At 58.0% G+C, this 60,948-nt stretch overlaps 3 protein-coding genes across 6 annotated transcripts in view; 1 reads left to right on the top strand and 2 right to left on the bottom strand.

Moving 5' to 3' along the window:
- Window positions 1-1,155: 1,155 nt before the first annotated feature.
- LSM4 (LSM4 homolog, U6 small nuclear RNA and mRNA degradation associated) lies at window positions 1,156-8,844 on the bottom strand. The gene is made up of 5 exons (XM_053291761.1): window positions 8,710-8,844; window positions 7,884-7,925; window positions 7,442-7,540; window positions 4,010-4,193; window positions 1,156-1,898 (listed from the first exon to the last, which is right to left on the bottom strand). The coding sequence occupies exons 1-5, from the start codon at window positions 8,710-8,712 to the stop codon at window positions 1,807-1,809; spliced, it is 420 nt and encodes a 139-aa protein (XP_053147736.1). The 5' UTR covers window positions 8,713-8,844; the 3' UTR covers window positions 1,156-1,806.
- A 149-nt stretch (window positions 8,845-8,993) lies between these two features.
- Window positions 8,994-29,895, top strand: PGPEP1 (pyroglutamyl-peptidase I). 4 transcript variants are annotated; one of them, XM_053291757.1, is made up of 6 exons: window positions 8,994-9,255; window positions 19,215-19,267; window positions 21,173-21,224; window positions 28,772-28,888; window positions 29,073-29,305; window positions 29,594-29,895. In XM_053291757.1, the coding sequence occupies exons 5-6, from the start codon at window positions 29,100-29,102 to the stop codon at window positions 29,784-29,786; spliced, it is 399 nt and encodes a 132-aa protein (XP_053147732.1). In that variant the 5' UTR covers window positions 8,994-9,255; window positions 19,215-19,267; window positions 21,173-21,224; window positions 28,772-28,888; window positions 29,073-29,099; the 3' UTR covers window positions 29,787-29,895. The 4 variants fall into 4 exon arrangements, with proteins under 4 accessions (XP_053147732.1, XP_053147733.1, XP_053147730.1 ...); XM_053291756.1 differs by lacking the exon at window positions 8,994-9,255 and adding an exon at window positions 14,160-14,232; XM_053291758.1 differs by lacking the exon at window positions 21,173-21,224.
- Window positions 29,896-57,558: 27,663 nt separating this feature from the next.
- Window positions 57,559-60,948, bottom strand: part of LOC128343164 (uncharacterized) — a 5,474-nt gene continuing 2,084 nt past the window's right edge. The window contains exon 2 of the mRNA XM_053291746.1: window positions 57,559-58,930. Coding sequence (XP_053147721.1) covers window positions 58,768-58,930 — 163 coding nt within the window. The 3' untranslated portion in view covers window positions 57,559-58,767. The remainder of the gene's footprint in view (window positions 58,931-60,948) is intronic.

The following is a 60,948-nucleotide window of genomic DNA, read 5'->3' as shown; positions in this document are numbered from 1 at the left end:
CCCGAAGGCTTAAGACACCACCACCCCTCCAAAAAACATTTTCCCCGAGACACAAAGTGTTGTGCCTGGGGATTCAATGCACCAAGCATACACCTTGCTTGAGACAGCAGGCAGGAATTGCCCCCGCTTGCATGCAAGGCCTCCCTTGGTTTGCATCCGGACGGGAGAAATGAAGGTCCAGCTGCATTTATCCTGGCTTATTTGCTGGCAGCTCAAAAACCAGGCCTCCTCTAGGGTTGCCCCGGGGCTCTGGAACACACTCCCTCATGAAATCAGACTTTTAGTTTATGATGCTTTAAAGGGCCAGTGATGGTGATTTTGTTTTCGATGATCCAAGGTTTCACCTGGTGTTAGGTCTTAATTGCAAACTGCCCAGAGGTCTTATATGGGGGGGCGGTATAGAAATATGATGAATAAAATACATCATATTTTATGGGATACCGACTTTGACTGCCAACTGCTCATGCTGGCAGAGTTCGTGTGTGAAAATGCAGGAGTAGCTTTCCCCATCTTGTGAACTGCCCAGGGACCTTTTTGCATGGGGCGGCCTATCAATGGACTAGACTAAAACGAAGGTGGGGGCCCCGGGCAGGGAGGAGCTTGGCTCAAGCCTCTCTCACAGACCAGGCTGCTGCCACACGGCTGGCCAGACTTCACCCCACTTCTAGCCCACAGGGGGTCCAGCTGCACCCCCACGGAAGCCAGTTCCAAGAATAGCAGGAATGGCGCGGCTTGGCCCAGGAAGGGCCCAGGCACGGCTAGTGGAAACCGCCCCCCCCCCCCCCGTGGCTGCTTGGAAAGGGGAGGCTGCCCGACCTCCAAGCGAAGCAGTGAGTGGGCCAGGGAGAGGGCAGTGGGGGCTCGGGCCAGGCAGCGCTCGCCAGCTCTCTGGCTTCTCTTCGACAGCTGTGGGGGGGGGGAAGCAGCAGGGAGCGCCCCAGTGCCACCCCAGAAATCCAACCCCCCCCACCGCCAACAGAGATCCCAGCAGATCTCCAGAGATCCCTAGAGCAAGCCCACCCTGCGGAATGGGGCGGAAGCGAAGCACTTGGAGGGGGAAGAGAACTCGGGAGCAAGTTCCAGGAGTGGGGCAATCCTGACTCCGAGGAGGGCACTGCCAACGAGAAGCCCGCTGGGCCAGAAGACGCAGACATCTGTAGGGAGGCCAGACGAGAGTCCCTTTTTATTTGTTTTTTAAATCAGGATGTCACGGCAGACCGAGTCTCTTACGGCTGCCTTCTTGACAGTGAGAAAAAACAAGCAGCACACCCCTCTAGCACACAGTCCCAGCGGCCAAATTCTGGGGGTCTGGTTCCCTTGCTCCGGTCACACAGACTCTGCCCTCCCTGCCCCACAAGAGGAGAATTGTTTGTTCGTTCAAACGCTTTGGGTGGTCCCAAACGGAGCTGCTCAAACCAACACAACAGCAGACCATGCTCAGCGCCGTGGTTTCCAACAGAGCCAGTGAGTTGCTGTTCTTGTCAAAGGGACCCTCCACACACACACACACACACAGACCCCTACCCCTGGAGGAGGGTTTCCACTCCTCTCTCCCCATTAATTTCTAAAGGGCAGACATCTTGGTATTTAGAAAAAAAATACTTGGGGAAGGGAGAACAAAGCCTACCAGCCCATTCCTCCTGAGTCTCGAGGAAGAGGAAGTGAAACCGAGTCATCTAAAGAGTTCGGGGCCCCCGGTCCCTGGGGGGAGGGGCGGGCTCCGAGGTAACAGCAGCCAGCCGCTCTGCCTCTCCTGAGCTCACGGGGTCTGGATGTCCAGCAGCCCCACAGCCACGACCCGGCTCCTCACGGCTTCGCCGCCTGCCTCCCGGGCTTCTTCTCTTGTTGTCCTCGGCCACTGCCTGGAATCCCGCCTCGGCCGCGGCCTCCAAACACACCTGTGGGGAGAAGAGTGGAAGGGTTCTTAGAGGGGCCCTGGCACCCCATGTGGCCCCTGTGCATCAGCAGCAGCACTGCTGGCCTGGATCCAGGGGCTCCATCTTCAAGATGCCTGTGGGAAGCCCACACGCAGGGCAGAAAGGCAGCAGCCCACTCCAGTAACTGGCATTCAGGTAGACTGCCTCTGGATGTGGAGTTGCCATTTAGTCCCCAGATGGCCTAACAGCAGTTGATAGACCCGTCTTCTTCCACAAAGTTGTCCCATCCTGGTTTCCAAGAGGCCCTCAGAGGCTGGGCACAAGACAGACCTTTGGTCTGACCTTGCAAGGCTTTCGACAGGCACACCAGCAGCTGCTAGTCATGATAACTCCATGGAGACTCTCTGCACAGAAGCAGTCCACGTGTGAGTTAATCGGAGCTTCACGGGAGCTCTCAAGGCAACCCAACCCCTCGGGTTCGTGGAGCATCCCCTGCCCCTCCCCGCCCTCCAGTCAGCTGACTTGGGGCTCCCAAGAGGCTCCAAGCTCTTGCTGTGCAGTGAAGAGGAGGCTGCCGCCCCCAGCTCAAGACGGCAGGAGTGGATGCAGTCGGCTTCTCTGCAGTGCCCTGGGGCTGCTGTGTTTTGCAGCGCCCCAGGAGGCCGAGCCAGAGCCCTGCAAGCTCATCCGCACTCACGCCAATGCTTGGCCTTTGAAAAGCAGACCCCCAGCAGATGGAACTGAGGCAGCCAGCTGGCTGGCAGGACCCAGGACAGACAGAGCCTGTGGCTGGCCTAGAGGGAATCCAAGGACTGGATCCCCACTTTGTGGGCAAGGCCCAAACATGGAGAGGAGCACTGGAGAAGGAAGACTGCCCCCCTGAAGACGAGTGAGGCTGCCTTCCACCAAGTCCTTAGTCCCTCCAAGCCAAGTATCGTCTACACTGGGGAAGGCACTCCTGGCTCTCCAGCTGCTGCTAAATTCCGCCTCCCATCACCCCCAGCTAAAAGGTAGTGAGGCTGGGGATGATGCGAGTTCGATACCTGGCGATCCCAGGTCTCCATGGGTCATGAAACTGCTGGGAGAGATCACCAGGAGGTTTGGTGCAGAGTGTTCTCAATATGCTGACGACACCCAGGTCTATTTCTCCATGACAACCTCATGAGGAGAAGGCATAACTTCCCTAAAAGCCTGCCTGGAAGCGGTAATGGGCTGGATGAGGGATAACAAACAGAAGTTGAATCCAAATAAGACAGAGGTACTAACAGAGTGCACACAGCACTCAAGAGATGGTTTAGATCTGCCTGTTCTAGACGGGGCTAAACTCCCCGCAAAAGAACAAGTACGATCTAGGACCTTGGGAGTGCTCCTTGATCCAAAACTCTCTCTGGTCTCTCAGGATGAGGCAGTGGCCAGGTGCACCTTGTTATCAGCTTTGGCTGATATGTCAGCTACACCCGTTTCTGGAGGAAAGTGACCTTACAACAGTGTTACATATATGCTGCTAATCTCCAGGCTTGACTACTGTAATGCACTCTACATGGGGCAGCCTTTGTACATAGTCCAGAAACTACTGCTGGTGCAGAATGCGGCAGCCAGACCGGTCTCTGTAATAACCTGAAGAGAGTTTATAACACCAATCTTAAAAGAACTGCACTGGCTGCTGCTATGTTTCAAAGAGAAATACGAAGTACTGGTTATTACTTATAAAGCCCTGAAGGGCTTGGATCCAGGACACTTGAGAGAGCGCCTTCTTCATCATGAACCCTGCTGCCTATCAAGATCGTCTGGGGAGGTCTGGTTACAGCTACCCCCAGCTTGTTTGGTGGCTACTAGGGACTGGGCCTTCTCTGTTGCTGCCATGGGACCCTGGAATACACTCCCTGTTAAGAGTCAGAGTATCTAAATCTCTGGCTGTTTTTTGAAAACGACCCTTAAGATGCACCTGTTCTCTCAGGCTCTTCAGTAGTTTTAATTGTTTTTCTATCATAATTGTTTTGATCATTTTAACCTGTTTCATACTCGTATTTCAACTGATGTACACCACCTAGGGAGGCACATGTCAAAGCGGGATAGAAATAAGATAAAGAAGTGAATGCCAGCAGACCTGGGCTTCTGGAAGCAGGGCTTACCTCGGCCGGTCCCGCCCACACCACGCCCCTTCTGCTGCTTCTGCTGCTGCATGCCCCCACGGCCTCTGCCCTTCGAGACCACCTCCTCCTTCACCATGTCGATGATCTCGTCTGGGATGCGCAGGTATTTGATGGTGCTGCCCCGGATATAGCACTCGGGCATCCTCCAGAACTTGTCTCCATCCTACCAGAGAGTGGGGGGTAGAAGTAAATAAAAATCAGGCTGTGACACAGGGTTAGTCCACAGGGAACTTGCTATTTTCATATTTTAAAGACCTTTTCTTACAAAGCAAAATGGCATACATGAAGATCAAAATAATTAGGACACGACACATGAACAAGCTATTTGTAGGCACCCCACCCCAATGTTTGGGGCACAGGACAGCCCTCACAGAAGTAGTTTGACACCACAGTAGCTGAACATCTTGCGTTCACATCAGGTTAACATAGAACAGTCCTGCTGGATCATGCCCAAGGCCCATCCAGTCCAGCATACAGGGGCCCACCAAATGCCTCCAGGAAGCCCACAGGCAGGAGCTGAGGGGGGCACACCCTCTCTCCTGCTCTTGCTCCCCTGCAACTGGTATTTTGCAGCATCTTGCCTCAGAGGCTGGAGGTGGCCTCAAGTCACCAGACTAATAGCCATTGATAGACCTGTCCTCCGTGAATCTGTATAAGCCCCACTTGAAGCCTTCCAAGCTGGTGGCCATCACCACATCCCGTGACAGAGAATTCCACAGATTAACTATGTGCTGTGGGGAAAAGTACTTCCTTTTGTTGGTCCTAAAATTCCCAGGCTTCAGTTTCATGGGATGGCCCCTGGTTTTAGTGTTGTGAAAAGGGAAAAAATTATCTGTCCACACTCTCTACTCCATGCCGGGGCCCCCTAAGTTGGGCCGGCCTGTTTAGAGACTCCGCTCAGGGCAGAGAAGGAATGAGGAGGTCATTTGGTCCTTGCCAGAGGCCTTCTGGGGCTAGTTGAGCTTGTCATGGACTTCCCTGGAAAGGCGACCAAGCCTTTCAAAAAGCCAGGCAGCACCACCTAGTGGGAATGCAGCAAAACAGCAAGGCTAGAAGAGGCCGAAAGCGGAACTGCTAACAAGACTTAAATCCATGTGCGCACGTACATGTGTAGTTCGTTAATAAACTCACTCACTAACCGGATGTGTACCCAATCTGACAAGACACAGAATAAGGAGGATCAGTGGTATTTTGTACAAACAATATCATCCAAGCATTTATATCTATCTTGACAGAAAGTTACTCGATATTCATCAAAACAGATTTTTTAAAAGTGCCAGTGGGGTGTAGTGGCTAGAGTGCTGGACTAGGACTAGGGAGACCCGAGTTCAAATCCCCATTCAGCCGTGAAACTAGCTGGGAGACTCTGGGCCAGTCACTTCTCTCCCAGCCTAACCTACTTCACAGGGTTGTTGTGAAGAAAAACCTAAGTATGTAGTAAACCGCTCTGGGCTCCTTGTAGGAAGAGCGGGATATAAAATGTAGAAATTTGGCTTCTGCTACAATAGAACTAAGGATCCACAAACCAATAAGGCTACGTTTTGGGACTTTCCAAGAAACCTTATTTTTGCCATTACGTATTTGCACATCGGATTATCAGACTTTAACACAAATAAAGTGCTTTGATGAATATATAATAGCTTTCTATGAAGATAATACATAAACTTTTAGATACTAGTTAGTTTGTACATGATGCCCCGATCTTCCTTATTCTATAAGGTTTTTTGTGTTCATGATTTGCTATTCTTGTGGTTCTCAGAGCCCTGCCTGCCAATAAGTGGGGTACAAATGCATTGGAACATAGGAAACTGCCACATAATGAGTCAGACCATTGGTCTATCTAGCTCAGTATTGTCTTCATAGACTGGCAGCGGCTTCTCCAAGGTTGCAGGCAGGAGTCTCTCTCAGCCCTATCTTGGAGAAGCCAGGGAGGAAACTTGGAACTTCTATGCTCTTCCCAGAGCAGCTCCGTCCCCTGAGGGGAATCTCTTCCAGTAGTCACACTTCTAGTCTCCCATTCATATGCAACCAGGGCAGACCCTGCTTAGCTAAGGGGACAAGTCATGCTTGCTGCCACAAGACCAGCTCTCCTCATTCAAGCAGAAAAGCATCCATTGCAGTGACCATTAACGATTAAGAAGCTGAAATGGAACCTTAAAGAAGACCACCTTTTGAACAGTACGTGCTGGGGATAAACAGAGGAGGCTGTTGCCTAGTGGGCTTACTGGGAGGCATTTGTGGAGAGAGAGCCAGCGTGGTGTAGTGGTTAGAGTGCTGGACTAGGACCGGGGAGACCCGAGTTCAAATCCCCATTCAGCCGTGAAACTAGCTGGGCGACTCTGGGCCAGTCACTTCTCTCTCTCTCAGCCTAGCCTACTTCACAGGGTTGTTGTGAAAGAGAAACTCAAGGATGTAGTACACCGCTCTGGGATCCTTGGAGGAAGAGCGGGATATAAATGTAAAAATAAAAATAATAATAATAATAATTTGGCTGTCCTCTCTTGGAAACAGGATGCTGGGCTAGGTGGACCTAGCTCTCTCTGGGAAGAGAGCTGGTCTTGTGGTAGCAAGCATGACTTGTCCCCTCAAGCTAAGCAGGATCCACCCTGGTTGCATACAAAAGGGAGACTAGAAGTGTGAGCACTGGAAGATATTCCCCTCAGTGGATGGAGCCGCTCTGGGAAGAGGATCTAGGCTCCAAGTTCCCTCCCTGGCAGCACCCCCAATTCCCTTGCAGTTACCAAGTCCTTCCCAATGTCGAGCCTAGACCTGCTTCCTTGTCACGTCAACCCCTTGGCCCCGGCCCTGCCTCGGGAGCCACAGAGACCCAGTCCACCCCTCCTCCAAGGCAGCAGCCTTCCAGACATTCCCTCCCCTGAGCCTTCTCTCCTGCCGACTAAACAGCCCTAGCGCCTTCAGCCACTCCACACAGGTCTTCCCTGACTCATCCAGCATTCTCACCGTGGGCTAAAGCAGGAGAACATAGGATGCTGCCATATACTGAGTCAGACCCTTGGTCCGTCTAGCTCAGTACTGTCTGCACAGACTGGCAGCGACTTCTCCAAGGTTTCAGGCTGGAATCTCTCTCAGCTTTGGCTTGGAGATGCTGCCAGGGAGGAAGCAATGTCTTCCAGCGCTCACACTTCTAGCCTCCCATTCATTTGCAACCAGGGTAGACGCTGCTTAGTAAAAGGGACAAGTCATGCTTGCGACCACCAGCCCAGCTCTCCTCTCAAGAGAGGCCCAATGTCTGGCCAGCACACACCAGCACCCCATATCTGAATGGGATATTGGTCCATAAAAGTGAGCAAAGCTGCGCCATCTCACAGTCCTGACTGCCCTGTTCACCAGCTGGCTGGCATCTTTCCCTTGCTGCACGAATACTGCCAGTTGCCTCCCAGCCTGCCTTACCCTGGACGTGCAGATGACCTCCCGGAGGTTGATGTTCATCCAGTTGTCACAGCTCACCAGGTGGCCGTTGTACGTCTCTCCATTTTTGAGTTCCACCAGCTGAAAGGACGATAAGTGCTGCTCATGAAAGGATCTACTGCCAGAAGGGCAACATCCGGACAGAGAGCCAGTTCTCACTAGCCCAGCAGGTGAGGATTCAATCCGAATTCATTCAGGCAAGCATACAACCACAGAAGCCTCCCCTTAGGAGTGGTATGGTCCAGGCTCAAGAGTACCCAGTCACTGTGTGAACAGGGACTGATGCAGAGACATTCCTGCAAACAGAGACTGGCACTTGAATTAACTCCTCCCCCCCCCATCCAAGTTTAAGATGGAACCACTTATAGAATCAGCTTGCTCACCCAAGCCCACTTGCAGGCATTAGAATTCACTGGCTACTCACCATCGGGTGGTTCTGCGCAGTCTTCAGCAAGGACAGTGGAAGCTGCAAGAAAGGAACATAGGAAGCTGCCATATACCAAGTCAAGCCCTTGGTCCACCTAGTTCAGTATCGTCTACCCAGACTGGCAGCAGCTTCTCCAAGGTTACAGGCAGGAGTCTCTCTCAGCCCTCTCTCGGAGATGCTGCCAGGGAGGGAACTTGGACAATTCATGCCCTCCTCACAAACTGCTTGAGAAAGGGGTTTTTCAATATTCAAGCGTTTCCCTGTCTTCAACCATGTTCACTTTGATTTCTGCAACACAGGTCAGGCATCGCAGCAAACACTGCAGGGTCCCTCCATAGCTATGGGCAGGGGCAGGGACCCACCCGACACAACACATGTCAAGGGGGCAGGAGAGGAGGAGGAGGGAGAGCCAGCCAGCCAGCCACCTTGGGAGGAAGCCCCACTGAAGACAGGGCGCCTTGCTCCCAGGTAGGCACATGTCCAGGAGTGCAAGGCCACCCAGCCGCCCTAAGCACCCTCCCCGCAAAGCAGCGTCGGGTGGGGCTTGCTCCCGAGTAGGGCTGGGCAGGATCCGGGCCTCCAGCTCAGGGCCCAAGGAGGCGGCTTCTTCTTCAGGGCAGGGGGGGCAACCCCTCACGGGGGCACGGGGAGGGGGGCACCCTGAGCGCCCTCCCTTGGCGGGGGGGCTTCACCGACACCAGCGCCGCCTGCCGGGCCCCCGCCCTTGGAGGTCAGTCCCCTTGAGCTGCGGGGTCCCTGCTGCTTCCGGGTGGGCGGGCCCGGGAGCGGGGCGCTGCCTGGATCGCCCGCGCCGCTGCCTCACCATCCTCCTGGTCGGGGGGGCCGCCGCGGGAGCACCCACTTCCGCTTCCTGTCTGCCCGACCCCCACTTCCGCCCGCCGTTGGCTTTTTCGACTCAGCTGCCAGCCAATCGGCGCACAGCCCGGCGCGGCCAATGGAAGGTCGCCCTCAGCCCCGGCCGTAAAGCACGTGCGGCAGCGGCGTCGCAAATCGAAGGCGGGGCGGGCGCGGCGCTCCTACCCATCCTGCCCTGCGGTGGCACAGACAATGGTTCTTCCCCCAGAATGCAGCGCGCAGGGAGAAGCCTCTTCTTCGGGGAGGGGGAGGGCTTCCCCCACCCCTGTCAAAAGGGGTTTTTAATTTCCAGTTGGGTTTGTGTTGTAATTTTTTTCCATTCCTCTTGGGGTTTTGTTTGTTTTAAATTTTATATTGTTTCACTGTTGTGAGCTGCCCTGAGCAGTATTGTGCGGGGGGGGGGGGCACAGGAAGCGGCCATCGACGGAGTCAGACCCTTGGTCCATCTAGCTCAGTCTTGTCGACACAGACTGGCAGCAGCAGCTTCTCCCAGGTTATTATTATTATTATTATTACATTTCTATCCCGCTCTTCCTCCAAGGAACCCAGAGTAGTGTACTACATACTTGAGTTTCTCTTTCACAACAACCCTGTGAAGTAGGCTAGGCTGGGAGAGAGAGAAGTGACTGGCCCAGAGTCACCCAGCAAGCATCATGGCTGAATGGGGATTTGAACTCGGGTCTCCCCGGTCCTAGTCCAGCACTCTAACCACAACACCATGGTTTCAGGCAGGCGTCTCTCTCAGCCCTGCCTTGAAGATGCTGACCTTCCTCTGCTCTTCCCAGAGTTGCTCCATCCCCTGAGGGGAATCTCTTGCAGTGCTGGTCAAACATGTAGTATCCCATTAAAGTGCAAACCAGGGTGGACCCTGCTTAGCTAAGGGGACAAGTCATGCTTTCTACCGCAAGACCAGCTCTCCTCTATGGATACATGTATTTCAGATGATCATCAAAACAGGCCCAAAGGGAAAGGGGTGCTCCTTGACTTGAGTCTGCCAGAGAGGGCTGGTGTGTGTGGGAGGCTTCTTCTCCCTGCCTTGCATTGTGGGGAAGGCACCATTTTTCCACCCAAGAGTATTGTGGGGAAGCACCTGCTCCTTCCTTTTCTACAAAAGTTGCTATGAAAAGGGTTTTTTTTTGTTGATTAAAAAATAATAATCCTCCCTGTTGCTCGCAGGCACCCCCATTTGTATGAACCCTGCCTGGTGGCCTTTGAAACCCACAGGTTTTGAAACGAAAGGCTGCCGGCAGCCTGGTAGGAGACGTTTGCCCCAGATAAGATAAAAACCCAACCCGAATCACACCTTGCCCAGCTAGCGGCCTGAGGTGAACTGCACTGTGGACACGTATGGGTGTCCACATGCCAAGCAATTCCACCCCCCACCCCCAGGAAAAGGAGCCAGGCCAGTCACGTGCCCAGCAGCAAGGACTCTTGCAACCTGGGCTTGTGCTAGGGGCAGTTTAGGAGGAGACCGTTTGAAAGAAGTGATGAGCCAGCCAGAGCGGCGGCGGCTGCTGCTGGAGAGAACGCAACCTTTGTTCTGTGCCCCAGCAGCACCTGTTGGTGTCCATTGGCCCGGCTGACTCAGCAGCTGCTTCGGTTCACCCAGTGCACTGCAGGCAGGAGCAAAGGCTGGCGGGGTGACCACTGTTGCTTTCCTGCCGTCTGACTCATGCACGCAAGCCTGGTTCTCAGGAAGCAGGCAAAGCTGCCAGATACTGAGTCAGACTGCCTGGGTCAGGATGGCCTGCACTGCCTGGCAGCCGCTTTCCAGGGTTTCAGAAGAGGAGGTCTTTCCTAGCCTTGCCTAGAGAACATGGCTTTATTCTTCTGTGTAAATCGCTTTGCAGACTTTGGTTGAAAGGTGGTATATAAATAGTGGTAGAAGTGGAACGGAACCTTTCTCACAGTCATCGGCCAGACTGGAAACAAAAACAACACCATAAGTAAGTAGTAACTTCCAGCATTCATGATTCAGCTAGTACTTTCTTACAGAGTACAGTTTAGAATATAACAGTATATAGTACAACCGACACCAATTGTTTCCTTACACAGTTTGCAATGTAGCAAAATTTTGCCACTCTGGTGGAAACATTAATATCACTGTTGGACAAAAGAAAAGACACATAAAAGGCTGATGGTCTACCTGGGAATTTAGACAAAAGAGCTAACAACATTGCTAGCCCAATTTCTCTATAAAACAGACAGTGAAGCAACATATGCTAAATTGTCTCCACCGCTCCTGACCGACACAGGCATAAAATAACCATTGAGAAAAAGGAATAGCATGATAGCAACCCTCTAAAAGAGCTGAGGGAAGAGCATTCAAGCATTCCAAGGCAAATCCCTTAGTAGTCGTAGTAGATGCTCCCGGGCTGGGACTGAACCTGGGCCCTTCTGCGCTTGAAGCAGAGCCTCTGTCACTGAACTCCTATGTAGATTAAGCCCGTGAGATGTGCAAGCTATACAAGCTGTTTCCCATGAGCGTGGCAACTGACACATTCCGACCGAAGACACGTTGAAAGTCTTTGTGTCCACACACATTGTTCTTTTTCTCACACCTAGAAATAAGGCTGCCAACTGTTTTTCTTCTCCAGTGGTTTTCAGCTGCTGCACGATACATAGACATTTCCATCCCTGCATCTGCTTGCCGGGCGGGGGGCGGAATGAATTTTCTACACATAGCAGATGGGAAGGCTAAGATAATTGTGGGTTCTCTATAACTGATTATACTCTGCTTTCCCACGTTGAGTTTTTTATGAATATGAATACAACCAATATTTATATACCACTTTTCAACAGAAGTTCCCAAAGCGGTTTCCATAAATATAAATAAATAAAGATGGCTCCCTGTCCCCAAAGGGCTCACAATCTAAAAAGAAACCTAAGATAGACACCAGCAACAGCCACTGGAGGGATGCTGTGCTGGGGGTGGAGAGGGCCAGTTATTCTCCCCGAACTGGAAACAGACTGATTCCAGATCGGCAAAGTAGTAAGGCGAGGCTGTCTACTTTCTCCTTATTTATTCAACTTATATACTAAACATATACTGAAAGAAGCTGGACTGGAAGATGAGTGTGGCTTTAAAGTTGGAGGAAGAAACATCAATGACTTGTGCTACGCTGATGACACCATTCTGATAGCTGAGAATGTGGATGATCTTCAAGCTCTAGTAATGAAAGTCAAGGAGCACAGTGAAAAAATGGAACTGCGACTAAATGTCAAGAAGACTAAACTAATGACAACAGGCACAGCAAACAGCCTCAGAACTGATAATGAAGACATTGAGTGGTGGATAGCTTCTGCCTTTTAGGATCGACCACCAACAGTAAAGGATCCAGTAGTCAAGATATGCCGCAGACTAGCACTTGGTAGGCTTGCAATGAAGGCCTTGGAAAGGATATTTAGAGGCCATGATGTGTCTACACCTACAAAGATTAGAATCATCTCTGGATGATGGTTTTCCCCGTGATACTCTATGGATGCGAAAGCTGAACTTTGAAGAAGCAAGATAGAAAAAGCATTGACACTTTTGAACTTTGGTGCTGGAGAAGACTTTTGAGGAGACCATGGCCAGCCAGGAAAACAAACCAATGGATCCTAGAACAAATCAATCCAGAATTTTCATTTGAGGCACAGATGATCAGGCTCAAACTATCATACTTCAGACACATGATGCGAAGACTCAGCTCCCTTGAGAAGTCTATAATGCTGGGGAAAGCTGAAGGCAAGAGAAGAGGATGACCAGCAGCAGGGTGGATGGACTCGATGACGGCAGCAATGAATGCATCACTGAGCGACCTGAAAGGTCAAGTTGAAGACAGATCATCTTGGAGAAAATCTATGTGGTCGCTAAGAGTCAACACCGACTGGACGGCACTTAATCAATCAATCAATCAATCAAACTGGCCTACCTCACAGGATTATATTTATTTATCAAATCTGTAGACTGCCCCAAACTTCCATCCCTGGGCAATTTACAACAACATAAAACAGATTAAAATAAAAACCTTAAAGCAGTTTAAAACACAGTCCAGTTAAAAAGCTTGGGTGGGGAAAAAAAGTATTTAGAGACTTTCTAAAAGTGGTCAGAGATGATTGATTGATTGATTGATTGATTGATTGATTAAGTGCCATCAAGTCAGTGTCAACTCTTAATGACCACATAGATAGAGTCTCTCCAGGACTATCAATCTTCCACTTGGCTTTTAAGGTCTCTCCGTGGTGCATTCATTGCTGTCGTGATCAAGTCCATCCACCTTGCTGCTGGTCGTCTTCTTCTCTTGCCTTCAACTTTCCCTAGCATTATGAGGAGAGGAGAGCTGGTCTTGTGGTAGCCAGCATGACTTGTCCCCTTAGCTAAGCAGGGTCCACCCTGGTTGCATTTGAAAGGGAGACTAGAAGTGTGAGCACTGGAAGAAATTCCCCTCAGGGGATGGAGCTGCTCTGGGAAGCGCAGAAGAAAGTTCCAAGTTCCCTTCCTGGCAGCATCTCCAAGAGAGGGCTGAGAGAGACTCCTGGTCTGATGATTCCGTATATGGCAGCTTCCTATGTATGATGCCCTTATTCCATCAGGGGGCGTATCCCAGAGCCTCGGGGCAGCAACGGAGAAGGCCCGTCCCTGAGTAGCCACCAGACCAGCCGGTGGGAACTGCAGACGGACCTCTGCGGATGGTCTCAGTGGGCGAGGAGGAGGGGAAGAGATACTGCTGCAAGGCGGGATACCGACTGAACTTGAACCCTGAGCATAAAGGCTCCTCCTCTTCCACTAACCTAGGCAACTCTGCCTAGCCACCCTGTCTTATTATGCTAATAATAATAATTCAATTTCTATACCGCCCTTCCAAAAATGGCTCAGGGTGGTTTACAAAGAGAAATAACAAATTTGATGGCTCCCTGTCCCCGAAGGGCTCACATTCTAAAAAGAAACATAAGACACACACCAGCAACAGTCACTGGAAGTACTGTGCTGGGGGTGGATGGGGCATGAATAACAGTAGTGATGAATAATAATAATTGGCAAGAAGGGTGGAGGGTGCTGGCTGCCCGCCCCCGCAGGACTTGGCTCTCTATGGTTTCCCTCCCAGCCGTAGCCTCCCCGGGCCATTTAAAGGGGCTGACGTTGGAGGAGCCGCCGCCGCCGCCCCTGCTTCCGATGCCGCTCTAGTCCTCCAGCGGGCACACACCTTCCCGCCATTCAGGGACCCATAGAGGCGCGCCCGTGCCGCTCTAGGCTCTCCTTCTCTATGGTTCCTCCGCCCATGGGCTGGCCTCCCTGCCCGGTCAGGAGGGCGGGGCGTGGGCATTGTCACGTGCCAGCGCCCTGGGGGCGGGGCCTGAGCCCTGACGGGCGGGAGCGCCGCCGCTGGCTGGCTGCTCAGTCAGTCGCCTCAAGTTGGTCGGGCAGGAGGGAGGCGAGGCGGGGAAGGGCAGGCCATGGAGAAGCCCCGGCGGGCCGTGGTGGTGACGGGTAAGGGGGCGAAGCCGCGGAGGGGCCCTGCGGGGTGGGGGAATCCGGGGAGGGGGGAAGGATTTAAGTGTGGAACGCTCGTCCCCCCCTCAAAGCCCTCCCCCCGCAACTGGTGTCCCCCAACATAGTTCCCCCCGCCTGATAAAGCGCCCCATCGGCTCCACCCAGTGACGCCCCCCCTCAAAAGGATCGCACCAGCTAAGTGTTGAGTCCCGCCCCAGCGGGGCTCTCGTGCTCCTCGGTATGACCTGCTGCTGAAGACCCTGCTCCCCCCCCCCGCTCTCCACATGATCTCACAGACCCTCCCAAGGTGCCCAACTCCTGGAATCCACTTCCACGAATAAGCTCCCTGCAGAGGTGCACCCCCTTTCAGGAAGCACTTCCTCCTCTCAGCTTCTTGCCCCCCAAACTCTCTCCCTGGATGAGCTCCCTCTAACTTCTCCCTGGCAATGGGCAGCCCCTCTCCTTCAGGATCCCCCCCCGTGACATGCCCTCTCCAGGAATGCCCCCCCTTCTAACTGATGCATAGTCCTTCCTTCTCCCCCATGCCCCCCATGCCAGCTGTGCTCCCCCCTCTTCTGCACTTCTTATTTCCACTTTAGATTTCCACTTTAAACCTGAGTTAGTGTAGGGAGGGTGTGTGTGTGTGTTTGGGGAGGGGGCACTTTGAAGAGGGTTTGAACAATGCACAGTGATGGCTGATTGTGGGTGTGGAGAGTCTTCTGATGTGACTGGGAGAAACTCTTGTCCTGTGCCAGTTGTACTGTGGGAGGGGGTTCCTGCTGACCTGGAAGGCGTGTTGCTGTTGCCACCATTTTAATGCTGTGGGACTTGGCCGTGGCGTGCCGGCTTTTCGTGTCCGTCCAAAGTTGTCTTGTTCACCCGGTACGAGAAGGAAGTCAGCCTGACTCTGTCAATGGTGCTGCAGCCCTCCTGGGAAAGCCCCGCTGACTTGGGGCATGTTGTGTGTGTGTGTGTGTGTGTGTGTGTGAGAGAGAGAGAGAGATGGGATCTCTTGAGGGTTGGGTGTGGGTGGCTGGTCCTGGACCGGCATCTCCGCCACTGACACCCCTCTTGAGCTTCTGGGGCCTCTTTCTCTTTCTTGCTGAAACAGTTGGAAAATCAGGGGGCCAGAGCTGAGGTTAGCATTGTGTGTGTGTGTGGCCCCAGTTCCTGATTGTGGGTGCCTTCCAAGAAGCGTCCGTTGTTCCTTGGAGTTTTTCCACACCCTGCAATTCCATGGAAAGTTGTGACAGAGAGCAGGGGCAGAACTGCAGCAACAAGAGGCCCTTCTGTGGGGCACAAAAAAGGGAGCAACGGGGGGGGGAAGCGAAGAGAAGGGGGGGAAGGCCTCTGGCTCGGAGGCGAGGCTGTTCCACCTGCCTTGCCCCATCACCGCTTGAGCTGTGGCAGGGTGGAGGTGCCCTCTTGGGAGAGCACCGTTAGCTCTGCCAGAGGGAGAGGTGTGAGGAGCCGGTGGCAAGCAAGCTGCAGCCACAAGCGAGCTGGCGTCCCCCCCCCACTTTGTTCTCTCACACCTGTGGAGCCGGCTGCTCTGTCCTCGGGAGGGGAATGCTCAAAGATGGTAGCCTTTCCTTCTCCAGGCGGCTGCCTGGTGCTGAGCCTGACTGGCCCCTTGTGCTCCTCTGTGCTCTTGAAGACCCGGCAGCTGGTTCTGTGCTCCTTAGCCGGGGGAGAGTGGCCCGGAGGGTGCGGAGGGCGCCACCGCCGGGCTCCTCCGTTGCGTTCTTATCGGATGGCAACAGGCTGGGAATCCTGGCCACGTCAGCCAGCCGAGCACGGCGGGAGCACAAAGGAGCCCTCTGCCTTGGGGGCGCGCTGGGCGCGGAGGGGGAGAGGAGGGCCTGGCAGCTGCCGCCAGCCCCTGCCTGTCTGGCCGGCACCTGTAGGGCTTCCCCCTGCCTGAGTGCCGCCAGCTGAGCGTTTGCAGACTTTGGAACGGAGAGGGAAGGGAAGAGCTCTTCCCTCTGCCGCTGCCGCCTGTGGATGTGGCTGAGGTCGGGTTTGCACTCAGCTGGCTAGGTGCAGCAAGTCGGGCCGGCCTTCTGTGGGGAAAGGCCTGGGAAAGTTGGATAAAAGTTGCCGCCCGGTTCCCCCCCCCCCCCGGCAGGCTGGCAAACGTGGATTCACTTCCTTGCCAGGCTGAGACTGCAGCCAAAGCCCCGAAGGTGGGGGGGGGAGCCCTTCCCTTGGGGCCGTATTTTTAGCTTGCTCCAAAGGATGACAGAGTTGCACAATAGAGGTCTATAAAATAACACACAGTGGAGTTTCTCTGCCCTCCCCCGCCCAATAAGAAGAGAACCTGGGGGTCACCGTATGACGTTGCTGGGTTGCTGGTGGGTTCGAGGCGCCGTTTCACTGGAATGTGTAGTTAACTTGTGGAATGGCTTGTTGCGAGATCGGGCATGGGCTACCAGCCTGGAAGGCTGTGAAAGGGCCGGACAGACTTGTGGAAGTCAACAACAACAACGACAACAAATATTTATATACTGCTTTTCAACAAATGTTTCCAAAGTAGTTTACATAGAGAAATAATAAATAAATAAATAAATAAGATGGCTCCCTGTCCCCAAAGGGCTTACAGTCTAAAAGAAACGTAAGCGAGGCACCAGCAGCAGTCACTGGAGGGATGCTGTGCTGGGGCTGGAGAGGGCCAGTTACTTTCCCGCTGCTAAATACAGAGAATCACCACGTTAAAAGGTGCCTCTTTGCCCAGTTAGCAGGGGTTGGCTAAATGGAACCTCCCCCTCCAGGGGCACTCTCTCTTTGCATATTACTTGCTGGGGGGCCAGTGGGGAAAGGCTCTTGCCTTGGTCCTCTGCTCGTGGGCTTCCTTCCTGGCTGTGTCGGGCTGTCTCCGGTTGGGAGCAGGATGCTTGGGTCTGACTCTCATCCCGCAGCCAGGCTCTTCTGGGAAACCGCTCGGAGGCCGACTTGAACTCTTCCCGGCTTCTCTTCTTCTCCCGCCCCAGGTCCAAGAGGGCACCCACCCGTGCTCGTTAATGAGTGCCGTGGTGGTGGGCTTCTCCTGGGGCTGGAGCTGCCTCGCCTGGAGGCTCTGGACAAAAGTCGCGGAGGCCTCTCTCAGTACCGGCCCTTCTGGCTTACTGGTTAACAGAGTTGCTCATTCGAGCGTGCCAAAGCCCCGGCGCAGGCCGTTCTGGCAGGGCCCACCGTAACCTTTGTGTCTTGGGAGGGGCCTTTCGTAACTCTGTTTTGGTCCAAGGGAATGATTGGCCGAGTGGAACCTGGTGTGGAGAGGGCCGTGCGGTACGGGGCCCCCGGGTCGGGATCCCCACTCGGCCGTGAGGCTCCCTAGGTGACCCTGGACCACTTCCCCCTTCTCTCAGCCTCGCCTGCCTCTCAGGACTGTTGTGAGGCTGGGATGAGACGAGAACATCCGGAGGGCCCTGTGCGAGATCAGACCAAAGCTCCATCAGGACCCTGCATCCTGTTTCCACTGGGGGTGGGGGGACAGCCAGATGCCTTTGGGAGGCCCACCAGCAGAACAGGAAGCCCCCCCACATCTCCAGAACTGGCCCCCTCTGAGGTAGACTACCTCTGATCTTGGAGGTTCTATATAGCCGTTGTGGCTAGCAAGCACTCCTTCTGCTCTTTCTCCATGAAGCTGCATGCAGTGTGGTGAAATGCATGGCTGGCGCTGACGTGCTGATTTTCTTCTTTTGATCAATAGCTGCTGCGGGGCTTCGGATCGGGACTCTGGCAGGGGACGTGCAGCGTTCCCCCTTGCAGCGAGGTCCCGACCCAGATCCCCCCTCTCCTCTGTGGCTGTTGATTAAAGAAAAACCCAGCCTGTCAGGGCCATTGCACAGGTATTTTATTCATTATTTATGGATGTATTTTTTTGGGTGGCGCCGCGTGCAGATTGGTTCTAAAGCCAGCGGCCTTTGCTGTGCCTTGTGGCAGTGAGTTCCATAAGTTGATTGCGCCTTGAGTGAGGAACAAGTTTCTTTCCCTCAGTCCGAAAGCCTACGGTCTGCCAATGCCAGTGGATGATCCCCAAGCTCGGGCATGATGAGAGGAGAAGGAAGGCGTTCTCTCCGTGTGTCCTCCACACTGCAGTTGTTGTGGTTCCCCCGCCCCGTGCATGTAAGCAGCCCTGAGTGGAATATGGAGCCCTTCCTTTGGAGAACACTTGCTTCGTGGAGGGGTGTGTGTGTGTGTTTGAGCTGGATGTTGCCACCTCCAGGGCAGACCAACTTGAGCTGGCTGGAAAAGAGTGTTTACAGTTTCAGGCGCTGATTGCCAGCCCGGTTCAGAACAGTCTGCACGTTGGCCATGCGGGGTGAGGAAATCTTAAACCCTGGAGAATCTGTTGAGTTGGAAGGTCTCTGAATTATTTAATTTATTTTTATTTAGACACACTTGTATGCCGCCCAAAACGCAAGTCTGGGCGGTTTACAACAAAACAATAAAAACAACAGATAAAAAGATTAAAATTAGGAACAGAGGAAGCTGCCTTTTACCGAGTCAGACCCTTGGTCCATCTGGCTCAGTATTGTCTACCCAGACTGGCAGCGGCTTCGCCCAGGTTGCAGGCAGGAGTCTCTCTCTGCCCTCTCTGGGAGATGCTGCTGCCAGGGAGGGAACCTGGAACCACAAAGATGCTCTTCCCAGAGCGGCTCCATCCCCTGCGGAGGGGAATCTCTTCCAGGTCTCCCATTCAGATGCAACCCAGGGTGGGCCCTGCTTAGCAAAGGGCGCCACCCCACGCCCCTCCTTCAGTCATGGTCTTCCCAAGTTGCAGACGGAAGAGACGGCCGTCTCCTCTCCTAAACCGGAGGCGGGAGTGCGAGGCTCGGCCTGTGCCAGAGAAGGACCGCTGGTGGTGTTGGCCCTCTGGCCCAGCTTCGGGCAGGCCTGCCCGGGACCCCTTGGGGGCTCTGCGTCCCTCCGCCACGGGGGTGGCCCTCCTGAAAGCTCTGCTTCTCTCTTTTCAGGGTTTGGCCCCTTCGGAGAGCACTCGGTCAACGCCAGCTGGATTGCCGTTCAGGTAAGGGGCTGGCTGTGGGGTGCCGGTGCCCCGAGCCGCCCGCTCCAGTCTCCTCCGGTGCATTGGTGACACGGCGCCGGGTGGTATCTGAAAGGTGGCTGTGTGGATGGTGGGAGAAGCTTTCGTGGCCCCGGGAGATCTGTTGGGCTTTGAGGGCTGCTCGGATCCTGTCGCTTGCAAAGGCAAAGCCGCCCCCCCCTTCCCGTCCCCCCACAGCTGTGGGCCGTCACCGCGTTCCCAGGGCTCAGCGGACTCTTGGCCAGGCAGCCGCTCTCTCCTCCTCCTCCTCCTCCTCCCTGCTGCCGCCAGGTTCCCCAGCTTGCTTGCAGGACCAGCTGGCCCGTGTGGCCCTGTCCCTTGGGGGTCTCTCTTCTTGGGCCAGGTCTTCCTCCAGGCTGGCAGGACTCTGCCCTCTTGCCCGCCACGCCCCTGGCAAGCCCTTGCCCTCCAGGCAGGCCAGGGGAAGTGGCCTCCTTTCCGGCTCTGCCTCACCACAACACGGCCGGTCTGTGAAGCCAGACAGACCCGGGGCCTGACTCAGTATATGGCAGCTCCCTCTGCTCCTGTCCCTGGGGCGGCTGGCTGCATGCTCCCCCCGGCTCCGCTGGACACACCTTCCGCCTCCCCGGCCACCTGGCAGATCACAACGGGGCCTCCGGGAGCCCTTCCCGGCCTGTCCCTGGAGCTGGGGGCGTTGCTGTGGTGGTCTTCTGGGGTGTGCTGAACGCTCCACTTGTCTGCATAGCCGACCCAGCTTTGCTAGGCGCAGGGGGAAGCGTGAAGCTGGCGGACGACCTCGCCCCTTCCCCAAGCCGCCTCCCGGCACCTCTGTGACCCCCGAGGCTTCCGTTGCTCCTTGCCTGGGCCCTCCCGACCAGGTCTTCAGAGCCTCAGGGGCTAGCAATGCGAATTCTTCCCACATCCGGATAGACATTTTTATCTCCATGAGGACTAGGAGCGTTTCTTGGCGGAAGCGGACATGGTTGGGGAGCTGGTGGATTGTGGGCCGGCACAGCCCCCAGGCGTCGAGGCCCCTCCAGCCCAGAAGTGCAGCTGCTCCTCCCCTCTCCCGGCTGCTTCTAGCCAGGCACTCTGGGGAGACTCTCCTCGAAGGCTCCCCCATTCCCTGCCAAGCCGTAATCGATGGCAGCCTGCTAATGGACGGGCAGCCAGATGTCTGGAGCACGAGGCTCCTTTCCCCGCCTCTCCTCTCCCAGGGCAGCCGGGAGGGGCTCCGGGGCCAGGGGGATCCCTTCACTCCGTGTGGGCCGGCCCTCCGCGAAGTGGGGGGCCCATCCACCAGCAGGCCGGCCCGCTTTCGCTGCCTCTTGGATCCCCCCGCTGGGGGGGCAGGTGTCCGAGTCCTTGGCCTGGCACCCTGGGTTTGCAGACCTGCTGCCTGCCGCCTCAGTCGGACGCTCTGGCTTGCCTGGCTCTTGGCGCCTCGGGTGGCAATCCTGGGCCTCCCGGGCGGCAGCTGCAGCCTGCTGGAGGAGGCCTCGGGGCACCATCTTCTGCTCGCTTTTCTCCCGTGGAGTTCGGAAGAGCTGACCTCCGAGTCAGCGTGCTCAGCAGCACAGCCTTAGCGGATGAGTCGTGGGGCTTATAGTCTCGTGAAGCCCGCCGAGTCTGCGCCAGGCTGGGAGTGAGGAGTGCAGGCCCTCCTGCCCTGGGCGCCCTCCAGGCCTTCCTGCTGAGGCAGGACCCCCACAATCTTGGGGAGGGCAGCCTAGCGTGGGATCCGAAGCAACCCCTGGGCCTCCACGGTCAGTGGCGCACGCCGGGGGTTTACTCCCAGGCAAGGGGATTTTTAGGGGAGGCTTGGAAGAAGCGGGAGGCGGCCACGGTTTGCACACGGGCGTACCGTGCAGGGGAAGAGAACTTGTTCTTCCTGTTGTCCCGCAGCACTAGAACTCGGGGCATCCAAAGAAACGGACTGGCCGTAGATGCAGCACAGGTGAGAGGCTCCCTCTCTGTGCAGCATGTATTTAAGGTGTGGAACTCGCTGCCACCAGATTTGGCGATGGCCACTGGAGAAAGGTGGCTTTAAAAAGAGAGAGAGAGAGACCCCTTGGTGGTGGAGAGAGCTGTGAACTGCTGCTAGTTGCCACAGGTAAATGGAACCTCCATGTGATGGTGCAGTATACCACTAGATTCAGATTGCTGGTGGCTGAAGGGAGCTACCGTCCTGTGTGCTCTGCCGCTGAATGTCAGTTCCTGGGGCGGGGCAGGGGCGCGATTGCCGTCACGCCTCTGCCTGCGGGCTTCCTCTTGGCCTGTCTGGCTGGCCCTGCTGGAAATGGCTTGCTGGTCTGGAGGGACCCACGTTGGTCTGATCTAGCCAGGGCCACAACCCAGGGGCAGAACTCCTGCTTTGGATGGGGAAGGCCCCAGCCTCGAACCCTGGCAGCATCTCCAAGGAGGGCGGGGAAAGGCCGCTGCCTGAAACGTAGAGAGCTGCTGCCAGTCAGAGCAGACGATACTGACCTAGCTGGAGCGAGGGCCAGACTCGGCAGAAGGCCGCTTCCTCTGTCTTCTGGATATGAGCGAGAAGAGGAGGGTGCCTTTCCTGGGGTGCTGCCTCCCTGTTACCCCTAGCTTGGGCACCGCTGATGTCCCCTCCGGTGTGTTCCGGCTCGGCTGCCCGGCTAGCCAGGAGCACCTCTGGAGCCCCCTCCTTGACTCCTTGACGGAGGGGGGATCCGGCTGCAGGCCGCTGCGCCCTGCCCTGGGGCGTGTGCCGCTGGAGGTGGCGGCCCGGGCTTGGCTTGGGATCCCCCACCCGCCCGAGTGGCTAGCCAGCCGGCTCCTGGGCTCCGCGGCGGCCCCATCTCAGCCAGCAGCTCCTGGCCGGGGTCAGGGCGGTGTGCCTCCCTCTGCTCCGCTGCAGCCTGGAGAGGCCCAGACAAAAAGGGAACAGCATGCCTTTGAGCGCCTGCAAGTGGGCCATTGTGCCTGTCTCAGACAGGACTTCATGGAGCTGAGTGGACACAAAAGCCGGTGTCTGAGTTTCTGAGCCCCAGACGGTGTGATCTGCATTTTAATAGACGGAAAATCAATTAAACAATCTTTGGAAATCCTCCGTGGCTTGGGGCGGGGGGGGGGGGGCAGGCGGGCAGACTCCTGGTTTATTACCTCTCTGGCATTATCCGGCATCCCGAAGCTTCCAAGGAAGGAGGGGAGCAGCGGGCGAAAGGACCCCACTCGCTGCCTCCTCCTCCTCCTCCTCGGAGGAGGATTTCCCCTGGTCTGCAGACTGCAAGGGCCGAGGCGGGCTCAGTGGCACCGGGCGGGCGAAGGGGACGGGGTCCACTCGGTCTGGGGCAAAGTCTGGACAGGATTGTTAGAAAGCAAAGTTCCGCTGTGTGGAAAGGACTGGAGAGCAGCAGCAAGGGGGGGGGGCCCTTTCCGAGCAGGGGCGCAGTCTGCCGGCTGCCGGGCCTGGCGTTGGCGTCTCCTGGGGATAAGCACGGAAGCCCCGGGCCTCTTTCCTGGGCAGCCCCGCGTCGCTGCCGCTTCCTTGTCCAGGTTTGGGGAGCGCCCCCCCCCCCGTCGCCCTGCAAAGGGGCTCCTTGCCCCGGCCACTCGGGGGTCCCCTGGGGAGGCCGCGTTTTGGCCTCGGCGAGGAGGAGCGAGCGGGGGTCAGAGTGCGTCCCGACATCCGCGCGGACAATCGCTGTCGGGCGTCTAGACAGAGCAGATAAGGATGTTAGACGCTCACAAAGCCCCCCATTGTGGGGAGGTCAGGGAATGGGTCAGACGCCTCCGAGTTTTGTGTTTGCCAGGTACACAAGATGGCAGGAAAGTCCTCTGGGGGCCAAAGGACTGCGTGCCTCCCCCTCCCCCAGAACTGAGTCGCCGCTCCGGGCTTGGTCCAGCCCCCCAGCAGAAAGCCCCGGGGCTTGCAAGCCAGACCTGCGCCCGGCTGTGTCGGAGAGCGAGGGGGCTGGACTCCCCCCCCCCCGTGCAGCACCCCGTGCTTTGCATGCTTGACACGCGGTGCTCCCTGCACACCCACGTGTTGCACCTGCTGCCTTGGGGCCCCTCTGCGCGTTTGCATCCGGATTCTTCTTTCTTTCACCTCTTGAAGTCCCCCCACATCCGAGGCCTCTTCAGGCTAGAAGGAGGGCCACCCGACGGGAACGGGAGACGGAGAGGGCCGTGCCCAGTGCTGGGCTCTGGGGCCCAGGCAGCTGCCAGCTTGTCCAGAGCGGCGTGGCTGGCTTCCCAAGGCGCAACTGTCTACTCTGGCTGGCAGCGGCTTTCCAGGGTGTGAGACGCAGAAGGGTCTTTCCCAGCCTGCCGGGAGATGCTGCCAGGGATGGAACTGGGCACCTTCTGCCTGCACCGCCTGTTCTCTGCAGAGCAGTGAGCCTTTGGTAAAAGCCGCCTTGCCTGGCATCGGGCTGCTGGTCCCACCCGCCCGTGTTCCTGCCCCGGCTGGCAGCAGCTCCCTGGTGCCCCCAGACTGCCTCTTGGCAGAGGATGCTGCCTCCAGGGGGCGCAGCTGGGGGGCCCCCCTCACTTCTGGGCCTGCCAGCCCATCCCCCTCCTCTCCGTGTGGGTGTTGCCGGGTGGGTGGGGGGCTCGCCTCCCTTCCCCTCCCCTCCCCTACCCTCCCCTCTGCTCCCCGTCTCTCTAATGAATCCAGGCACTTCAGATGGGGATCAATATCGGCGCACCGTTAATATCCAGGACGGGCCACTTGGGCGGCCGCCAGCCAGGCAGGGTTTCCCTGATTTATCACGGCTGCGTTTCCCGGGCCTTCTGCTTTGCTTAGGGACCTTCTTCCTCTGTAGCGCCCCGGCTTTAAAAAACCAAAGCAAGCCACCATTAAAATGTGGTTGGGGGTGTGTGTGTGTGGTGGCCCCAAACAACGCTTAGAGTGCGTGGGACATTTCAGACAACATTTCCCCCACAAACCCTAAGCCCAAATTAAAAAACCAAAAAGGTGGAGGGAGATGGTGGGGAGATAAAGAAAACTGGCGGCGGGTGGTTAGGGAAGAAAAGACCTCCCCGTGCCCCGTGGGGGCGTCTTCCCTGCCTCCGACGCCTGAAGGACGCTGCGCCATCAAGGGAATTGTTTTCGGGAGAGCTGCTTCTGAGAGTGGGCAGCTGGAGGAGAGCGCTTCCTTCCCTTTCTCGTGCGGGGATGCCTCTTCTGCGATGCATCCTCCCCCTTCTCTCTCAAGAGGGGGCACCACACCGTCCCTTGCCTTCCCTGCTGAGAGGCATCCTCCTCCTCCAGCTCGGCTGGGGCCCTGCTTCCTTCCCCCCCCCTCCCCGGTAACCGGATCCCCTTTGAAACACGCAAGTGACTCCCCCACCTGTTTGTGCCGCCTCCTCTGCTCCCAGGTGGATGCTGCCGGGGGGGGGGGGGGGCTGGCAGTGGGGAGGGGGCCTGCCGCTCTGCTCTGCTGCCTGGCCCCGAGTGGCCCTCCCCACCCCACCTGCGCCGTCTTCCTTTTTTAGAAAGAGCCCCCTCCTCTGCTCTCCAGAGGGCGGCTGCTTCTGCCTCAGACGTCTGTGCACAATCGAGCCTGGCCGGAGAAGGAGCGCTTTGACGGGGGGGGGGGGAGAGGGGAAAGGACCCCGTGTGTGTGGACGTGAGTTGCCCCCTGGGACCCGGCCATCTGCTGGGGTGGAGGCCAGGGCTGGCTTCCGCTCTCCTTCCTGCCTGGCCAGATGCACTGGATGCCGCCACTGTAGCGGGGTGAAGGACCTTCCCAGACATCCCGGCTGCGAAGCATCTGTGAAATGGGTGCAAGGTTTCTACTCGCGGAGTTCATTCACGGCGAGGGAGAGCCGGCTGGTGCGGCTGCTCAGCGGAAGAGTCAGACTCCTTCCTTCCGTCGCGGTGCCCCTGCGTGCCGCTCAGTCCATTTCTGGTGCCCTTTTGCACAAGAGAAGGACTCCTTCCAATGGGAGCCTGCGCCCTCTGCAGGGAGCCGATCCCGGCTGCTGCTGCTGCTGCCGCCGCCGCCGCCGCTACCATCGCTTCTGTGCTGCTTTTCAAGCGAGTTTTCCAAAGTCGTCTACTGGGGCGTAGCAAAGTTGGATTGGGCCCAGAGATGAGATTTTGAAATGGGCCCCCAGCCCCTCCCAGTCCAGGGCCTCCACACACCCCAGCAGATTTCAAGACAAGCGTGCTGCCTGGAAACACACTTCACTGAATACACACACACACACACTTCACAATATATAGTGATATACATTGAGTGCTGTATGTCTGTGCTACTTTGAATGCCTAGAACACACTAGCAACGCTGATAATTAAAACGGGCCCATCGCTGCTGCAGATTAGCCAAGGAGACTGTCAGCCATGCAGGGTGAGCCTCTCTCTGAACAAATGCAGTCAAGTTTGCTTCCAGGAGGTTTTCCAGACGGGCCTTTTAAAGCCCTTTAACACACCTCTCCTCCTCTGGAATGGAGGTGCTGCATTCACAGGTGGGCCAGATTGACCCTGACGTCCCTGCGAGTTATTGGGGAGCAGTTTCACACACAATCCAGGTTACTGTATCCAGAGTTTAAGAAAATCCACTATTTTGTGTGGGTTCTTTGGGACAACTCCACTTCGCAGTGAAGCCTCCCAATAAACTTGCAGTAAACCCTGCTGCGTGCAAAAGTCCCAGGTAAATGTGTGCAGAATTGCAGCCTCAGGCAGCAGATCTAACCACATTTAGCTGGAAGTACATTTCATCGAAACCTAAAGGACTTACTAGCAAGGAAAGCCTGTCTACTTGGAAATAAACTCCATTGCATTCAGCTGTCGGAGATCCTTCCCTGGTAAGTGCATAGAGGATTGCACATGCCCAGGAATGTAAACCAAACCCAACGAATGTGTGCTGCCAGCATATTTTGCTCCCTATAGCAGACCAATAAGTCCCACTGAAGCCAGGAAGAGAGGTGGGGAGAACTAGAGAAAAGAGCAAGAATTAGCACCATTCCTCAGGAGAAAAAGATGGGGGGAGAATGAGGAATCTGCCGCCTCTTGGTCGAATTTCAAGCTAGATGAGACATGCCGGGGCTCAAGGAGCTCCTGAAGTTCTGCTCTCGCCTGCCTTCGGAGCCATTCTCCCTGCTCCCCAGGGGGGAAGTCGGGCTGGTTGGGGTCTCTCCCTGTTCTGAGATAACAACCACTCTCTGCAGGTGCTCCGAAGCAGCGCCGTCCCTGGTGGGGGGCGGGGCTGGGGGGCAGAGCAGCAGCACGTGCAGGGGGGCCTCCTTAACATTTCACGGCATGACAGAATCCTCCTGACTGATGACATACTGTGTCAATAGGTTTTGGGACATGCCCAGCCAGCTCGGCATTTCTGAAGACAAATGAACTCAAAGCCCCACACGCAGGTTTCGCAGTCCTCACTCAGACCTTCTGGGTTGCAAAACAACTTGAACAGAAGTGCATTTATGAATGAATGAATAAATACATACCATATTGTTTGTTCCAGAAGTTTGTGTGATTCTCTGCCATGAAGCAAGCCACTTATAGGACCTTTTAGAGCCAGCAAATTTTCCAATTGGTTTCAAATATTCAGAGACTTCTCAGTCTCTCCCCCCCCCATATCAAAGCCCCATGGCAAGCATATATGGGGGGGGGGTTAATTCCCATCATACCTCCATTACGAAGCAGGCAAAGGCTGGTCTGTGCTGGGCAGAGGGTCTGCAGAGAACGGTGGTGGCCAAAAGGCAGCCAATGCGGGCCACTCTCCCTGCCCGCCTGCCTGGCTGGTGGGGCACTGGAGTTCAGGCTTCCGGGAGGCCTGGTGGGGAGCGAAGTCCCCCTCTAGCAGCTTGCAGGCTGGCTGCTTCGATGGCTGGCTGAGGGGCCGTGGGGCAGGCGGGCGGGCAATGGGGAGTCATGTGACATGTCTCTGGGGGCCCTCTGAGGCAGTGGGCCCCCAGACGCCTGTCTCCCCTTGTCTAATCCTAGTTCCGCCCGTGTCGTTTACAGAGAACAATAAAGAGTACACCGATAAAAAGGCTCCCTGTCCCCAGAAGAAACCGAAGAGAGACCCCAGCCACAGCCCCTGGAGGGATGTTGTCCTGGGGACGGAGAGGGCCAGTTGCTCTCCCCCTGTGCGGTAGAGGAGACCTGCCCCTTGGAAAAGTCCCTCTCGGCGGAGTTAGCATGGTTTAGGGTAGGAAGGGAAGCCCTCCAGGGCGAGGCGTTCTTTGGAGACGTGGCCTCTTCTCTCTCCGGCTTCTCCCCTGCAGGCTTGATAAGGGTTCGGGTCTGCCAGGCCATGTGTCCAAGAGCGGCGCTGGGCCTGACCGGAGGCTCCCACATGTGGGGGGCTGACGCCGCAGGGTGGCCTCACGCCCTGCGAAGCGTTTTCTGAGAGCCTGGGCCGCTCAGACGTGCCTGGAGACCCTCCAGGGCTGGCGGGGGCTCTTCTCCCCCCTCCCTCCCTTCCCGGGGTGGGGGGACATTGCTGAGGGGGAGGGAAGGGGGAGAGGAGAGCTGGTCTGGTGGGAGCCAGCCTGCCTGGTCCCCTTAGCTAAGCAGGGTCTGCCCTGGTTGCATTGGAAGGGGAGACTGGATGTCTGAGCAGGCCTGGAAGAGATTCCCCCCTTCAGGGGATCATGGAGATCCAGGGGATCTGGGAAGAGCATCTCGGTCCCAAGTCCGCTCCCTGGCAGTGGCAGCAGCATCTCCAAGAGAGGGCTGAGAGAGACTCCTGCCTGGCCCCTTGGAGAAGCCGCTGCCAGTCTGGGAAGGCGATACTGAGCTAGACAGACCAAGGGTCGGACTCAGCAGATGGCAGCTTCCTATGTCTCTCTCTCTTGGATGTGCCCTGGGGGGGGGGAAGGAGGCAGAGCCCCCCATCCCCGGCGGGCTTTAGCCTCTGCTGCACTTGGCTCCTTGACGGAGTCTCTCTCCCGTTGCCGGCTTCAGCAGGCCTGGCTGCCCGGGGTCTCCTTGGATTTCTGTGCGGCATGCTGACCCCGCTGGAGGAAGTCTGCCGTTTGGGGGCATCTGGCGGCAGCAACGCCCCTTGGAGCGCTGGGACTCCAAGGCATGTGGGGCTTCTGGCCCCAGAGCGGGCAGCCGGAAGCAGCCAAAGGCCCCAGCCGGTTAGGGTTAGGGTTGCAGGAGGCCGCGAAGGGAGCGGCAGCTTGGACCCCCCTTGCGGAGGCGCCAGGGTCCTGGGGGGCTCAGCTGCAGTGGGGGGAGGCTGGGCCTGGGGGGGTCAGCAGACCTGCCCTCCCCCTCCTCCGCCCCCCTCCCCGGGAGCTGGCTGCCCGTTCCTAGAGAGACCAGGCCGGTCCTGGAGGGCTGGCAAGCCGAGAGGCGAGGCGGCTCCCCTGCTGTTCCCCCCCCCTGTGCACTTGGTCTGCAGAGGTAGCCTGCTGCTGCACATGGAGGTTCCATTTGGGTCTGCCTGGTTCCGAATGGCAGCTTTGTGCAGCAGAATGGCGCTCTCTCGTTGGCGTGGTGGCGGCTTGCTCTCTGCTCTGCTGCCCCCTCTCCATCGCCTGCCGTCTTTCCTTGCCTGCTTCTAGGAGCTGGAAAAACTGGGCCTCGGAGACGACGTCGACCTCCACGTGTACGAAATCCCGGTTGAGTACCAGACGGTGCAGAGGCTCATTCCTGCCCTGTGGAAGAAGCACAGCCCGCAGGTGAGTGGCCCGGAGGCGGTGGGAGTGGGGCCAGCAGGCGCCCGGGGCTCCTGGCCGGGAGAGCCGGCTGCTGCCGCTCCTCACAAGGGGGCCCCTTGAGCCTGCTGGCCTGTCGCTGGTGGCCGGAGGCTGGTCACCCTTGTCCGCCTGCCTGTCCTCTCTCTCTCTCTCTCTCTCTCTGCAGCTGGTGGTCCACGTCGGCTTGTCCGGCATGGCGACCACCGTGACGCTGGAGAAATGCGGCCACAACGCGGGCTACCGAGGCCTGGACAACTGCCGCTTCTGCCCGGGCTCCCACTGCTGCGTGGAAGGCGGCCCCGAGTGCATCGACTCGGTCATCGACATGGACGCCGTCTGCAAGAGGGTCTCTGCCCGGGGCCTGGACGTGGCCGTCTCCATCTCCAAGGACGCCGGCAGGTACGGGGGGGGGGAGCAGCCAGGCTCCATCCTGAGACGTCGGGGCGGCCTCAGGACGGGTCTCCAGGCGGAGGCCGGCGGAGGCTCCAGCCCGCTCCTCACCCCACCGGAGCCCGCCTGTGGCTTGGGGCGGCTGGAGGTGCCCTTGGTGGCCTTCCGCGCTGCGGGTGCGGAGCGAGTGCAAGGCCGGGCCAGCCTGGGGCCTGCGGCTGTGCTCTCCGGGGTCTGGGGCAGGGGGAGGGAGGGAGGGGGCCTCCCCTGACCCGCGCCCCGCTTGGCCCCCCGCAGATACCTCTGTGACTTCACCTACTACACCTCGCTGTACCAGAGCCACGGCCGGTCGGCCTTCGTCCACGTCCCTCCCCTGGGCAGCCCCTACAGTGCCGAGCAGCTGGGCCGGGCCCTGCGGGCCATCATCGAGGAGATGCTCCAGGTCTTGGGACACGCGGAGGGCAACATCAACTGCCAGCACGAACACTGAGCCCGGAGCTGCCGCCGCTGCCGCCGCCGCCTCCTCCCCCGGCCCCTCCTCACTCTTGCACTTCCAAAACGCCCGGCCAGCCTCGCGGTGGCCTGGCAGGCGGAAACCACCAACGTGTCTGGCTCTCTGTGTGTGTGTGCGCGCCCCGCGCCCCCCTGGAAGGGACCCCTACCCCCGTGCGCGGCTCCTCCTGAGGCCAGGGCTCCGCGTCTGGCCGCTTTCCCCTCCCTCCCTCCCTCCAGATGGCCTGGCGGGGCTGGCGATGCTGCGGAGGGTGCCCCGTGAATCGAGGGGGTGGGCCCCTCTGGATGAGGGCCCCCCTCCCTCCCTCCCTCCCAGAAGGGCTGAGGACACCGGTGTCTGAGACCCCTGGCTGAGACAGCCTGCAGGCAGCGGCTCCACCTTACAATGGGGAAGGTGTATATTTTGGGTGGGGGGGTGTATGTGTGTGTGTGTGTCTGGGTTTAAAAAACCAAATTTCTCTCGCAGCCCCCCCCTTGGCCTGTAGCTCCAAGCAGCAGGGGGGGCGGTGTGGGTGGGTCCCCCCTCTTCCGAATGTGCCGTGGGGGCAGGAAGCCTGTCGTCCCTCTGGGGAAGGTCTGGAGTGTGCTCTTCCTCGCTCCCCCCCCGCCTCTCCTCCTCCTCCTCCTTTTCTAGCCTGGGGGTTGGTCGTGGTCGCAGGGGTACCCCCGAGCTGCCTCCAGCCAGGTCTCCAGCGGGCAGAGCCTGTTTGCAAAAGACCCCACTTGGGGTTGCTTGGCTCTCAGCGCTCCGGGGGAGGGGGAGCCCCCCCTTTATGCTGCCCCTCATGCTGGCGCTGTGTGTGTGTGTGTGTGTGTGTGTGTGTGGTGGGGCGGCCAGAGCTCCCCGAAGCCCTGCCTCTGATGCCCAGCAACTGCATACCTCGGTGTCTGAAAGGCACGACTCCTGGCCCGTCTGTGCAGACCTGCCTCTGGGCGGCTGGGAAGGCCCAGGCTCCCGATGGCCCGGAAGGTGGGCTCTCCGCCCCCCCCCCGCCCCCAGTGCCTCCAAGCCGGCTGCTGCTGCTCAGCCCCCCCCCCCGTACCTGAGGCAAGAGTGTGGGCCTCGGCGGCCCCGCACGAACTGCCTGCTGCTCTGCTGCGCGGGCGAGGCCCTGGCTGCCGGCCGGATCGGGCCATCCCCGGTGGGGCCAAGCTGTGGAGGAGGCCGGGGTCCATCGGGGCCCTGCAGGCAGAAGGCGGCGGCGGCGGCACCTCCTCGCTGAAAAGGGCGAGAAGCGACGGGGCTGTTTGCCGCCTCGGCCCCGCCTCTGCTTAAGCCCCCAAGTGGGGGGCCAGCGGCCAGCTCCCCGCCAGCATCCCCCGCACTTTCGAGCCGGGCTGGGCACCGGAGTGGCAACTTTCCGCGGGAACTTCACGCCTCGGGAGTCCCGAGCAGTGCGCAGACTTCACCCAAGGAGACGCTCCGGGCGCGGAGGCGGGAATCTCGGGCCGCCCAGGCAGAGCTGGCTGCTGAGCATGACTGCCTGGGCTCGAAAGAGGGGGAGGCATGGCCGGGCGGGTGCTCCTTGGTCCTCTCCGCTGGCTCTCCTTTCTCAAGAAATATCGGTCGCCGTTGGGATGGTTTTATTTTATTTTTAAAGTGGTGTTTTGGTTTTGCTAAACTAGTAATTCTCAGTGAGAACACCAGTGGGGCATCTGCCTGCTGAGACCTGGTGGGATTGGGGCCAGGGCGCGGGAGCTGCTCAGCAGCATTGGGGCGTCCGAGGAGAGCCTCCCACCGGCCGGGCCGAGGCAAGGCGTCTTGGGGGTTGTCCAGCCCCCTCCAGCGTGGCAAGCCTGCCTCTGTTTCCCTTGTCGTAATTTATTCTGTTTAATGGTGATGATGATGATGGTGATGCTGTTGTCCCAACATCGGCGCCCCCTTTATTGTTGCTCTGGGCAGAGCCGCCATGGCGGAGCCCCTCCCTTCACGGTGGATTCTGCGAGCCGCTGGGGCGGTCAGCCTGCCTCTCCGGGCCACACGGAGGGGCCGCCTTCCGGGCTCGCCGGCCTGCTGGGAAGCCTGGCTCTGGGCCGCGTTTCCTGCTGGCTGCCAGGGACTGCTCTCTGGTGAGGCTGCGATTTGCCCCCGGAGGCAACGGGGTGCGTCGAGATGAGGCGCCGAGCTGGGAAGGGGGGCAAAGGGAGCGGGGGTGGAAGAGCGAGAAGGCTGCGCATCTCAACGGGCGGGAGTCCAAGGTGCGCGGAGAGGCCCCTTCCGAGGGGCGCCCCTCGCAGCCGCCCAGCCAGACCTCCTGCCACACGTCCCGGAGGCTGCTCGGCTCGTCTTGGAAGAAGCGACGCTTCCTTCTGGTCAGCTGGCTCCAGGCGGGGGCGGGGGGGGAGGTGGTGGGGCCGCGGAATGGCCTTCGCAAAGCAGGCGCCTCTCCCCGACTCCCCCCCGGTGCAGGGGAAGGGCTGCCTGCTCTCCTCCCCGCGGAGCTCTGGGGTGTGCCCCCCCCCGCACTGCTCTTGCCAGTGGTCCTGTCCTTGCAGCCCTGGGCTGTCTGTGGCCCTCCTCTGGCCACTTGGCCTTCTGCCCATTGTCCGTTCAAACGGCCTTTTTTCACCATGGCTCAGCGGTAGAAGGTGCTGCAAACTAACATTCTTGTGTTTTGCATCCCCAACAAGGGGTGTGTGTGTGTGTGTGTGTGTGTGAATGACGTGTGTGAACACGCTTTCTCTTCCAAGAACTCTAGGGAGCTGCCGTCTACTGAGTCAGACCCTTGGTCCCTCGGGCTCAGTACTGCCTACACGGACGGGCAGCGGCTTCTCCAAGCTTGCAGGCAGCCTTGCTTAGGGATGGGATTTTTTTCCTGTGGAAAATGCTCTGCCCCACTCGCTTTTCTTGGAGTGGCGAATCTCGGGCCAGGCAAGGCTCAGCAGGTGCCTGGCGCGTCCCTTGCTGGGCCCCGGGGCCAGGTGGAGGGAGCCGAGGCCGTGGCCTCTTCGCCGCAGCCCCGCTCCCGACCCCCACCCCGAGTGTCGTGGGCGACCTGGCTGGCCCCAAGGGACGGGCTCCCGCTTCCTGCCAAATCTCGCCCCGTCCTCTTTTGAAACGTCGGCTGGCCCCGCCGCGCCGCAAAGCCCCCTCTCCGTCCAGGCCGGCTGCTCGGCAGGCAACAAGCAGCACCGAACCGCCGCTGGTGCGCACCAACCAAGTGCCCTTCCGAAGCCGTGCCAGAAGCACATCCTGTGGGAGGAGGCTGGCAGGAGTCGGGAGCCTCCTGGGGCAGAGCTGGGCCCGGCCACTCGCCCCGCACCGGCAGCGCCTGTCGCCAGAGGCACCTGCTAGGTGGGCTGTGGGGGACTCTCCGAGCGCAGTCGGCTGGTGAGGGGCAGGCCAGCCCGGTCCCGAGGGAGGGAGGAGGGAGGCACCCTGCTCCGGCGCCCCTCCTCCTCCTCCTCCTCCCCCCCCGGGATTCACACCTGACGCTGCGGCTCCCCCGCAGGCCAAGACCGCCCGCCTCCCGAGGCCTCTCTCCGCCGCCTTAACGGCTTGGCTTTAACCGCTCCGGTTTCCTCGGGAATCTGTTGAAAGCTCCAGGCGACTGTTTTTCTTTATTTTGCTAGCTAGAGAATATAATTTATTATGTAATCCTCCGGGTTTTGCAAACCTGTTAATTTAGGGGGCAGCCATTTCTCTGAAGAGCTGGTGTCTTTCAAGTAGCAAGCACTTGTATGATTTTTTTTTTTTTACGTTGCATTAAACTCATTTTATTTAATCTGTTATAACTTATGTGTATGTTTCCTCTTCTGCTTGTCCTCTTATTTTTTGTTAAATCCATCAGCTGTCTTGTCTCATGGAGTGTAAAAATCCTCTTCTACAAGGGACTCATTTTACAGATGTTTCCTCCTTGTTAATATTTCTAATTAGGATGGAGCGAAGGTTGCTAGTGGGAAACAAAACCTCTTGGATGTACCAAGAACTTCTGGATCGTCCCCCCCCCCCCCCAAAAAAACTTGACTTTTATAAATACATCTCTGGGGCCAAAAGCACTAAACAACTCCGGCAGATTCCTTTTGGGCACAAACCAGCTGGAAGGGTGGGAGAGATTTCAGGGAGCCCTGAGGGCGAAACCCCTGGCTTTGGTCATCCACCCAATTCAGAGGAGAGTGAAGCCGGATTGATCAGTCTGTGTCGATGGAGGCAATATTTATGTTTCTGTGTATTATATTTGTGTCCTCGGATGGCAAGAAAGTGGGGATCTACTGGTCTCTAGTGGCTGTTGGGCTCTGTTGACCGTGATGGAAGCCAAGGCCAGCATCTGCTGGAGGGCCACAGTTAGAGACTCCTGCTGTAGACCTTTGGTCTGATCCAGCAAAGTATGCCTTATCTCCTCATATGGGTCAGTTGGCACTTAAGAACACAAGAACAGCCCTGCTGGATCAGGCCCAAGGAAGCCCGTCTAGTCCAGCACCTTGTTTCGCACAGTGGCCCACCAGATGCTGCTGGAAGACACAGACAGGAGTTGAGGGCCTGCCCTCTCACCTGCCATTACTCCCCTGCAACTGGGACTCAGAGGCATCCTGCCTTTGAGGCTGGAGGTGGCCCACAGCCCTCCGACTGGTAGCCATTGATAGACCTCTCCTCCATGAAGTCATCCAAACCCCTTTTAAAGCCATCCAGGCTGTTGGCTGTCACCACATCCTGTGGCAGAGAGTTCCACAAGTGGATCACGCGCTGTGTGAAAAAGTGCTTCTGTCCTAGACCTCCTAGCAATCAATTTCATGGAGTGACCCCTGGTTCTAGTGTTGTGTGAGAGGGAGTAGAATTTCTCTCTGGCCACTTTCTCCACACCATGCATGATTTTATAGACCTCTGTCATGTCTCCCTGCAGTCATCTTTTTCCTAAACTAAAAAGCCCCAGGTGTTGTAGCCTTGCCTCATAAGGAAGGTGCTCCAGGCCCCTGATCATCTTGTTTGCCCTCTTCTGCACCTTTTCCAGTTCTACCATGTCCTTCTTTAGATGTGGTGACCAGAATTGTATGCAGTACTCCAGGTGTGGCCGCACCATCATTTTGTATAAGGCCATTATAATAGTAGCCGTTTTACTTTCTATCCCCTTCCTAATGATTTCAAGCATGGAATTGGCCTTTTTCACAGCTGCTGACACTTTCAACGCGCTGTCCACCACGACCCCAAGATCCCTCTCCTGGTCAGTCACTGACAGCTCAGATCCCATCAGCATATACTTGATGTTGGGGTTTTTCTTCCCCTTACTTGCCACAAGAGTTCCCATGGACAGAAGCAGTCTACCTTGGTGTGCCAGCTGCAGGATCAACAGCCAGAGGGTATCCTGAAATGGGCCTCTTGGTCGGATCCTCCTTGTATTATGATTAATTATTACATTTTTATACCTCCCCATACAAAAAGGTCCCTGGGCAGTTCACAGTTTCTTAAGCCTGAGCACAGAGCATCACTTGATTAAGCCAAAGTCCTTGAAAAGGGTTTGGGGAGCTGAACACATACAGTGAGGGAAATAAGTATTGGATCCCCTGCTGATTTTGTCCGTTTGCCCTCTGACACAGAAATGACCAGGCTATAATTGGAATGGTAGGTTTATTGTAGCTGTGAGAGACAGAATAACAATAAACAAACCCTCAAAAGCCCAGTGCCCAAAAGTCAGCGATGGATTTGCATTGTAGTGAGGGAAATAAGTATTCGATCCCCTATCAACCAGCAAGATTTCTGGCTCCCAGGTGTCTTTTCACTATATGCAGGTCACGAGCTGAGATGAGGAACACCCTCTGTAAGGGAGTGCTCCTAATCCCAGCTTGTTACAGTACCTGTATAAAAGACACCTGTCCATAGAAGCAAGCAATCACTCAGCTTCCAAACTCACCACCATGCCCAAGACCAAAGAGCTGTCGAAGGATGTCAGGGACAAGGTTGTAGACCTGCACAAGGCTGGACTGGGCTACAAGACTATCGCCAAGCAGCTTGGTGAGAAGGTGACTACAGTTGGCACGATCACTCGCAAATGGAAGAAACACAAAACAACTGTCAATCTCCCTCGGTCTGGGGCTCCATGCAAGATCTCACCTCGTGGAGTTGCAATGATCATGAGAACGGTGACAAAGCAGCCCAGAACGACACGGGGGGAACTTGTCAATGATCTCAGGGCAGCTGGAACCATAGTCACCAAGAAAACAATTGGTAACACACTACGCCGTGAAGGACTGAAATCTTGCAGTGCCCGCAAGGTCCCCCTGCTCAAGGCAGCACATGTACAGGCCCGTCTGCAGTTTGCCAATGCACATCTGAATGATCCAGAGGAGAACTGGGCGAAAGTGTTGTGGTCAGATGAGACCAAAATCGAGCTCTTTGGCATCAACTCAACTCGCCGTGTGTGGAGGAGGAGGAATGCTGCCTATGAGCCCAAGAACACCATCCCCACCGTCAAACATGGAGGTGGACACATTATGCTTTGGGGGTGTTTTTCTGCTAAGGGGACAGGACACCTTCACCGCATCGAAGGGACGATGGATGGGACCATGTACCGTCAGATCTTGGGTAAGCACCTCCTTCCCTCAGCCAGGGCATTGAGAATGGGTCGTGGATGGGTATTCCAGCATGACAATGACCCAAAACACACAGCCAAGGCAACAAAGGAGTGGCTCAAGAAGAAGCACATGAAGGTCCTGGAGTGGCCCAGCCAGTCTCCAGACCTTAATCCCATAGAAAATCTGTGGAGGGAGCTGAAGGTTCGGGTTGCCAAACATCAGCCTCGAAACCTTTCTGACTTGGAGAGGATCTGCAAAGAGGAGTGGGACAACATCCCTCCTGGGTTGTGTGCAAACCTGGTGGCCAACTACAAGAAACGCCTGACCTCTGTGATTGCCAACAAGGGTTTTGCCACCAAGTACTAAGACATCTTTTGTGAAGGGATCGAATACTTATTTCCCTCACTACAATGCAAATCCATCGCTGACTTTTGGGCACTGGGCTTCTGAGGGTTTGTTTGTTGTTATTCTGTCTCTCACAGCTACAATAAACCTACCATTCCAATTATAGCCTGGTCATTTCTGTGTCAGAGGGCAAACGGACAAAATCAGCAGGGGATCCAATACTTATTTCCCTCACTGTAGCAGTTGACCTGGCTGCACCAAAACCCACTCCTGCTGGCGGTAGCCTTCCACACTCTGAACAAAGAAGAAAACGCCAGCATACGGGGGCAGCCCCCTGCCGGCTGCGGTTGTTTGATGGGAGCCCGAAACCTGTTACCTCGCTGGCCTTGGGGGTCAGAGATGCAACTATACAAATGTGCAAAGGTACATGGACGAAAGAAGAGTCTGCATGTGACCATCTAGGTGGCTGGAGAATCTTTTTGGGGGGGGGGTTACCTCTATGGGTCCATTAATGGTAAACCAAAAAACCAACTAGATACATACATGCAAGTTGTATTAAAAGTGAAACAATCAAATGTATATAGTGATATGGATAAATGATATAAAGTATATCAATAAGATTTAATGATCAAACATCAACATACACGTACGAATAATAGAACAGTATAATATTGTGAACTATGTGAACACAACAGCTTTCTGGTAGTATTTGCTATTTCGGTAATTTTTTTCAAGTGTTCAAAAAGGTTCAGTTCTTCACAAAATGTAAACCGCGTCTTCTTTCTGCTTCTGTGCTGAAGTGTAGACCCTTCTCAATGGGAGTCCACAAGGTGTCTCCCAACACATGGCCATTCTAAAAAATGCCCATATCCACCAATAGATATAAAGGGCTATGAGGCCATTGATTTATCATATAAGAAATCAATTATTATGACAGTATCAATACACATATTGGTGAATTTGGGCATTTTTTAGAATGGTCATATGGTGGGAGACGCCTTGTGGACTCCCATCGAAAAGGACTAGTAGCTGTTGCTAGACCTGTCCTCCATTAATTTGTCTGAGCCCCTTTTAAAGCCATCCAGGTTCGTGGCGATCACCAGATTTTGTGGCAGAGAATTCCATAGATTAATTCTGCACTATGTGAAAAGGTACTTTCTCCTGTCAGTCCTAAATTTCCCAACCTTCGGTTTCATGGGATGGCCCCTGGCTCTAGCAGCGCGAAGAGAGGGAGAAGAATTTCTCTCCCCCACCCCACACTCCAAGCATAATTTTATACTCCCCCCCCCCACTAAAAAGCCCCAGGTGTTGTAGCCCTGCCTCCTAAGGAAGCTGCTCCAGGCCCTTGATCATCTGGGTTGCCCTCTTTCTGCACCTCTTCCAGTTCTGCAATATCCTTAAGCTTTATTTATTTATTATTTATTAAAAGATTTACTATACTGCCCAATCCACAGACTCGGGGCGGTGTACAGGCAAGAACAGCATCCGAGATTTAAAATGTAAAAAGAGAGAGAGATTTAAAGGGCAAATGCCTGGCGGAAAAGAAAAGTCTTCAATAAGATCTTAAAGGCTGAAAGATATGGGGACCAGAACTGCACACAGTACTCCACAGCCCTTTGAGGATAGGGAACCATTTATGCCTTTTAATTCTATAAAGTAAAACTGAAGTGTGCCATTGAGTCACTGCCATCGAGTCACTCCTGGAGCCCACAGAGCCCTGTTGTGTTTTTTTGGTAGAATACAGGAGGGGTTGGCCATTGCTTCTTCCCACGCAGTCTGAGATGATGCCTTTCAGCATCTGCCTATATCGCTGCTGCCCAGGTCTGGGAAACATACCAGTGGGGATTTGAACGGGCAACCCTTGGCTTGCTAGTGAAGTCATTTCCTTGCTGTACCTGGCGGCTTCCTCATTATTATTATTTCATTTTTATACTGCCTGATATGTATATCTCTAGGCGGTGTACAGAATTTAAAATATTTTAAAGTCACAAATTAAAATACATGACAATAAGAACAATAAAATTATTAAAACAAGGTTTTGTTTTTTTTTGACATTGTTGAAATTAATTCTAATTAAAAGCCTGAGGGAACAGGAGGGTCTTGAGGTTCTTCCTGAAAAGAAACAGAGGAGGAGATGAATATTTTTGCACGGTGTCCTTCATCTTATTCCCTCCACATCTGGAGTACACCTTTGGTCACCGTATCTTAAGAAGGATATTGTAGAACTGGAGAAGGTGCAGAAGAGGATGACCAAGATGACCAGGGGCCTGGAGCACCTTCCTTAGGAGGCAAGGCTACAGCATCTGGGGCTCTTTACCTTGGAAAAGAGGCAACTAAGGGGAGACATGATTGAAATGTATAAAATGATGCATGGAGTGGAGAGGGTGGATAGAGAGAAGTTTCTCTCCCTCTCTCACCACACTAGAACCAGGGGTCACCCCATGAAACTGAAGGTTGGGGAATTTAGGACCAACAAAAGGAAGCATTTTTCCACACAGCGCATAATTAATCTATGGAATTCCTTGCCACGGGATGTGGTGATGCCCCCCCCAGCTTGGATGGCTTTAAGGCTTAGATAGATTCATGGAGGACTGGTCTATCAGTGGCTACTAGTCTGGTGGCTGTGGGCCACCTCCAGCCTCAGAGGCTCAATGCCTCTCAAATACCAGTTGCCGGGGAGCAACAGCAGGAGAGAGGGCATGCACATACCTCTTGCCTGTGGGCTCCCCAGAGGCATCTGGTGGGCCACTGTGGGAAACAGGATGCTGGACTAGTTGGGCTTCCTTGGGCCTGATCCAGCAGGGCTGTACTTATGTTCTCTTATTTCAGCAGGAAGCTTATTCCAAAGCCCTGGGTCAGCCACAGAGAAATCCTGGTCCTGGGTCACCACCAAATGAGTATCAGGCGGCATGGCTTATGACAAAAGAGGTGCTCTCTCAAACAGCCTGGACCCAAGCCATTAAGGGCTTTATAGGTAATAACCAGCACTTTGTATTTCACCTGGAAACATATTGGCAGCCAGTGCAATTCTGGAGAAAGCTGATAGAAAGCCTTCCTGGCCCCTACCTCAACCTGAGAGACCAGGGAAAGTTTGGGATCCAGGAACACTCCCAAGTTACGTACCTGATCTTTCAGGGGGAATGGAACCCCATCCAGAACAGGCGTATCTAAACCATCTCTTGGCTCCTGACCCCTCATAGTCAGTACCTCCATCTTATTTGGATTCAACTTCAGTTTGCTATCCCTCATCCAGCCCATTACTGCCTCCGGGCGAGCATTTAGGGAAGATATGCCATTTCCTGATGAGGTCAGCATGGAAAAGTAAATCTGGGTATCATCAACATATTGATAACACCCAGCACCAAGCCTCCTGATGGTCTCTCCCAGCAGTTTCATGTAGATGTTAAAAAGCATTGGAGACGGTATGGAGCCTTGTGGGACTCCACACTTCAGTTCTCGCTTAGCGGAACAACAGTCTCCAAGCAACACCATCTAAATTCTGCCAGAGAGGTAGGAGCGGAACCACTGTAAAAGAGTGCCACCCAATCCCACCCTCCTCAGGCGGTCCAGAAGGATACCGTGGTCAATGGTATCGAAAGCCGCAGAGAGATCCAAAAGGACCAGCAGAGTCACTATCCCTCTGTCAATAGCCAGTTGGAGATCATCCATCAGGCCGGCCAAGGCAGTCTCAACCCCATAGCCCACCCAGAAGCCAGTTTGAAATGGGTCTAGAGATAATCCGAAACTGCCTGGAGCTGAGAGGCCACCACCCACTCAACCACCTTGCCCAACCATGGAAGATTAGAAACAGGTCTTAGCTAACCCTGAGGGATCCAGCGTAGCTTTCTTCAAGAGTCATCTAATAATAGCCTCCTTAAGACAAGGAGGCATCCTGCCCTTCCTCCGGGAAGCAGGTATAATCTCTACCAGACCGTCTCTGGCATAATATGATGATCCGATGCGATCAGCCAGGTTGGGCCAGGGTCAAGAGAACAAGTTGTAGGGCGCACGGTCCGAGGCAGTTTGTCCACTTCCTCAGGAGTCGCCAACTGAAGGCGATCCAGTCTTAAGTTGCTGGACTCCTCCGCAACAGACTCCGCAGTAACTGTGGACTCCAGCTCGGCCCGCATCGGAGAGATTTTATCCGCAAAAAAACTGTTAAAGACATCACAGCGAGTGACTGGTGGTTCCAAGTTTAAATTCAAGGGGGAGGGGGCTCATTCCAGCCCCCTCACAACCCTAGACCCCTCAGCTGGACCGGAATTTGCGGAAGCAATGCGGGCAGAAACGAACTGCTTCTTTGCTGCCCGTCCGGCCAGAGCCTAGCTCTTCAAATGTGCTCGGTGTTGTGCCCAGTCCGACACTTGCTCTCCTCTGATGGTCTACCTCGCCACTTCAGCCCAACACAAACATCAAACCGAATAGTGAATTCGGTTCGAGTCATTCAGCCTAATACCAGCAGGTGGTGCTGTTGTACAAGAAACCCTCATCCGCTGACCTGGAGGTGGGCCTGGTGGACCTTTCGGGCTGCTTGAGATTGACCACCACAGTCGGACCAAAAAGTGTGAAATTGGGCCTGGTCTGAGAAGAGAACGAGGGCAGGGCGCTGGAATAGACGCGCGTCTGCTGCCATCTCCCTCCCTCAGTACTCTCCCCTTCTGGGTCAAATGTAAATTGCATATTGCAATCCACTTGGGGCAGAGACTGGTCCTCTTGGGTGGGCTGCTGGACCCGGACAGACCCTTGGCCGAGGTATTTTGATAAAGCGGTGGGAGTCGGGCTCTGGGTCATGGAGTCAGTGTGATCACCGGGTGGAGAACTGGATTGGTGAGAGAGTCTCTGAGCATGTGCAGAGGGTGTGGCCCTCACCGCTGACTTCAGCCTGTTAGGATGAAGGAGCAGGGGGCAGATGGCAGAGCCCAGATAGAACCGTGTGGAAGAAGAGTCTCACACGGGGCTGGACCAGTCCACAGAGCAGCCTGTTTATGGTGTCTCAATAGAACCTCCAGTTGCAGAGGCAGTCTGGCTCTGAATACCAATTCCTGGAGGTGTCACCTTCACACATCTCACTTGTGGACTTCCCAGAGTCCTCTGGCTGTCCTACTGCTGGAAGGCGGGTGCTGGGCTGGATGCAGCCATCCTGTTCTTGGACATTCTTAAGGCTTGTGGCAGGGGTGGGGGGGGTCTTGCTCTGTCTGTGTGTGGAGCCGAATTCTTGCCAGCAGCAGCTGAGCTGGCCGGCCTGTGTCCGGACGCTACGGCTCCTTCAGCCGGCAAGGGAGGGCTTGCACCACGGCCGAATCCGCCCCCCCATCCCTGGCCTGCAGAATGTCTGAGCGCAGGAAGGGAGTTCGGCAGCGGCAGCCCCCAGGCGGCAGCCGCTGGTGGGGTCCCAGCTGGGCCATCCTCTGCTTCGGAAGCACCAGGCCGAGGGCCAAGGCGGCCGTTGCCTGCCTCTCGCCAGCCCCAGAGGACGGGGAATCTTGGCATGGGGGGCCTTTCCGTGCTCCGGAGCGTCAGACCAGTGTTTATCCTCTGGCCGAAGGGGAGACGTTGAGCCGCTTCTGGGGAATCTCAGGGGCTCTCTGCAGGGTGCGGCTGACGCACGCCCCTCGCTGGGAGGGACCGCAGTCTCCCGCCCCGCCGGCCTGGCCAATGCCTCCGCGGGCGCTGCGGCCGCTTCTGCTCCTGTCAAGGCGCCGGCGAAGAAATCCAAGCGGACGACGCTTGAGTCCCCCGACGGGCCAGTTTTCTGCTCGGAGGCCCCAAGAGCCGAATTCTGCCCCACCGGCCCCTCCCCACCTCGAAAGGAAGCCCTTTCACCCTTTGGGTTGTCGGGGTGGGGCAGAGGCGGCCTCAGCCTGCACCTTCGGCCAGGCAGCCCTCCTGGAGCAGCTCTTGCGCTCACGCCCCACAGCTTCTCTTGACCGCTCGGCCGACCCTCCTGCGCCCCCCCCACCCCCCCGCGCTTGGGGCCGGCTTGCTCAACCACGGGAGGAAGTTGCAGTCGGAAGAGAGCGCCGGCTTCCCTTTCCAGCGAAGCGCTTGCGGGCTCTGCGGAGGCCTCTGTGGAGCTCCGCTGCTGCTGCTGCCGCCGCCTCTCCTCTCCTCCGGCCCGGCCTCTGCAGAGCAGACTGTGGCCTGAGGGGGCGGCACTTTGCGGGGGGAGTCGGGGCTCTTCCTGGGGGCTGGAAGCCGCCTGAGCAGGAATCCGGGGGCTGTTGAGCTGGCCTGGCTGGATGCCAGGCCTCGGTCCGGCCACGGGAGCATCCGTGCGCATGCAGCAGCAGCAGCAGCAGCAGCCGCCCAGGGCTGCCAAGGGCACATCCCTTTGCTGTTGGGCACCAAGGCTGAGCCAGGCCGCCTTCTGGCTTCGGAAGGAGCTCCGCCTGTTCCCTGGAGTCTGCTCTGCATTTCCGCGCGGCAAACGCCTCTGTCTTTCCTTTGGAAGCCGGCCGGCTGGCATGGCGCGCCCCCCCCCGGGCCGGACTGCCCCCCAGCGCGCCTGCGGTTTGGCCAAAGGCCCCACGGCCAGAAGCCGCCTGGCGCCCTGATATGCAGCGCTCCCCGGAGACCGGCTTCCTCGCCGGGTGCCGTCCGGGCAGCGCCTCTGTGTGGCTCAGCCAAGGGAGGCCCATCGGGAGCGCCGCTGGCTTCTTGGGCTGGAGCAAGGCGCCCCGCCAGACCCCGAGCCCCCCCGGGGTGGGTGGCTTTCGGGCCTTGTAAAGGTGATGCGTTTATGAGTTGTGTGTGTAATATATATATATTTATAGACGCATCTTCTTGCAAACGGGCTTGGATTCCAGCATCAAATATGGTGAGGAATTTGCTCCTGGCGCTGCCGGGGAGCTGGTTGTGGGGCTTTTGTTGTCGTCCACGGAGGGAGGATGTTTGAATCACCTCTTGCCAGTGGAGCGGAGCGGACGGGAATCCGGGATGGCCGGTGGCCCACTCAGCCGAGGACGCTTCCGCGCGGACGGCGCCCCTCCTGTGCTGGCATCCGGGCATGTTTTCTGGTGGCGTCTCCCTAGTCAAGCGCGGGCGGGCTGGACGTTTTAGGAAGCAGAAGCCTGGTGGCTCACGCAACTTCGCCAACTGACCCACTGGGAGACAAATCAAGCCCCGACGCACCCAGCCGGCAGCAAAATATTTAGACAAAAATCTGAGTCAGTTTTTCCAACACCCCCACCCACCCCGCCCGCATGGGAGCGTTCCCCGTGCTCCTGGGCTCCTTCCCCCCCAGAGGCATTTCTGGCTGTCCCCTGTTGGAAACGGGAGGCTGGGCTACAGGGACCAATCCTGCAGGACTTATCAGACGTTCTTAGAAAGGGAACAAAAGTCAATGTCTGGAGGAAAGGTCCCCCGACGGCAATTAGCTGGGAGAGCGGAATAGAGCCTCCCTCTTCAGAGGCAGTTATCTTCAAGGCTGGGCATAAAGAACAGAGAGTTGCTGTCCTGCCTGGTGGCTCTGGTCCGGCCATCTTTGAAAGCAGGCTACCAGCCACCTCGGTCTTATGGAAGGTGCAGACAGACCCACCCATTCGTCCTGAGAACTAAGTGGAGCCTCCATGTCCAGCAGGAGTCTACCTCTGAATGCCAGTGGCTGGGGCTGAAATACAAGGGAGGGGGCTGCTCTCCTCGGGCCTTGGGCTGGCGCTGGGCTCCCTCTGCAGGCCTCCCTGGCAGGGTGAGTCACACGGAGGGCCTCGAGGCCCAGGCGCCTGGCTCTGGAAACCAGGTGAAAAGGCAGTGGGGCAGATCCTGTTTCTCAGGTTCAGACATGAGGCAGCAAAACAGAGGCTGGTGGGGGGGGGAGTCCCTCCTACCTGCCGTGGCCAGTTTTGTATGGCAAGCGGAGAATGACGCGTTGGCCTCACCTTGGATGACTTCCGAAAAGGAGGCCAAAGGTCCTTCTATCTTGTCCTGCCCCCTGCTTCCAAGAGGGGGCAGCCAGGGTGGCTCCAGGATGCCCCCCCCCAGCAGAAGCTGAAGGCCACAGCCTTTCCCTCCCAGTCGCACTTCAGCGGTAGACTGCTGCTGGTCATGGAGGTTCTATTTAGCGGTTGCAGCCATGGACACTGGAAGAGCCCTGCTCCGATGAGCCAAGAGCCCCCCCCATCTAGTCCCAGCACCCTGTTTCCAACGGGGGACAGCCAGCCTGCCTCCTGGAAGGAGCCCCACACGCAGGAGCTCCTGGAGCAAGCATCCCTCTCCTGCAGCCTGTCTCCGCCCAGTGGAAGTGTTGCTTCAAAGGGACGCTGCTGCTGCTGCCGCCTGTGACCCTCCATGCATTCCCCCTCCCTCCCTCCCTCCCTGAGGATAAGCCCAGCAGGGAGGAGGGCAGGTGGGGCAGAGGCGCCCTGTGGGGTGGTGAGCTCTGGGTGAACCACCCCGCTCTTTCGCCTCCTGGCCTGCAGAGGGTCTCTGGGTTGCCCCGGAGGGAGGCCTGTGGCCGCAGTAGCCCCGGAGAGGCTCTCTCGGGAGGCCAGACCTTGAGCAGCCTCCTCCTCCTCCTCCTCCTCCTGTGGTGTCCCGGGATGGGATGTCCCAAATTCCTCCTGTCTTGTCTGTTTACAGCACCTCGGGTGACGCACAGGAGGGCGTGAGCTGCTGGGAAGGCCGGGCTGGGCTGGGCTGGGCCGGGGTCGGGTCGGGTATAAAGCAGCCAGCCTCTGGCCCGCTTCCCCCAGACCAGCGCCTGCCCCGCCCAGCCCACCAGGGGAGCCTTGGGGCCCGCGCCTCTGCCCATGGCCAGCCTGCCTGCCCGGGCCTGCGCTCCAGCCACCCTGATGCTGCTGCTGCTGCTGCTGCCGCTGCTCCCGGAGGTGCAGCCCAGGCCCCATGGTGGCGGGGCCCCCCTCGACGCCCGGCTGGAGCTGGAGGCCATCAAGCAGAGCCTCCTGGCCCGGCTGGGCCTGCAGCGGCCACCGAGGGTCCGGCGGCCACTGAGCCAGGAGGGGCTCCCGGAGGCCAGCCAGCTCTACCGGGAGACCCTGGCCCAACTCCCAGGCAACCGCAGCGGCGCCCCGGCAGGGCTGGAGACCACGACGAGGACGACGACTCTGCACCTCCTGAGGCCAAAGCGTAAGTCGGCCTTCTGCAGGGCCATGCGGTGGGGGCCCCCTCGACCCTCAGCGTGGCCCCCTGACCCCCTGGGGGAAGCCAGGCAGCCCCGGCCTCCGCACACCCCGCTGGCAGCACCCTGCGGAGGCGCTGGGTTCTCGCTGCCGAGTGCTGTGCTTGGCCCGGCGGGGCCCGGGGTCTCTTTCCGGGCCTCGGAGCCCGCTTGGGCCCCTGCTGCGGTCAGGCAGGGGTGCGCTGCCCTTCCCGGCGCTCTGAGGAGGGGGCCCTGCTGGGGTCCGCAGCACTGCGGGCGTTTCCTTGCCCAAGTGGCCCCCGCTGCCAAAACAGGGAAGAGCACTGGGGTGGGAAGGGGTTGCCTTCCCGAGAGAGAGGTGGCCTGCCTTCTCCTTGGGGGGCAGACTGGTGTGACCTCCCCTCGCTCTAGGGACACACACACACACACACACACACACACGCCGGTCTCTCCTCCTCCTCCGCCTGGTCCTCAGAAGCCAATTTGCAAGGGCTACTAGCCTCGGCCCCATGTGGCAAGCACTCCCTTGCCGCAGCAGCAGACTTGTGGGAACTCTCACCCTGGGGAGGGTGTCCAGTCCAGGGCTGGGAGTCTGGGGGGGAGAGGACCCTGGGGGGTCCTGGGGGGGGGGACTACAACTCCCAGGGTTCTTTGCGGGCAGGGAAGCCAGGACAGTGAAGCTGGACCAAACCCAGGCAGGGCTGTAGGCCTGGAGACCCCCCCGCCCCCCCGCTGCTCTCTCTCTGTCTCTCTCTCTCTGGGCTGCGTTGGGTTCTTCCTCCAAAGTTCTTCATGCTGTCTGCAGAGCTGGCTCCCCAGTTTGGGTGGGGCGTTGGGGGGCCTGCTGGGGGGGGGCTACATCCACACCACAGAGCCTCCGACCCGTTTAGCCCTCGCTCCCACTCTGTGCCGGGTTGCTAGTTCTCCAGGGCTAGCCGGCACTCTCTGGGAATTGGGACCTGGCACCAGCTGCGGCAGCTCTGGAGAGCAGCATTGCGGTGGGGAGGCTGGAGGGGCTTGTTGTGAGGAAAGAGACACCTCCAGGAAGGAACCGCCTCCGTCCGAGCCGGCCCCCCTGCCTCCGGGAGCCTCCGCGGGGGGGGGGTGCTGCTGCTGCTCAGGGGCTTAGCAAGCGGGGAGGGGGCCCAGAGACAAGGCTTTAAAGTGCCCCCCCTGCGCCCCCCCCCGGAGCTCAGCTCATGAAGTAAAGAAATCTGAAAGGAGGCCGAATCGTTGCAAGTCGTTGAATGGCACTAGAGAAAGCCAGGCTGTTCGGGTCGCTCCGGGTCTTAACATTCGCGTCAGTTTCGGAGGATGAAATATCCAACGGGAGGAAGCCCAGGCGGGTGCCCGGCTGGGGGAGTCCGTCATGTGACTTTTCCTCGGGGGGCCCCCCCAAGGCAATGGGCCCCCAGACAACAGTCTCCCCTTGCCCTGTTATCGTGAAGCCCCTGGTGGTGGTGCTGCTGCTGGGGGACCCAGGCCTCTCCCTGCCCTTCCTCAGCCAGGGATCCCAGGAGCCTTTGGGGCTGGGTGGGGGGGCCCTTCCCCCTGGAGACGCCGCCGAGAGGGCCCTTCTGCGGGCAAAGCCTGTGCCTGCCTCTCCCTCACGGCTTCTCCTCCGCCTCTCTTTGCAGTGGAACCGATGGATGAAGCCTTGGCCAGAAGCCTTCAGGCTGCAGACGGGCCCCTCGGACGCTTCTACAGCCTGGAGCTCAACAGGACGGCGGCCCTCCGGCAGAACCTCGGCGTCCTCCGGGCCGAGCTGCCCCTCTTCAAGCAGCTGCTGGGCCTCCCTCAGCCCAACGCCACGGGGGGGCCGATGCGCGTCAAGGTCCACAGGCTGGCCGGCGGGGGCAGAGCGGCCCCGGAACCCCTGGCCTCCTCCCGGGGGCTTCCGGCAGCCTCCAGCCTCAGGGCCGCGGTGCAGCAGTGGCTGGCAAGCCCCGAGCAGAGCCTCCGCCTGGGGCTGGAGTTCCCCGCGGGCGCGGCCGCCTTGCTGGACGCCACCCTGGCTGCCGCCGCCGCCAAGGGCATGGTGACACTGGCGGTGGAGACGCGGGAGCCGGGGCGGGTGAGGAAGGCCAGGCAGCTGGACGAGGAGTGCGGGAAGGCCGGGGCCAGGAACTGCTGCCTGCGGACGGTCAAGGTCTCCTTTGAGGCCATCGGGTGGTCCGACTGGGTGGTGGCCCCCAGCAGCTACGCCATGAAGTTCTGCGAGGGCTCCTGCCCCCACAACTACAAGCCGGCCAGCATGCACGCCCAGATCAAGGCCCGGCTGCACAGCCTCTCTGGGGAGGCGCCCGCCCCCTGCTGTGTCCCCTCTGCCTACGAGCCGATGGTGCTGATGCACTACGCCAGCGACGGGAAGGTGGTCACCCAGCTCTTCGACGACATGATTGTCACCGGGTGTCACTGTGCGTGAAGGTGGGGAGGGACCGCGGTGGCAACAGGGAGGCAGGCGCCTTGCCGAAGCTCTGCCTCCCCTCCGGCCACGTTTCTGGTGCAAAGGCTGTGCTTTCGGGGAGGGGCGGAATGTCCCCTGAACCTCCCCCGCTGTGCCTTTATTAGGCCTCGTTGTGGCCCAGCTTGCAGCTCCTTTGGGGTTCTTGGTTTTATGTGTTTGGCTTTCCTTCTTCCTGGAAAGTTGTCCCAGCCATCCAGGGACCCCGTTGACCGGTCATCAGGCTGACGATGTGATCCCTGATGGGCTGGGATTGTCACATTGGTCTCAGGGATCACAGTCTCTGCATGGCCATCCTAGCCAGTCAGGGACCACATTGTAGGGATAGCATGACAGTGATCTCCTTTGCTTCCCACACAACCTTGGTGTGTTAGGTCATGTCGGATGGAGGGGGAGAAGGGACCCTGCCCCTCAGCCTTCCCATGAGAGTCGTAAGCACTTTACACACCAAAAGGGCTTTATTTATAAGTGCCTAAATAAATAATGATGATGATAATCATAGTAATAAATTCTGCAGCCCTTTTGATGTACCTGTTAGAGAGGGATCTTGTGCTGTGGAGGCTGTTTGTGGCCACACTCTCCAAGGGCCCATGAAGAACCTCAAACTGTGTTTTGTGTTTTCAGATATTTGTATCCTTTCCTCTTATTTATTTTTAACTTATTCATGTTTGTGTCAAGGGCGTTTTTTTTATTTTGGGTGTTTATCGTTCATGTTATTTATAAAAGAACGTTATCTGTAAAACACAGAAGATGGTAATAAGGAGTGAATAAAATTTCGGGACCAAAAGTCTTGGCCTGGTCTTCTTCCTTTTCTCCTGCAGGGAATTGGCCCAAGAAAGCTTGCTCTGAACTTCTGGTCTGGGGTATGGATACAAGGAGCGGGGTGGGGAGAGACCAAGCTCCTGCAGAGACCGATCTGCATGTCTGAAAGAGCAGGCCTCTTGTCACGCTGATGAGTGTCTGCCTCAGTGCCTCTTCCTATGTCTTCAGAAAAACCAGCATTTTAAAAACCACCTCCAGATAAGCTAGAATTCGCATCACAAAGCCTGGTTTGTGTGTGGAGTGGGTCCAAGGCTCTCCGAGGGACTTCCAGGTAGGTCTGGCTGGTGTGTGAACGCACACACTCTCTCCTGGAGGAGATTCTCGGGGCAGAAGCCCTGTGTGGGGAGCCTCCAGAAACTCAGTCGCCTCCGGAAGGGACTGGAGGGTGTTTGTTCTCACTGCAACTGGATCCCCACCGAGGTCAGTTCCAAGTCTTTGGAAGCAGGCACACACGCTACCCCCCCCCCCAAATCGGGCTTTTCCTGCCGGGTGTCACTTCGTCCCGATTTATGTGCGAGTTTTTAAACTCTTGATTTACTCCGGAGTTTTTGGAGATCAGTCACAGCAGGCGTAAGTCTGCCCCCATTAACGTGATTGGCGCGAGGCCAGGAGCAGCTGCCCAGAAGAGGCCAAGCGTGGAAGGCGCCCTTTTCTGCTCTTTGGAGGGGCCAGATCATCCCAGACGGAAGGAGGAGAGAGGCGCTGCAGCCTGCAGAGAGAGGGCTGTCCTTGCAGGAAAGGAGCCAGGTCCCTGGGGAGCCTGGACCTCAAGGCCTGTGGAGGGCCCCGCTCCCCTGCAAACCCAGCCTCCTCATGCTCGGCTGGGACAGACTAAAGAGGATTGGGGGCCCCTCGGGCCTGGGGAGGCCCTGCACTTTGGCCCGGAAGCCCAGGGGTCAGAGCGCCTCTCCCAGGATCTCCTCAGCTCGAAAAGGCCGGAAGGCTTCTTCCCGAAAATGCCAGGCCTGCCCCCACGAAGAGCGCAGGAAGGAGCAACATCCGCTCCGGCAAAAGAGACGCAAGGAGGCAATCCGGGTGCAGAGCGGAGCAGAGAGCCAGAAAGGGGTTGCCAAAGCCGAGGCGCTGCTGCTGAAGGCTGAGCCCTGCGGCTGCGGGGGGGGGGGGGGGGGGCACGTGTGTGTGTGTGAGATATCTCAGTACAGTGTGCCGTCCCGTGGATGTCGACTCCAGGCGCCCACAGAGCCCTGCGGTTTTCTCTGGTAGAACCCAAGAGGGGTGCAGTCTGGGAAACACACCCACAGGGATTCGAACCGGCAACCTTCTGCTGGCTAGTCAAGCGCCACGGAAGGTGCCCCCCCCCCCGATCCCTCCTGTCGTTTCCCAAAGGCCGCCCCGGGGCTCTGTGGTGGCCAGGAATCCACAGCAACTCGAGGGCACAAAGTGGCACCAGACCACAGAGGGTGCTTCAATTCTAGTACCACGAAACCCTTGTGGCCGGTGGGGGTGGGTGGGAGGTGTGGCCCTTGGAAGCGAGTTGGGTGTGCGCCACCTACACCAAAGGAGCAGAGAGAGGGGAGGGGCTGCTGCTCCCCCAAAGCGGCCAGGCTCATTCAGAGTGGCTTCTCTGGACGGAGCCAGAAGGGCCCCCCCTGCCCCCCTCTTGGTCAGGTCTCCCGCCACCACCCAGGACATCTTCCAGTGTCTGATGAGGGAAGCCACTTGGAATGAAATGCAGCCCCATCTTCCCCGCTTGGATGCCATGCAAGCAAATGCTCATTTCCTGCAAAAGGCTGCAGTGCGAATCCTCCTCCCAGCTCTTCGAAACCTTGCAGAGCCACCACTGCCAGTCAGAGCGCACAATCCTGTGCCGGGTGGGCCGAAGTCCGGACTCAGCCGGCGGAAGCTTCCTATGCCCCTTCGCAAGGACTGGTCCGGAGAGCCCTGCTGCCGGATCCGGCCCCAGAAGAAGGCCCATCCAGTCCAGCCTGCTGTGGCCCACAATGCCCCCCCCCGATGCCTCTGAGGAGCCCACAGGCAGGGGGTGAGGGGGGCAGGCCGGCCCTCTCCTGCTGGGGCTCCCCTGCCTCTGGGATGCGGAGGCTTCTTGCCTCTGGGGCTGGAGGTGGCCTCCGCTTCCATGTCCTTGCCCATCGCCCCCCCTACCCTACCCGCAGGGCAGGGCCGTTTTGCAGCAGCAGCAGCGTTGGGAGGCTGTTTTTCTGGAGTGGGTTTTGCTCCTCACGGGAACCTGCCCAGAGTCGTGTGTGTGTCGTCCTGTTACTCCCCCCCCCCCCCCCCGAGACTGAGAGGATGCAGCTGGCCTGCCCCTGAGAGGCAGGATTTGAACGCGGGGCCTCTCCTGGTGCACAGCTCCGTCTCTGCACATGGAAACGGAGCTAGAGAGTCCCATGGGGCAGGGGGCTACCCTTAGCATGTCTCAACCAGTTGGGAACTGGCGCGCGCGTGCGTGTGTGTGAACCCCTCTCCCCACAGCTGGGAGGAGAGCTGGTCTTGTTCGGAGGAGGAGACGGTCCGGCTTGGTCAAACTCCAGCAGGCCACTTGCTAGGCCCCCCCCACTCCTTCCGAGGGACCAAAGTGGGGCTCAGAGCTGCACTTTGGTCATTCTGGAGCCTGGACCAAAAGGCCTTTGGAGCCCCCCCCCACTGCAAGTTAAGCATCGTCCCCCTACACACACACACACACCCCATGACAAAGTCTTTTTGACCTGTGGGGCAACTGGGACAACTCTGCCTGAGCAGAAACCTCCCAACAGGCCGCTTGAGATCTCCCCGCCCGGCTTCCTTCCTTCCTGCCCCCCCCGGCCGAGCACCCGGCGCAGGCCAGGCCACCGGGGAGGTCAGTCTGCCGCGGCGTGGGGGGGGCCCAGGCCCAGGGGTCAGAGCGCCCCTGGTGGGGCTCCGATCCGGCCGCTCCCCCCGTGGCCTCCTTGCCCGTCCTTGGCCTGGCCACCTGGCTCTCCCCTGGCCTTGGAGCTCCTCTCGAGGAGTCCTCCCCTCCCTCCCTCCCTCCCTCCGCCGACTGGGCCCCCTGCCAGAGAGATCTGGCCGACGCACCAGCCGGCAGCAGCCCGGAAGCCCAGTCCAGGCCAGGCACGTGTGCTGCTTCCTCCAGGCTAGCTGCTCATCCCAGACTCCCTCCGGAGAGGATCTTCTCGGGGTTCCCCCCAACGGCCCTCTGGGGCGAGCCTGTACGGGGAAGGGGGTGCCTGGCTCTGCGGGCGACGGACTGGGCCAGGGTTGCATCCGCTCAGCGGCTGGGAGCTCCCCTCTTCTGCCCCCCGGAAGCCAGTGCCCAGCGCCCATGAGGACTAGGCGCTTGCCTGCCTGCCTGCCTGCCTGCCTGCCCCTGAGCCCCTTCCTGGCAAAGCGGCTCCCTCGCCCCTTCCAGCTCATCCTCCCGGCCGGGTGTGGCGCTGACTCACAGGCCAAGGGACGCTCTCAGCTGCCACCTGTTTCTGCCCCGGAGACGAGGCCTCTCTCCTCCTCTCTGCGCGCTCCTCTTTGGGCATATCTCCGGCTGAGCAACCAGGAGGTCACGGAGCCCGAGTTCAGGGAACCTGGGTTGCAGGGGAACCGGCACAGGACAGGGACACAAGCTCACTTCCGCAAGGTGACTCAGACCCAAAGTTCAGGGCTGAGCAGAGAGAGGAGCTGCTGCCATGTCTGCGCAGGGAGCCACCCTCCTCTTGAACAGGCAGCCTCCAAATGCCTCAGGATGAGACCGGCCATGTGAGAGAACAGTGCCCTTGGGCGGCTGAAGCCTGTGTGAGCGCTTGGGCCTCTCCGAGCCCCTTGGCGGCCGCAACCACCCTCGGCGCAGCTGGGCCAGGGGTTGAGAGATGCCCCACAGATGTGGACCAGATGAGCTGGGGGTCCCTGCACTCTCCCGTTTTTCAGGGCACTGCGCTTTCCCGGTGAGTTGCTGGCCATGAGGCGCTACGTTCTCTGGAGAGGCAGGCTGCTGGGACAGTTCACAGGGCCTGGTTCATACCCCCCCCTGCCCCCCCCCTGCCCAGGTGAGGGGGGGCGGTCTCTGGCCACTGCCCTGATCTGTGCGGCCTCCTTGGGGGCCCCTGGAAGACAGTGGCTCCTGTGAGTTACTCGGGTCCTTCCTGAGGGTCTCCGAGGGGCACCTCCGAGTGGGGCATGGATGCCGCTTGCTTGCCCCCTGCTTTGCAGGCAGAAGGCCCCCAGGTCCAGGCCGGGCTTCTCCAGGCCGGGCTGCGGAGGACCCTGGACTGAAACCCCGGGGAGACCGACGCTGCCCTTCTGAGCCGGCAACCCCGGTCCAGACGGGCTGAGCATGGCCCAGCTCAGCAGGCAGCTTCCTGCGCTCTGCTGCTGCACAGGAGCACCCATGCAGAATGCAGCCCTGGCCGCCTCCCAGGCTGCTTCCCAGCGTCCCCTGGAGACGGAGGCCGACCCCCAGAGAGGCCAGGCCAGCCACTCTCTGCAGCTGCGACACACGTCGGCGATCACATCTGGAAAAGAAGAGGAGGCCAAACTTTGGGGAGAGGCCCAGTGGCCGGCCGAAGGGGGAGAGGCAGGGGAGGGCCGGGCCCTGAGCAGCAGCTGGGTTCTGCCTTGCTGGCACCCCCCCCCGCCCAGCGCTGCCCTTTCCCTTCGGCCTCTGGGAGGGTGGGGCGGAGGGCCCCCCTGGAACCCGGGCCCGAGCAGACTCCTGGCTTGTGCTCCTCCCAATGCCGGAAGTGATCGGGTGAGCCGGGTGGGGTGGCTGCAGGGGGCCTGCAGCGGGAGGGAGTCCGGGGTCAGGCTGGCTTTCTAGGAACTGCGCCGCAGGGCGAGGACAAACCGGGGCTGGGCCGAGCTGCTTCTCCTAGCTGGGCCCCGGGAGGAATTCGCCTCCAGCCAGGGGCCCACTTCACTCCCTGCCTCTCTGGGGCCGCCTCGTCCAGCCGTCTCTCGGGGCTAGGGGGTTTTGTTTTTGTTTCAACCCTGCGCAGCTGCTGCGGGGGCCGTCTTGGGTTTCCGCTTCATGGCGGGCGACTGGACCCAAGTGGGGGACCGAACACAGTCTGAGCATTCACCTCGTCTTGCAATGGGCCTTTAACCGGGAAGCCTTCCGCTTGGGATCATCCCCTGGAAAAAGAACATTAAACTAGATGTCCATTGAGTCCAGCATCCTGCTTCCAACAGGGGGCAGCCTGTCATGAAGGTGGCCGCCCTCTCCTGCTGTTTACTGCCAGCATTCGGAGCACGAAGGCGGACTGCTCCTGCAGATGGAGGCTCTTCCTCCCTGTCACAGCTGGTAGAACTTTTGGCAGTGATCTTCCATGAGTGTGTGTGTTCTTTAAGTGCAGACATGGGATGCTCGCCCTCTCTGTCTCCCTAACCCTCACCACGTTTGGAAGGCTGCTTCTGAAGTTCCGGAGTGTGGACCAAAGGGGTGAACCTTGCTTCTTCCCAGGCAGGCAGTCCCAGTTCAGCTCCTGGCAGGACCAGCTCTCAGTGGCCGGTGGCTACGGGCCGCCTCCGGCCTCAGAGGCAGGCTGGATGCCCCTCAATCCCAGTGGCGGGGAGTCACAGCCGCAGGAGAGGGGGCCCGCCCTCCCCTCTGGCCTGTGGGCTGCTCCCCAGAGGCAGCATCTGGTGGGCCATGTGTGGGATCTGGCCCCCCTCCTTGGGGGGTCGGATCCAGCAGGGCTCTTCTTAAGTTCCTCTGTGCGACCAGAGCAGCCCCTCCAGAATGGGCCACACAAGAGGCAGGCAGAACAGCAGCAGCCCCCCCCCACCTCACCCCTGGGCGGGGGGGGGGGTCAAGAGGCTCACATGCGCTGCAGCTGCCTGTGGAGAGCTCTGGGTGTGGGGGTGACGCCAGCGCCCGGCTTCTCTCTTGCGGTGTCGTAAGCAGCGCGCAGGGTCCCAAGAACTGCCCAGCCGACGGGGCTTGGGGTCGTGTGTGGTTTTCTTCCCCAGCAAAACCCACCCCCAACAAAGCCAGCGTTATGGAGCAAATTGCATTGGGTATTTCCTTTTTTCCCCTTTGTTCTTTTTTCAAATTCGATTTTTATTGATTTTAACAATAATGATATTGTCATTCATTACAATATACACAAAAGTGGACTTCCCGCACACCTCTCTTCGTGAATCATCGGCTATAGAGTTTACCCTTGCTATAATAATAATTCAAAACATAAATTTAAACCCTTACAAACACAATTAATCTACCCAACCTGCAGTTTTTTTTACTAAATTTCAAACCCTGCTGTAAAGTCCATAGTAGGAAAAGTCCGGAAAGGGATTTGCTGAAATGTGGTTGTTGGTTTTTTATTGGGGGGGGGGAGATATCTGAATCCCGTTGGGCAGGCAGGAGGTTCAAGCGGATCTTGGGATCCCAGCCAGCGTTTCTGCAAACTGGGATAAATGCTGCTGCTAGAGCAGAGTTGTTAGAGGCAAGCACAGCTCCCTTGGAAGAGGCCTGCTGCTTTGGGGAGTGCTAGTGAGATTGTGCTACACTGGTAGTGATTCAAAATCCCATTGGGCGCCCACGAGCCACATTTGATCCTGGGCCAGGCAACACTTCTGCAAATCAGGATAAGCTTTGCAAGAGCTGAGTTGCCAGCCGAACACAGCTCCCTTGCAAGAGGCCAGCTGCTCTGGATGGTGGTGTGGACTTGAAATCTTGCTTCAAAAGCTAGACACACCTAGTCTCAGCAGGCGGGGGCGGGGCGGGGCGGGTAATAAGACTGAGCTCCCTTTCAGGGCCCTTGAAAGGATTGTGCTGAGCGTGTACATGAAGCTGCACTTTGGACAAGGGGAAATCCCTCCTATGAATACAGAGCGCGATCATTCCCTATTGTCAGTTCCAGCCACTGAAGCGAGGAGGAGTCCAAAGCTCGGCTGACACCCGTGCCGGAGGCCGTCTCCCTCCTTCCTCCTCTTCGCCACCCACGGGTGCACCCCACCCATGGACATGCCAGGCTGGAGGTCCCACCCAGGAAGGAACAAAGGCCCGAGCGGAACCAACGGCCGCCCTCCTCCCCTCTTGGGGAGGGCCGAGTCGGGCCGGCGTCTGGAGATGCCCCTGTGTTTGCAGCCCGGCCAGTCAGGGTGGCTGAGAATCAGGCCAGGTTGGGCCCAGGGCGAGGCCTGCTGGGAGGGGCTGCCCCACAGACAGGCGACATTCTCGGCTTCATACCAGTGCCACTGACTGCCGTCGCCTGTCCTCAAGCACCCCGGCAGCTGGACGTAGTTTGGGGAGGGGCTGAGAGCATCAGAGGGGGCTCATTTGTAAAGTTCCCTGGGGATCTAGGGGGTGGGGGCGGATTTCCCCCACCCCGTCCCTTGATGACGCTGGCCTCTTGCTTTGCCCACCATCACCCCTCCCTCTTAATCCCAGTTTAACGGGGAGAACCGCTACCGTTCATTCCAAGGCTGGAGCAGACGCGGTTCTGTGCCCCTCGTGGTGGTGCCCTCATTGGAAGGCGCTGAGGCTCTTTTTGTGGGGGCTTTGACCAGTGTGGGGAGTGAAATCCACAACGGATTGTGAGGAGCACCAAAAGGATCTCTCCAAACTGGGCGCGTGGGCCGCAAAATGGCAAAAGCGGTTCAATGGCAGCAAGTGTCAAGTGATGCACATTGGGGCAAAAAACACCAACTTCACATCTCTGCTGATGGGGTCTGAGCTGTCGGTGACGGACCAAAGGAGAGAGATCTCGGGGGTCGTGGTGGGCAGCTCCTTGAAAGTGTCAACTCAGAGCATGGGAGGTATGGAAATGGCCCATTCCATGCTAGGGATCATGAGGAAGGGGATGGAAAATAAAACTGCTAATATCATAATGCCCTTATTAAAAAAACAATGGTGCAGCCACACCTGGAGTACTGTGTACAATTCTGGTCACATCTAAAAAAGGACATTGTAGAGCTGGAAAAGGTGCAGAAGAGGGCAACCAAGATGACCAGGGGCCTGGAGCACCTTCCTTAGGAGACGAGGCTACAACACCTGGGGCTATTTAGTTTAGAGAAATGATGACTGCGGAGAGACCTGAGAGAGCTCTATAAAACCATGCATGGTTTGGAGAAATTGGAGAGAAAGAAATTCTTCTCCCTCTCACACAACACTAGAACCCGGGGTCACCCCATGAAACCAAAGGTTGGGAAATTTAGAACCAACAAGAGGAAGTACTTTTTCACACAGCACATAATTAATCTGTGGAATTCCCTGCCGTGGGATGTGGTGATGGCCACCAGCTTGGATGGCTTTCAAAGGGGCTGAGACAGATGCATGGAGGACAGGTCTATCGATGGCTACTGGTCTGCTGGCTGTGGGCCGTCTCCAGCCCCAGAGGCGAGATGCATCCAAATACCAGTTGCAGGGGAGCAGCAGCAGCAGGAGAAAGGGCAGGCACACACCTCTTGCCTGTGGGGTCCTCGGAGAAACAGGACGCTGGACTAGATGGGCCTGATCCACCAGGGCTCTTCCTATGTTCTTATGTCCATGTGTGTTTTCTGCATGCGGGGAATGCCATCCAAGAAGAACGGGCACAGAGTTGAACACACAAGTAGCACATCTGCCTTTTGGGTTCGTGTTTTATCCTGGGGGGGGGGAACCCCAAACCAAAACAAACAAAAACCAAGCAGAAATTTGGAGCAATGAAATCCAGGAAGAAATTCGGTTCAGGTGAACTTCGAAACTTTGCTAACCATGCATGGCAGTTAAATTACCTTTGGTTCCCCTTCCTCCCCTGCTCACCAGGCAAAGAGGCACCTTTTTAAAGTGGTGGTTTTCTTTATTTAGCAGGGGGAGAGTAACTGGCCCGTCTCCACCCCCAACACAGCATCCCTCCAGTGACTGTGGCTGGTGTCTATCTTTTTAGATTGTGAGCCCTTTGGGGACAGGGAGCCATCTTCTTTATTTATTATTTCTCTATGTAAACTGCTTTGGAAACTTTGGTTGAAAAGCGGTATATAAACGTTGTTGTTGTTGCCCCAATCGATTGGGGGTAATCCTGAATTTTGGTCTGCTCTCCCCTGTCCATCACTGTCTGGAGGCGGCATCTTTAAGGACTCCTGTGAATGGTTAACGGGACATGGTGGAGGCCTCCAGCCTCGTACCTCCTCCAGCAGGTCCCTTCTTATGTTCTTATGGGGTTCATTTCCTCCCACAAGTATCTCACAGTAGGCATCTGGTCTAGAGCGCATGGCCATGTTTAAATGCCCCCCCTTCCCCCCCCCACATCTTGCCTTGAAGGGAGTGGAATGCTGCCCCCTTCAGGCCAAGAGGAGAGTGATTCTCATGGTTGTGTGGCTGAATCTCGCTAAACCAACAACCAACCTCTCGCCAAAGGAGGGCTTCAATGCAGGGGTGCCCACTTCAGCTGCTGCTGCTGGACTACAGACCCCACCATCAGCCATTGCAGCAGGGGATGATGGGAGCTGTAGTCCAACAGCAGCTGGGAAACCTCCAGTTTGGCCACCCTGGTTGAATGCAGCACTTGAGAGACAATTAAGAAGGGGAGAGGGAAATAAACCTGGGTTGCAGGTGAGAAATGAACGGGGGGGGGGAGGTTGCCCTGGGCCATTAGGCAGAGGAGGGGGCACCAGGGGCCTGTCTCTCCTTCCACCCCCTGCAACACCCTGAAAGCAGAAGGCCACAAAATGCAAGCAAAGGTCCCAGTGGAGGGGAAATGTCCCCGTCGGGTCCCAGTCGGGACAGGAGGGGATTCCGGCGTGGCGAGGGGGATGCCCCCGTGGGGCTGTGCGTGTTGGGGGCCGGCGGGGTCACCGATCATCGGGCATAATGTAGATGTCTTCGGCCAGAGCTCCGGGCTCGGGGGTCCCGCCTGGGAGGTTGTAGTTGTAGTAGAGGTCCACAGCGTTGGCATAGATGGGCTGGTCCCCCGGCGGGGCGTCCTCGGCCTCCTGGGTGGGGGCGGGTGGCATCCTGGGGAGAAGGAAACGACAAGCCGTGCTGAGGGCTCTTTGCCGGAGAGACAGCATCCTAGCTCTCTATCGCAGCGCTGGAATCCGAAACAAGGCTTTGGCAAAGCGACCGCCCCCCTGCTGACCACGTAGGGACTGCGGTGGTGTCGGGTGTGGAAGCGCACTTCCCGGATCCGCCGCGACCCCCTTGCAGGGTCTGATCTGGAGAGCGCCCAGGACAAGTTCTCCAAGCAGTGTTTGTGGCCAAGGGGATGAGGCGAAGGTCCCCTGTCCCCCAAGGGGCTCGCCCTCTCCAAAGGAACTCAGCAGGGAGCAGCAGCCGTGGGCCCTGCAGCCGGGGAGTCTATCCGGGCTTCGGCTAAAGCCACACTCGTGGGCCCTTTGCGTCTTTTAAAACACGGACTGGGGTGCTTTTAGAGGGGTGCCCCCCAGGGTTTTGAGGGGGCCCCTCCCCGGGTTGCGAGCCTACCCCCCCCTTTACAATCCATGCCAGTCAGTAATTTGGCCTTCAGGGGGACTGGCAGAAATGCTCAGGGCAAAGGCCCGTCCCGGGGACGCGGGGAGAAAAGCCCACCCACAGTCGGGATTTCTGCACACAGTTCCGAGCACAGGGAAGCCCGGTGGGATCCTGCCCTCTCTCCGACTCCGACAGAGGTTGGTCCTTCTGAGCCCAGGGCGTTCCTGGCTAGGCTGCCTGCAGGGACCTGCAGCCTCCGCTTGGGGAGGTAGCAGCAGCCCCCCCCCCCCCCGAGTCAGACGGATGCTAGCCAGAAGGAAAGCCCCAAGAACCTGGCCCTCACGCTTTCCTTGACGGGGCCCTGCCCGTTTGCCAGACGTGGTCCGTGGCATGCAGGCGGGTTGCTGGAGGTGGCACGGCTTGGCCCCGCCTTCGCCACGAGGCAGTGGGCATCATTTCCCCAGGAAGGAGTGCTGGGAGAGGGAAGAGGCAACTGCCGGGGAATCCCCCCCAGGCCTTTTCCCCGCAGTCAGCTGCAAGCAGAGAGGAGAACTCAGTTGCCTCAGAGGAATGAGATCCGGGGGGGGGGGGTCGCAGAGGAAGGGGGGCTGCGGTGGCCGCGTGTGACCAGGACGGGGACCTTCGCCAAGCAAGTTCCTCTCTGGGACTCGGGGGGCATCTGGGGCGCCACCACCGGCCCTTCTCCTGGCCCAACTGGCTTCCCCAGGAACGGAAGTGGGCACTCCCCCCCCCCCGCACGCCAGAGGCTCTGGGGTGAGGAGGGGGGGGCTGCCGGGCCCCGCCCCCTCCGCCAGCTCTGCTTCCAGACGGAGGCCTCATCCTCCTCGCACACTTCTGACCCCCCCCCAATGAGGGACGCAACACGGCAGAGCCCCCCCAAGCCCACGTGGAACCCCTCAGGACTAGTGGTGGACCCCTCCTGCGTCGTCCCGGGGCGGGTTTCTTCCTGCCCCGTTTCCCTTCCAGAGGAAAGCCACCCCCTGGAGAAGGCCCACCCGTCGCGCCCCACTTGGGGCAGCCAGCAGCAGGAATGGCCCCCTGGGCCCAGCAGGGTCCTCCGCCCTGCTCTGCGGTTGGAGGGGAGACGGCCTGTGTGAGCCCTTCGGGGAGGGGGCCGCTCTGGGGAGAAGAGCCCCCGGCTCCCTCCTGGCAGCATCTCCCAGGCAGGGCTGAGGGAGACCCCCTGCTGCCTGCCCCCTTGGAGGGCTGCCGCCGGGGCCTTGGCCACACGGGGCTCGGCGTCTGCGTCTCCTCCGGAATGGGAGGAAGGGGTTTGTGTGCACATCCCGGCCGGATTGGCCCACAGTCCCTGCAGGCTCTCGGGGAGCGCTTCACACCCCATTCGGGTTTTTCATTGAACCTTAGAGTGCTGCCCCATTTCTCTCCGGGGGGCGAGGGGGAGAGAATCCGTTTTTTGCATCGGTTTTCTTGGGCAACTCCAAACTCGCCGTGAAGCTGAAGCGGTGTGGAAAATGCCCTTTCAGTGGCAGCAGGACCAAGCTCGCTGGACCAAGGGCCTGATCCGGCAGAAGGCAGTTTCC

Source organism: Hemicordylus capensis, chromosome 2 (assembly GCF_027244095.1).
Source record: "Hemicordylus capensis ecotype Gifberg chromosome 2, rHemCap1.1.pri, whole genome shotgun sequence".
In the NCBI taxonomy this organism is placed as follows: Eukaryota; Metazoa; Chordata; class Lepidosauria; order Squamata; family Cordylidae; genus Hemicordylus; species Hemicordylus capensis.
Note: the sequence above shows the minus strand (reverse complement) of the source record. Positions and strands in the feature narration are given on the sequence as shown.

Excerpts from the sequence above, each read along its gene's own strand:
- PGPEP1 (XM_053291755.1), top strand. The coding sequence starts at position 14,199 with ATGGAGAAGCCCCGGCGGGCCGTGGTGGTGACGG. Across the intron at positions 14,233-19,214 it reads GCGGGCCGTGGTGGTGACGG|GGTTTGGCCCCTTCGGAGAG; the intron begins GTAAGGGGGCGA and ends CTCTCTTTTCAG. Across the intron at positions 28,889-29,072 it reads GGAAGAAGCACAGCCCGCAG|CTGGTGGTCCACGTCGGCTT; the intron begins GTGAGTGGCCCG and ends CTCTCTCTGCAG.
- LSM4 (XM_053291761.1), bottom strand. Across the intron at positions 7,541-7,883 it reads CTGCGCAGAACCACCCGATG|CTGGTGGAACTCAAAAATGG; the intron begins GTGAGTAGCCAG and ends TCGTCCTTTCAG. Across the intron at positions 4,194-7,441 it reads AGGTCATCTGCACGTCCAGG|GATGGAGACAAGTTCTGGAG; the intron begins GTAAGGCAGGCT and ends ACTCTCTGGTAG.